At 42.0% G+C, this 51,840-nt stretch overlaps 1 protein-coding gene and 1 long non-coding RNA gene across 4 annotated transcripts; both read left to right on the top strand.

Moving 5' to 3' along the window:
• The first annotated feature begins 7,962 nt into the window (after positions 1-7,962).
• On the top strand, positions 7,963-11,004 carry LOC112565194. Its single transcript, XR_003099366.1, has 2 exons — positions 7,963-8,707; positions 9,649-11,004. It is a non-coding gene; the product is annotated as an uncharacterized LOC112565194 (long non-coding RNA).
• A 4,988-nt stretch (positions 11,005-15,992) lies between these two features.
• On the top strand, positions 15,993-50,092 carry LOC112564705. 3 transcript variants are annotated; one of them, XM_025239710.1, is made up of 4 exons: positions 15,993-16,559; positions 38,445-38,544; positions 42,714-42,884; positions 45,385-50,092. In XM_025239710.1, the coding sequence occupies exons 2-4, from the start codon at positions 38,481-38,483 to the stop codon at positions 45,639-45,641; spliced, it is 492 nt and encodes a 163-aa protein (XP_025095495.1). In that variant the 5' UTR covers positions 15,993-16,559; positions 38,445-38,480; the 3' UTR covers positions 45,642-50,092. The 3 variants fall into 3 exon arrangements, with proteins under 3 accessions (XP_025095495.1, XP_025095498.1, XP_025095497.1); XM_025239713.1 differs by lacking the exon at positions 15,993-16,559 and adding an exon at positions 16,880-16,901; XM_025239712.1 differs by lacking the exon at positions 15,993-16,559 and adding an exon at positions 20,009-20,235.
• Positions 50,093-51,840: the final 1,748 nt, after the last annotated feature.

Raw genomic sequence — 51,840 nt, 5'->3', positions numbered from 1 at the left:
TGCAGTGACCAGGCAGAAGAAATTCGATGGGCGATGGACGACTGACGTGAGCTTTAGAGAGAAACGGACGATGATGGACGTTATAGAACACAAGACTTGGCTAATGGAGAGGTGGACATTTGGAGATGGTGGTTGTGATTCATTGAGGAGACATAACAGGAAATCATGCTGGGTGAGCGTACGTGGCTACAACATGCGGTTAGCATGTCATTTTTCACGTTTACAGTTGATTTTCTATTCATCCTTTCTCTCTCTCTCTCTCTCTAACTCTATCTCCAACACAAACACACTCATATTGAGTCTGTGCTTGGATAAATTAAGCACTTCCTACCATTTCGGCTTTCCCCCACGTTCCCTACATACACCTATACAAATACTTGCAGGGAATGACACACTGACTCTGTATATTATTCATCTCTTTCTTTGTGCATCATGGATTTTTATAAAAAGTAAGAGAAGTGAACTGTAAACTAACTATATTGAAGGCACGACATGTTATGGGCTGAACCCTGACCCTTTCTTTTGGCCTCCACTGTCCCCGATGTACTAGGAGCTTAGTCATTGCTGTCTGCACACAGGAAGTTTTCTGTCCACTGGTCCTAAGCTTCAACGCTCGAAAGCAGGCAGACAACGGTATACGGCTACAAGTAACTAGCGAAAGTGACTCATATATGTGAGCACAAAATTTACTACATTCGGTGAGCTCGGGTCTCATTTGCCATGTTTGAGAGGAAAGGTAGGGTCTTTGAGTATTCCCCTTCACACTTTCATACACCTGTTTTCTTTGGATGCGAGACTGGAATATTGCTTCTCATGCATCTGATTCTGAATGAGGATAAAGATTCCCAGAACCGAGTATTAAACTGTGAAAAAGCATATTTAGTATATTCAATACTTTTCTTAGTAATATGAGAACGGTGTTTGTCCTAGTTTGTTTTTACTAAAGGCCATTCGTTAACCAACATAGTATTGGTCCATTTCCTTTCTATGTTCCAATGACGATCTACCTTATTGGACAACAATTCTTTCAGAGAGTAGTCATCCACGCAACATCAAATATCCTGAGTCAAGCTTGGAGTGAGAACGGAATGCTTTTGCATGTATACATGCTACTAATAAACGTATGACCAATATAAATTAGAATACTGATATCTTTTTTTTTATTATAACGGATGAGTAAACGAAAGGCAGGCAGGATTCTGCTACACGCATAATCTTGACAAACATAGAGAAGCAGTGAGAAGTGGTGCTAGTCGAGGAAGAGTACTATCACTTTTTTGATTGTTAATCTGTCGCGATCATGGCGTTTTTTAGAAATAAATCTTCTTTCCTTCCTGATTATGATACTTTTTACATGATTCTCATATTGCTTCGTCAAGAAGTGCGATGACTGAGAAAGAGAGCTCCATAACTCGGTATCGAACACAGAGCTGTAGACCAGAGAGAGCAGGCACCGTGACAGTCACTCTCTCAAGTCTCATGAAAAGGTTCGCGGATTATACAAACAGCATTTTCTATAAATATCACCTAAGACACCAAAATACATCTGCTCACTTCGTGGCAATGTACACACTCAGACTGCTGTACACACACAAGAGAAAAAACAACATACGTCCCCTATAATCTGAGACCCAGCAAGAATAGTCTGCCTTTACACTGCCTTCACGCAAATAACGAGTGGAGCTCGAGAGACACAGCACCTTCAACTCTAATCCGTTAAGATAGTCCATGTGCGCGGCTGCCCATGATCCACGTCTAATCCCAAGCAAACTAACAGAAAAATCCACCAGCACAAACGAGGATACCTCCCGCATCACATGTCATCAATGCAAGCAGTGGCTGACATCCTCTCACAACTTTTCTGTGACAACCGTAACGCATCTGCGCATAGAAATTACTTATCGTGAGCACCATGTAAGGTGACAACGGCTACCCAGGCGTTTAGTGAAAGCCGAAGCCGAAACTCCCCAGGGCCTCGATTAACACCTCTGTGATCAGATCCTCTTTAAGCTAAAGCCGGCTTGCCCGCCGCAGGCACTTGGATGCTGAAAAGATTAGCTCGGTATGTCGCTGACTTAGTGTCCGGAAGACCCCCTTCGAAATTACATCCCCCCTGATATCGGTTTTGTCTTCCTTCCAACGGAACACTGTAACTGTATTCATACTTGGCTTCACTTTCACGTAGAGCAACAAGAGTCAGATCACGTCTTGGCTTCAGTAATGCACTGTCTTATTAACAGAGAATCCTGTACTTACTCCTGACGCTACCACTGAACTACCTATTCACCCCTATCGCTTTATTTCACAACTGAATATGTTGTTCGTTTGACCTGGAAGCAGCTTCCAGATATGTTCTCCCTGCTTTCGCTGTCAAATTCATTCATCTCCGTGCCCTTCGGCCCGTCAAGAAGTACAGCGTTTTGTTAGGCTATCAATGTTAAGGTTGACACATGATTCAAGATTCAATGGATATTCCTAAATCGTTGGTTGCCATTGACTATACTACAAATCTGTTGCTTTGTTCGAAAAGTACGTTTGGTATCAAGCCTCTCTTCCTGTTATCGCGACATTTTTCCAGATCTGAGTTCTGACCTAAGCGGTGTGGAACTTAATCTTTTTAAGTATTTCTTTTCTCATTTTGTCTGTTTCCGAGCGCACAATGACGTCAATTACACGAATCTCTAACTTGTATGTGTTGCTGGCAGGTATTGACAATTGTTATGAACACGATAAGAAACAAATATAAAAAAATCAACTATGTTGCAGGAATGACCTTTTCTCTAGATGTTTTTTTTTGATTTTAAGATTGACGCATAATATAATAGTATCAACGTTTTTATTCGATTGTTGCCACTCACACCAAAATGTGCCAGCGTTATCTTTCCTACAGTCATGTGATACTGAACTACCAGTTTACACGAATCAGAAAAGAGCGAGTTAACATCCTCCAACGCTATAATGATCGTAAAGGTATCAGCTTTCGGCGAGCGGCGACCGTTTTGATCCCATTATCTGTGTGGCACTCTCGCATACAGATCACAAGCGATAGAAGACTATAAAAGTAGTATGGTCCAACTCGACAAAGCCCGACCAATGATGTTTTCAATACCATCTGCGATATCTAGGTACCTCGCGTACATGCGGCTTTTCCCCTTTGACCACTCGTCTTCATCTCGGTCCGCTTCGCTCTCGCCTTAATTAGCCACTAAACATGACATCCACCATTAACAATAAATGGCAGAAATACAGTCGTGCTAATATAGCAACTCAATTCGATCAGGATTCTGCTTAAAGTAAAAAATAGCTAAGAGGTCCACAGTGAAGTACGATTACCTGAAAGTGGACAAGTGTGACTAACATCTTGTGATAACTGGAACCATTCTTTAGTCTTTGTGCCTGGTTCTGGAATGGTTTCTAATGCTAACTGTATGGGGAAACGAAATCGGTTCAAGAGTTATCACACATGTTTCTCTCTCTGCATTTTTTAGTTTCTGTTGAGTTGATGTGTGCACGCAAGACGAACAACTGCGACTGTCACCAGGCAAGCAGCAGGCATTTTTTTTAAGCATCTTTTTTACCAACTCTCCAAGCTAATAATAAACGTATGTTAGTGTGGTAGCAAGTTGTCGTAAAAAAACAAATCATGCTCCACCTATTTTGATCCTAGAGAGACCAAAGCCACATAAGTGCCAGCCCTACCACCCTGTCACTTCAAGGATCTAACGCGTGCTTCAATCAGACCTAAACTCTTGTATCTGTTGCTTATGAGAGATGATCCTGAAAGAGTAAGCGCCCAGCGAGATGTTCATCACACTGAACGATTGAACCAACTGAGGCCTCGAGTGTACTACAAGCGACGAAACTGCGCTCACCCTTGCAGAGAGGGATGTAAAGATAGAGATGGAGATATATGCCCGAACAATGGGCTCAGCCTGAAACGACTCTGTGCTCCTCGTAGGCATCCACTTGCTATCTGCCCTCGAGTAACAAAAGCACTAGAGAACTCCAAGAGATGAGTAATGCAATCAATGTGGGTAATACACTTGCATCCCTCCCTGCCTAGACATGAACATAATAAACCAACAGAGAGAGTAGTAAATACACCCTTACTGGACAGAGTATCCAATAAATCTTAATAAGTAGAATGTGAGTCTCAACCGTTGCATTCTCTGATTCTCTAGCCACTTCAAAAACTAATAAGCATAATACTAATCTATACACAACCAAAGGGCAGTCCTTAAAAGTGACTCACATCATAAGGTCGGAAACTTGGTCTTAAACAGGAGCAAACAGGCTGTCTTTAACCATAGTCCTAGGTGATCTCCGCGAGCCACAGTTCGAATCAAATATATTCAACTCCTTATTATAAGGTTTAATAGAAAAAAATCAGTCACACCTCACAACATCATGGAGCACTCCATACTATTCGCAACTTACTGCAAAGACTATTGTATAAGGCAAGGTGAATTTAGCGAGCTCTGCACTAGCTACGCGTCTTGAGCGCTCGATTCCCGTTTCAGGGCATTACAATATGGTTAAGTGGTCACCATATTTGTCAATGAGTGAGTCGTGTGCGTATGCTCATGCGCACCTGCTCCTGAAGAAGTACGGACTCGCAATTAGCTCACAGGTTCTACGAGATTTTGAGATAGTTTCACGGTGGGTTTTGCTCGAGTGTCCGTGCATACAATAAAATCATTTATTATATAAAGATATATAGCGGATAGACTAGCATAGGTGTTCGTAGTTGGCTGTATGAGTCTGTAAGAACTAAATTTCATTAGTCAAAATTGTAGCAATAAATTATTTTGTGCTGGAAGCTTTTCTAGCAACCCAGTTTCAATAAGAACAGAACGACACTTCTTGCGCTAAAGAAAGGCAAAACCACTTGTGCCATCCACAACAAATTCGAACCAGCGTAACCATCTTATCGCACCTGATCTTCAATAGATTCGATTTGACCACACGAAATCTAAATATATACGTTCTCGCGGACTGAAACTGCTGTATAACACAGTCTATACCCTATCTTATATATTTTAGATATTTTTCATAATATGGTCTTATTAATTTGATGTTGACTGCGACTTGACAAGTTTTTTCCCTTCTGAGATGGTTAGTAGACATGTTATTCTGACATTTCTGCACATATAGCCGACAACTAACTCAGGAGAATTGAATTATTGTTTATATCAAGATCTATACACTCGCATGTTTCTCCGATCAAAAGAATGTCCGTGCTAAACAGCTACCAAGGCACGGAGCATTCGGAATGAAGAATCGACACCGTATTTTCTCCGAACAAGCTTCATGCTAGTAAACAAAGTTCCTGCCTGGCGCCGTCTAAGTTATATCAACCACTATGTGATTCAAACAACATTGATACTGTCTGTGTGGACACCAAGGCGGGAGGGTTCAAGTCCACACTCGCTTTTTACGACCACTACACGTGGGGTGTGTGATAGTCTGGAGCTGTGAATATGACATTTTATCCACTCAGTCAAAGGAAACACACCCCCATAATCCAAAAAAGGAAAGTGAGCATTCCAGCTGAGGAACACAGTAGCAGACATCGTCGCACGTACTCACGAGAGATAGGATGAGCACAGGTAGCGCACTTCAGCATATCGAATCGTCATGTGTCGTGAGTATGATGACGAGTTATATAACAATGGAGGTTCATTTAACGAGCATTATTGTCTAAACAATTAACATCACAAGACCTATTCACTATTAAATCTGGTTTTGTCAAGCTATTTAGATTTTTTTTAGAGACAAAGCCCCCCTTCCCAAACAGCCAAGTGCATTGCAACAATATATCTCAGAACCACTCAGGATGCCCATCTTTCCATTAATTCGTTACTGAAGATACGTTGCTGCGAAGTGCGAAGTGCTTTGGGGCTGAAGAATAACTACCTCATATAAGGTAGAAAACAGGAAGAGAGACCGAAGATACGAGCTGAGACAACCAACAAATAACCTTAGAGCAGTACATTGACAAAATGACAAGATGCTCTTCTTTACGGTTGCCTCAGGACAAAATACTAATACGCAGAACTCACCCCTGCACAATATACCACCCTGCTAGGCGGTAGCCGATCATCAGTATCAACATTGCAGCGTTTACTGTAAAAAGATAACTTGTCATCAGTCTCTCAGACCGAGAGATGCGTCTAGAACCTGGTCGTTAATGTCATGTGGTGAGTGGCTCCATTAGTATGATTGTCAATTTCTACACAGAAAGGAAATCACTAGAAATTTATGTGGTGCGAGTGATGCAACCACCAAATATTGCCTCGGATATTCTAGGGAACAATTGATCAAGGCTATTGGCGCAAGAGGTACTAGAGGCCTAGTGTCTTATTTGATGATTACAGATCCCCTACTTCAAACGTGAGGACTGTCAACCTTGAAAGCAACCCGGATCTAATATATGCACCTCCACAATCTCAAATTCTTGATCGGGTTCAAACCTGTTTGATTCGTTCCCCAGAGAAACTGACATGTGAGAAAATTGCTAAGCCAACACACAGATAGAGATGTGGAGTGTGATGAACTGATAGAAAGGGAAATTACCAGAGGGAGTGAACATACAAAGGGTTTCTGAGTTACGATTCAGCTCACTATATTCACAGGAGTCTAAATGCCCTCTATAGCCATAGCAGTGGACAAGTGACTAAATTATATCGCTACACCGTACGTCATTCTCTTCGTATCAACATCTTGCAATTTCGAGTTTCCTGTAGTCATGCAAGTTATTTTCCGAGCGCGAATCACCATTTCTCCTGCGTCTATTTTTCAGGGTGTTTAAAAAATATTAGAAAATATTGCTTGTCTACTTCCGCTCTGACATCACTTCTCTTCAGATCAGAGGATTTAGGTAGTTCCTTGGACGAGCTATTGCTATGTGTGTTCTGCCTTCTGACCAATGAATTATTGCTAACACATAATCTTTCAGTCGACACCACGTGGTGGTACAAGAATATTACGTCACTATCAAGCGTGGACACTATGTGAGACAGAATAAGAATAATACAGGAAACGTGATTCATGCCCTTTGTTTAGGTGGCCCAGACTGCTCTTTGTACACAGGAGGTTCGTAATTTGATTATGGACGAGTACAGTTCCACCTGTACCCCAACTACTTCTTTCCTTAGCTTGCCTGATTTGTTTAACAGGACCAAATCTAACACACTCTTTCAGATTGCTATGCGTTCGCAATCATATAGTATGCTACAGTCTCTCTGTCTTATAGATGCATATACTATTCCGAATATGACATATTTCTTAGCAGAGAAAGAAATGCGAGACAGGGTGTACTTGGTATGGATGGACTCAACTGCGAGGACTGTCTTCTTTGCCAGCTCTATAGCAAATGTCTATTATGCTCCTGTTCAGCTTTCGCTATGTAACTCGCTGGAGTTGCGGTTCCTTTTCCTACACGGGATCTATTGCATGTTCTTTTCACGTCGCCCGTTAAACCGGGTCTCTCTATGCTTAACGAAATTCGTTCGCTCTATTAGCCCATCCCGGGCGCTAATACTCACAGGATTTTTTCTTACTGTCGGTGCACCCAGTATTGCAACCAGGGAAGGGACACTTGATACTGAGCAAAACAGTGGCAGGCAAAGGAGATATATTATTTAGATAAATAACGTCGATGGCGCTACATAGGAACCTTAAAGATTGGATGTTCTTTCCATTCTGTTACGAAAAGTTCAACAGAAAAAGTACATATAGACAATTGTGGAACTGGAGCATTTAGCTTGCATCAGGAAATTCGATGCAAGCACTCGAAGTAAAACGAAAAACCATTAACTACAAAAAGAGCTTTAATAGGCTAGCAAGCAAACAAAAGACAAACAAATAGCAATCCAAGAAGGAAAGATAAATAATGCAACAATAATCTCTTCGGAAGTTTCCTGTTGTTGTTACTTGTTTCCAGTAGCAGTAAACATTGTTTTAAAACTGTTTAATGCTGTTTTTAGTCCTTTTACAATTACGTGAGAAAAACAGTTGGAGTTCTTTAATGTTTCTTATCTTTAATTTGAGGGATATACCTTAATGAAAAAAATGCAAATAATGTTTCGTCTTTGTTCGTTTTTATGTGACGAGGGAAGGGTTACGATCACGCGCTCTCTCAGTCTCTCTCTCTCACGCACGCGCACGCACACATACACACTCACATACAGAGTCGATAGCAGTAAATAGATATACATCTGTAGACATGCATATAATTATACAGACAGTTGAACAGACCAACAATTATGCAAGTCAGATAAACAGATGTAGGAAGAGGTAGACGTACAGCAATGCCCAGAGAATGAGGGACTGACAGACATATAGAGAAGTAGATGGAAGGGTGTGTAGTCCACACCAGACTACAATTCACGGCCACCTATATCTATCTTGAGTTTTCTTTCTTCCGGTGCATAGCTTCAATTATTCAATAGCTGTCGAACCTCACAGTCGTGTTGTCTTGAAACCATTGACTACGGCAAGGGGGTGGTGGTGATGGTCAGCTGGTGATGGTGGTGGATTGATGATGTGGTAGTGGTGGTGGTGATTGATGATGATGATGATGATGATGATGATGATGATGATGATGATGATGACAGTGACCTGATAGAGTTAAAACTGAAGCTGGACACGTCTCTCGTCACAACGACGAAGCATATCCCCGCCTACACCATGGACGACATATACAGTAAGAATGAATTTTCAAGTATTTACTGATTTCCCGTATCTGTGTCTGAGCTTTCTCAGCACTCCATTTGTCTGCTTGCCGCCTGTCTCCTTTCTTTGTTTTCTCCCATTCTCTGCTCCCAACTCTCTTCCTTCTCTCCCTTCTGGCCTCTACTCAAACCCTCCCCTCCAAACCACTCCATCCCCCCACCCCAGCCACTCCCTCTTTACCTCTTTACGCAGGTTATTTGGATATTGTAAAAGTGGACCACGACCCCAAAAAGTTTGGGAACCACTGAGGTAGAGCATGATCATAATGTGCAGTACCCTCTTGAGCATCGTTATCTACAACACCCTGTCGAGTATTATTCCTTTCCAGCACCTTCCGTTGCCATGAGAACATTGATTCCAATGTCAAAAGGTGCCGGCACCTCTTATCCCACACGTCCCCTTCCCAGGGATGCTTAGGAATTTCGGACTTACTGGCAAAACTTGTGTATCCTTCGGTTATTGAAAGCACTCTAGTTTTCTCGACAACCTCTTGGCTTGGCTAGAATAAAGGAACAAAGATCATGTGTGCTGTGCAAACTAATGGATCATGTCTACATCATCTTTCTCCAAAACACCAGATGTCTTGAATCCGGACGTCTCTGTTAACTTTGTCTGGGTTGTCTCATCAGGGCAACCATCATTTGAGTTATTCACTCCTGTTTTTAGAATCTGAAAGCCAAGATTTTGTCGTTGATAGTTTTCTCTCTCTTTTCCCGTAAAGAAGTTCTATCGTCTACTAGCAATCATATGTTCACTCAATGCGAGCAAGACACATAAAGAATCTTCACTGATTGTTCTTTCTTTCAATCTTAATTAAGCTACAATCTGAGTAAGATGCCATATACCTCAATCTCTTTTTTGCCAAACGTGTTATTGCCATATTCTCCCAGGTTTGTTTTCTTCTGTCTCTAGGTATGCTGGGTGGAGAAATGGGTCTCTTCCTAGGAGCGAGTATGTTGACAGTGATTGAAATTCTCGAAGTTATCGGTCTTAGCATCTGGATCCTGATCAAGACTCTTTTCCAAGCCCGGTGACAGGGTCACCATAGATCAGTGCACATAGGTCACAGGCACTTCCTTTATAATAGCTTCTCAAACGCTGAGGACTTGGAGGCTGCACTTTTCATCTCGCACGTAATGCCCCATCTCACACAGAAGGAAGGAAAAAAAGGAAGAAAAAAGAGACATGTTTCCTCAGACAACATAGCCTATACATGCATGTCGTTTTATAACTCATAAGCCTCTCGCTTTCCAAGAAAAGGGTGGCTAACGTGCTATCAATTTTTGCTGCCCGGCGTTTATCGATTGCTTCCCCTTAGAGTGCTCATTAAAGCCCTCGCGGAGATGAGCTTGACGTCATCGTGATGACCTTGGTGCCACATGGAGGCAAGCAGCGCACCCCTAACCACCTTCCAGTCGTTAAATTCTCTTTGCAACGATTTTTGTGATTCCGCAGAGTTAGCAGGCGATCGGGCGTGACGCACCGAGAATACGAATTGTAACCCACATTGTGAGCGATAACTGTGAGTGACAGACACGTCACAACTTGTACTCTCGTCTCGGAAGAACAAAGGCAGCGCCATAGAAATCATCTTCATCAACATAACCAAAGTCATCAACGCCATCATCACCATAACACTACCATACCTGTGATAATAGTGATGGTTGACCATCAGATCCACGCGGCCACGTGAGCAGAACAATAAGCGGAAGAACCTCAGCCTGTCAGCTGTCCGAAGACTGAGACTACTAGCGCCATCAAGCTGAACACAAAATAAAACAAAACAAAATTTCACGAACGGATAGTCGACAAAGTAAGGGAACAAACCAAACATGTAAAAGACGAGCTGGAGGAGTTATCCTACCCTTTGAGTGCTGTTCTGTTTGTTGTGGTTAAATGTCTACTGAGGTGAATTTTGTTTTTTAATGACTGAGCAAAACTCGGGAAGAAATACTATTTTTGCAAATCTGGATAAATACTCTCATTCTGTAAAAATGCATTTACGAATATCAACAAAAAGAGGTCAGTGGGATTATCTGTAAATTAGACATGCTTATGAGAAAATGCGTTTCACCTCTTTCTTTATACGTTGATGTTTGTAGGCGTTTGTATTTCAAGAACGGAAGGGAGACATTCACACAGATTTAGTAAAATCTCCTCTGCTGTACTTTCAACTCTTCTTACCCGGAAAAAATAAGGACGAACGTGCGGTCAAGTTCTTCAGAGTGTTTACTCGATGGTTTAATAAAATCTTCGCCAAACTTGTCATAAGATCGTTCACATTTGTCCGGTTAATTACCCAGTGATTAGAAAAAAAAGTGATTTGAGCCTCACTGCACCTTTAAGTCCGCATCAATGTTCTCATCACTCTAAAAAAAGTAAAAGAAATTATTTAGACGACTGATCCGTAAACAGGTGGGGAGATCAGAGCAATTTAAAAGGATCGGGAAGAAGTGTTCAGAGCAGGGCCTCAGGCAGTCACAAAGTTCTTGGCTGTTTGTCTGAAAATAACCCGACCGTTGATGGGTGGGGAGAGAAACAGAGAAGCGGTGGTTGGGGTTAATAGGGGATATCTTCAGGCACTCAGTGTGATGAGCTGATGTCAGTCAATAAAATAATACTGATCAGTCGTCTGGAAAGAGAAACGATGTTTTCGTTCTTTTGTCATCGAACATCGATGGCTGCGCGTGTGCCCTTGTTAGTTCGAGCGACAGTGTTTGTCGATGACCGCCCAGATAAGCAGGTGTCGATGCTTGTATAGCGTTTCGCTGGGCTACTCCACAAGTCGACGACAAAGAAATGAAGATTTCGGTCTTAAAAATAGCAAAAGACCTCTCGTAAAGATTGTAAGCTAGTAAGTTCTCTAAAGTACCTGGGCAAATCATCATCTCATCCATCCATCATCCATCATCCTCCATCGATCCATCATCATCATCTTCATGTCCAAAGGACAGACTAAGAAAACCCGAAGAAAAGAGAGAGCGAGCTTTATGTAAACTGTTTTTATGAATAGTTCTCATAAAGCAAACTTGTCTTTGATGCTCGTTTAAAAAATTCAGTGGTGGAAAATTAGCGGATATGAAAGGGGAGCGAATTTTATTGTTCTGTTGACCCCGTATTTTGGTGACAGGAAGAATTGTTAACTGCGCGTCAGAGCTCCGTCATTTGGTGTAATGAGATTGCAGGGAGCTGGAACATAATGTACAGAAACGAAATCTATGGAACGAACACAGACAAAAAACAGCAATGAACATGAAGTACAGGAAACCTGGCTCATGCGCAACAACTAGCTCGTAATAGCAACGACAACTGCCAACATGCCTGTCAAACGGCAGGTCACAGTTAAAGGGAGACATAACCCTGGCAACATCACACCTGATTTTTAGCCGGGTAGTAGAAACGAAGGTTGAAGACCAAAGATTAAAAACGAAATAACTGTTTTAACGGGCGCAGTAAAATGTTAATTAATATGTTTAAAAACTAAGTCAATGAAGTTTAAAAAGCTAATTCAAGAATCAATATAAGAATTCAAGGACAAGGAGAACTTTAAAGATCAGAACAAATTCTATGAAACTTAGGATTTAAAAAATCCTCCCATTGAACTGTGCGATATAAAAAATGCATTCTCAGACCTTTTTTTTAAAATTAAACAATACTTTCATTTGTGTGTCTAGTGTTGTAGCTCCTTCTGTCCCTCCCGCCTTCCTTGCCTTTCATTATTAATATTTGAGGAACTACGAATGGCATTTGCAGTTTCAAATGTCAGCACATCTTTAAAGGCGTCTACCTTTTACTTTTGTTAAAAAAGAACCAGTCTACATCTACTACCTCCATCTGCCGGGGTGCCATCTTTTGGGTGCCACTCAGCGTGAATAATTTTTATTAAATTGCGCGGTTTGCGCGGTTTTGAACACAAACTTACCACAATAAGGAATGGATTTCAAGTCTGGGTAAAAGATTGGCTATGTAATTGAACTGATCCAAACTTCCCAACGATTTTCAGTTCGTTGAAAGATGGCAGGTTTTGACTGAATGACAGATGTATCTTCCTTCTATTCTTACTCTACAGTTGTGCTTTGACCGAACAGTCTCTCTCCTCTCTTTATGTCTACACCCGTGAAGTTTGAGCCTCAATATCGGCGCCTCTTCCTGTCTTCCTGCATGCTCACGTTAAAATAAATAAACTAAAGGAAGGCAGGTAATCGTATTGCAATCGATGCTGCGCTTGGCACTCGCGTTCAGAAGATTTCCAGCCACCATATGTCATGTTTAACCACCAGGGGACGTCGCTTATGAAGCGAGAGTAAGTCATTTCCCTAGGGCAAAGCCGGGAACTCAAAGAAAAATCGTCTTATTTCACATTTACAAGGCTACACTTAGACTCCACTGACACTATTCCATGTTTCTTCACCCCAGAGCATCTTTGCCACCGCTTTATAATTACTACCCAAGTGCAAAACATCTCTCCAGGGTCTGTATACTGATTTGTAACTTGGGAAATAAGACTCTTTCTCTCAAGTTTCCCATGTCGCCCCAGGGCAACGATCTGCCCTTTGTTCATAACTATGGCCTCAGAGGTGTGCACTTAGCACCATTGAGCCCAGGGCTGGAATAGTTGAACTGGACGATCAGACAAAGAGTCGAATTGGTTGGCCAGTTGTGTTCCACTGTTCCTCCCGGGTTGGTAGGCGCATGTGGTAGGGGAGGTTCCATTAACGGGCCGTTGGGCGATAAGGAGCGTGTGGAGTGAGAGACTGAGTGCTGCTATCGACGTGTGAGTCGCGATAGTATCTACAGGTACTCGTGGCGAAACAATCATTTTCCGGCAATTACTGGCGACTTGACCAATTTGCCGGCAAATCGATGCTTGCGTTTGACACTCGCGTTCAAAAGACTTCCAGGCCAAACGTCATTCTCAACCACCACAAGCCTTCTTGAGCCCAATGGTACCCCCAAGTCATCATCGCCCGTCGTTATGGAATCATCATCATCATCATCATCAATCAGCCAGCAGCAGCAATCATCATCATCATCATCATCTAATTTTAAAATCAATAAAAAAATGAAAAATGACATTTCACTGACTGGCATTCTTCAACCTTCTTTCAAATAAAAAAAAAATATGGGAGTGGGAAGTATTATTACAGCGTTATGTAATTCTAGTAAATTCTGTGAAAAACTCACAAAACCTAAGACTAAAATCCAGTTTTTCTTGTTAAACACTCAAACTCCCTAACTCTCGTAAATCAGGAAATGGCATCGGTTTGAAACATGGCCATAAGTAGTTCCCGAGTGACAAATGACCACGATAACAAACAGATACACTTGATAAAATGATTCCATTTTGTTGAATAAAATAGAAACGTTAGAGACATGGACTGCCATCTCATGATCGAGAACAAATAACTCACGACGCGCATGCGCTGGATTAAGGTATGCACTCGTCTTTTCTGGTGTTTCCTTTCCACAGTGTGTTTTGGGGCTAGAGTTGTTTTAAGTTATTTTGTTGTTTTGTCAGGAGCAAAATATTCGAACTGTTCTACAGACAAAGATCGACACAAATAAAATTAGCCGCGCGCGAATTAGGTTTGGGATGAATTCCATTATTTGGGGTTCATTTCTGTCTAATATAAATTCCATAAGAAAAGCCCTTTGCTTATAAAATTTTTTGTACAATTTCGAAGCGCCCATAACCTTAACTAGATCACAAGCGGCAAAGCAAAAAAGACGACATATAGAAGGTGTAAGCAGCTTTATTCTTTTTGATGTTTTCCCTTTCAAGAAAGTTCTATCCTGGAGCTCTTTACAGTCAACGTTTCCAGGAAGACCTTCCGAAAGCAGGAACACAGAAAGCATCACATATGGGGAGAGAGAAAGGAGGAGAGGAACTTGACACTTGGTGCTCATGAACCTGACACTAAAAGAGGGGAGCTTAAAAGAAAAGCTTATTCACCATCTCTTGTCCTCTTTCCTTTCCCTGATCCTACCGCTTCCAGCAGACAGATAAATAAGTAAATTCCACAGGCAAACAGTTTTCGGTGCCAGGGTGACAAAACGCTACTGGTTATGACTAGTTAAAATAAATTTGTGGAAGACAGTTTACAGCGAACGATAAGGAACTCAGCCAACAATTACTATTAATTATTTAAGTACTTAATTACTTTGCTTATTTTTCCCCCGTTTACTTACTTTACCTCTCGTTAATAAAGAATAGTCATTGTCATTACACATAAACGTTAGGAACATGTTAAAAATATACGCACGACTTTGGTACGACGTGCTGGATAAATTACTGGTAATTACTGTTCATCTACCAATGTTACTACCAAGTGTTCAAATGTGTCAATAAACAATTTTTTGTTGTTGCTTGGGGAGATTTTGGCAGTGCACAGCTAATTACAAAGAGCCTAATTGTCTTTGAATTAAAGAAAGTGGCGGCTAGCTAAAAAAGACTGAAAATGCAAAAAGTTTTTATTTTATTTTTTTTATTTTTTTTTTTTTCGGAAGAAGGTAGGGTAGTGAAGGAAGAGGGTAAGCACTGAAAGAAAACTGAGCTAATTAAAGGAGAGTGCTGGGGAGATGGGAAAAAAGAAAGAAAATAAAGCTGGATGCTATACCTCGAACCGATGTAAACTTCGAGTAAAGCGCGGCTTTCACAGGGTAGCTTTCCTGTTCTTTCATTCCTTTCCTGAAATGAAGCACGCAGAAAGTTCAGACTATCTTAACAGGGTACGTAGAACAAACTCAAACAGGTGGTGTCAGCAAAATTAAATACTAGGAAAGATGTTTGTCCACAGTTCACCAGGTGGCAGTGAAGTCAACATCACCGGAAAGATCTAGCAGCTGACAGAATTAATGATTAATTAATTAATTTACTTTTTATTGACATTTTAATGTACGTCTTATTTATTTGAAACATGAAACACGCATCTTAACAACTATTTCCATATAAATACTTATCATCTGTATGTTGAGGAAACATTCCCAGTGTTAGCTATAACTTTTTATCCGGAAATTTTCACAAAGATTTTCTTGAATCGTAAACATCGCAACTTTGAATTTTTATGAAAAATGGAAACAGGCTTCTAGAAACACATCTGCGCCGTCTGCTATCTTGTTTGTGAAAAATATTGCGGATTTAGAAAAATCCGGTGCATCATCGCTGCGTAGGATCTTCGGCCCCCATCAGCAGGTTGCTATGGAAACTCCTTCATCGGCCGGCCGCGCGCATGCTGGCTGATTGGAGGCGAGCGCCAGAGCGCGCGTGCGGGTGCTGTTGCGCGAGCTGAAGGGAGGAAAACAGCCGAAGCGGCATGAACAGGGGGAACGAGTAAGACTGGGTCAGAAAGACGGGGAGAGACAGACGTAGATAGACAGAAGGTTACAACGAACGACAGTCTCGAACAACCTACCCCACCCCTCCACCCCAGTCTTGACCACCAGGGTGGTCTCCCGTGGCGACGAGACTTGGACGATTTGCAAGAAAGTGAGATTTTGGGGTTGCATCCCCCACACCAGCCAACCTCCGACAAAGCGAAAGCTGCTGAGGAGGACGCCTTAAAAACCTGGTGGAAGTGTCTGGATTTGGCAAGAAGCCTTGCGTGCGTCTGTAATCACCTCAGGTCGTATAGTCAGTCCTCCAGCACTGATGACGATTCTCTGACTTACTGCTTCTCGTGGGCTTCTGTCGGGCTTCTGTCGGGAGACATCCTGGCTTTTCGCACGAGGAGGGGGCACGAGTTGTGTTGCTGTGGTGAACATGACCATGTGGGATGCGTTGACCGGAGCCATGGACCTTCGGAGAACATGAAGGCATTAAGCAGGCAAGTTTTTTTTCTCTTCAATTAAAATCAGTGTGATTTTTTTCCTTGAATGGGATAGAAGATAGTTTTTCACACATACATAAACCTCATTTCACACTTAATTTCCTGTCAACTCTCCTTTTCCATAGCATACTGAGTATCTTTTTCTCAACCCCGTTTTTCCTGTGATGTGAAACTGGTTGCATGGACTTCACCATGTATCTACTATTCCAGGGATATCTTATTTCCCGTTACTCTTGAAAAAGTCACGGATATCTTTTTTTTTCAGGAATAGACACCTCTTCTCAGACCCCGAATCACATCGTTGCACCTTTTATTTTTGTAATACATTTGGGGAAAGAGGTAGGTCTCCTTAATTTTCTTTTTCTTCACGGTTTCAAGGAAGCTGTGACATTTGTACAAGATGTAGATCATCTATTTATCGCGCTGGTGTGATTTCAAAGTCGCATTTTGGAAATCAGTGAGGGGAAATAAAAATAGAGAATGATATTTAAAAAAAGAATACTATGCCAAACTTTTAGCTTGAAAATAAGGAAAGTAAAGTGAAGGTCCCATTAAAAGTACCTAAGGTCTGAATGGTTGACTGTTCAGGCGACACGAACTGTACTTCTTACGAGCACTCGTGTATTTACATATGTGTGTGCATGGGTAATAAATATTAGAAATAAATATTATTTAATAATTATTATTATTATTATAACGTGTTCAAGTATTTGATATAATAATAGAGAAGTTTGAGAAGTACGGAAGGGGAGAGGAATTTCAACAAGAATATACATGTACTTCTTTTTTCAACTATTCAATTTTCGGTTATTTTTGTGAATATAAAACTGGTAGTTATGAACATTCATACTTTAAAACAAAACATTCCACTAAAATCAAGGCATAATAATTTTACCGTACAGATAGAAAGGTGTCTGTGGTCAAATCATCTTTGCAAACATACATATTTCAGGCATATTAGTAAAAATGCAAAATATCTGTAACACACTGATTGGCATGAAGGTTTGAACTGATTGACAAAGCCACCATTATAAATTGCGGGTGTTGTACACAGTTGTCATAGCAGGATTCCAGTAAAGATTGGCATCCTGGAGGAAAGCAATCATAGTGTCTAGACTCCCAGACTTAATCGCGAATAAGAAATGTGTTTGAATAACTACTGACATTTCCACACATTGCCTGAACCATATGTAAATCGTGGTTTTTTTTTCTAATAATGGGAACCAACTTTACCAGATTTATTATGTAAATGGTCAAGTATCAAGAAACAGTGTTTGGGGTATCTATGTCTTGTCATATTCAAAAGTCTACACCAATTGTTAGAGGAGCATATCAAGAAGAAATGTGTGTGAGAGATGAGCTTGCTTACATCACAACAAAGCAGAATCCAACATATTATATTCCTGCCATGAACACCACCACTTACATCCACTACGATGGATACTCTTTCCTTCCACTTCTCCTTCATGTTTGCTGTGTGTGTGAGAGAGAGATGGAGAGAGGAAGAAGCCGACAGCGTGAGATCGATGAGGGAAGAGAATAGACCATTGCACGAGGAAATGGCGAGGGCATCCAGGCCGCGTGGTGTAATGGAAACGTGACATCTTTAAATACATTCTCTCTGCCGCATCCCTGATATTTGTAGACTACGCGTACGTCAGTGCGGCTAAAAAAGGCAAAACAAGTTATCTTTTTGTTTGTATAACATTTATAAATTTCAAAGCAGCTCTCTTCTTACTGAGAAGCTGGAGAAGGGTCGATACAATCGATCGACTTTTTGATTTTTTTAAAAAAGAATTTCTGTGTGTGCAAGTGCGAGAGGACGGCGGCAAAATACGGGTTAAAGAACTACTGGTAGATGATCTTTGTTGTATTGATATTTGTTATGTAACCTCTTCCAGAGAGAAGTTGGAGAGGAATATTTCATCGAAATTAGCATCTTTTTCAACCATCATTTCGTCATCTCACTTCCCTATTTCACTCCTGCTTTTTCCTTCCTTAATCACCTTCTACTCTACTCCTTGACCACCTATTTCTTTACTCTTTACATATTTTCTTCTTTAATCACCTAATTGTACACTCCTTGATCACCTGCTTTTACACTCCATGGTTACCTACTTTTTTCATTCCTTCATAATCTAAGTCTTTCGTCCTGTATCATTGTCCTCCTTCTCTTTGTCGCTTGTTTTTCATTCGGTGATCTCTAGCCTTGTGGATCATTGATCATCCGCTGGACTGGACTCGAGGACAGGATGTAAAGCCGACATCTATCTTTCAACACCCAGCGCCAAAAGCTTCACACCTGGCTGGTCAAGTGTCCGGGTCCTTGTCAGCTCCCGGCAGGGTCCTGTTTGACGAGTTTAATAATTCAGTTCTTTGCTTCAGACAAGAACAGTTTCATTGTCAAGTGACCGGGTAGACACCAACGGTGGCGTGTAGTTTATTCTAGGGTATCTCGATGTATGGCCACAGTCGGCTGCACTTTTCAAAATGTTTTTTTCCTCACAGTGACCAGAGAATTTCCACAGGGACCTGGGATTTTCTCTGGACGTCCTTATTGCCTATTTCTGTCCAAGAGAGAGAGAGAGAGAGAGAGAGAGAGAGAGAGATCGTAATATAATAGTGATACTACAGAAAAATACTGTCACACCTCACACAACAACAGTCACACTTATTCTCGACCCAACGAAAACAATGTTGTCATGTTGTTAAACTGAACACACCACAATCAGTGATAAGTTAGTTCTACACTACCAGTAAATAGGGTCACCAGGGGTCATTTGGCAGTCCTGTTTAAGAGCGATATCGTATTTGGCAAGAAGGACAGAAAAAAGAATTCTTGGTGATCAGTTTGTGTTCGTCAGAAGATGACAAAAATCATTCAGAGCGTGAGACAGGTCAGTGATAACCATGACAACCTACAACCCCACAATTCTGATGTACAGGTCACTGACTGTCTTCGTGGAAGGACAATGACCTTTCTAGCGGTCCTGACTCCTGTCATCAGACAAAGTTTATCCTTGATAGACAGAAAGTCGAAGCAAACAGACCGCAAGACCCTCTCGATCAGGTCAAATATACCTGTTCAGTTTCCTCAGGAGAACTTGGCTCCGAGGTTCTGTCTTCGAAATGATGTCAGTGTTTTCTCGGAGGGATAAGTTGCAATACATCAATCTGCGCGTGATGTGGGTGGATATCCACACATGGACACACACACACACACACACACACACACACACACACACACACACACACACACACACACACACACACACACACACACACACACACACACACACACACACACACGGACATTATCTCTTGGACAAAAGATTTCTCCATACAAACAACTTTTACAGCTTCTCTCTGGCTGGAGATTGAACTTGGCGTATTCTGCGGTTGTTGTTGCTGCTATTGTTGTTGTTGTTGTTTTGATTGGTTTACTGACAAAATGTGCCGCAAGCAAAGTATCAGCTTACCTGCCCCATGGTGTGGCCAGCTGGCGCCACTAGCGAAGTGCGCGGTGACGATCGAACACTTCCGCTTGGGAGAGTGCAACGCGTGCCACTTGTTTTCTCTGCTTTCATCCAGAACTACATTTTGTCCCTGGCTTCTGAAGTGATGTGAAGTGGATTTCTTCACCCACGTCGAGCTCCCTTCAAGGCATCGATAGGTAAGGCTTGAAATACTATGATGGTCTTTTTAATTAATAATAATATTTACAGGACATTTAACAGTGCCAGCACCCTATAACCAGTCGGTCTCATAGCGCTTGACATACACGAGAACGAACACACACTTGTTTAGAGTAAAGATCACACACACATACACACCATACAGAATTGTACATGTGTACATTGTACATACATTTGTACGTGCTTAAAAATATTTAACATCCTTTGAAGCAGAGAGCGATAGTCGGTGGCTATGTTTGCTCTCATGCACTCGGCACACAGGCATCGATGCTTTCATCTTCCTCCCCTTTTGTTCCTTTTGTTTTGTTTGCTGTTGTTGTGTTGCGTTTCAGGTTTTTTGTTTGCTTGGGAAGCTGCTGCACATTTGTCTCCTCCTCATCCTCGTACTCATTGCTTTCACGCAGACAAGAGTTCTGCACACGACTTCCACCGACGTTTTGCGCGCACACCATCGAGGAAACGGTTTTTTTTTTAAAGAAAAATCTGGGTTGGCGGGTACAGAACTTTCCGGTAGGTGTATGCAGCACGTGCGCTTGAGTGCTTTGCCGATAATCGATGTCAACGGGTATCTTTCATTCAGATCTCGATTGCAAGTTGGGTGGGTGAGCGGTGGGAGACCTTCCTTTTAATTTAAACAGGATGTTCGGCGACTGCAGCTTGGGTTTCACCTGCATGTGTCGAGGCTCGGAGGACTACGAGGTTTGTAGTGTAACGTGAGTTAGAATACGTCACTGGCTGGGAGAACCGTTTGTGACGCTCGGTGACGTAGGCGAATACGAGTGTGAACATCTTTTTATTTTTATTTTTTTCGAGCGATGAGTCTAGGAGAAAGAACAGTTCACGATTGGGAAAATAGCAACTTTTTGTCGGGCTCCACACTTCTTGAAGATATAGAAGAAATAGTACGATTAAAATTGAATTTACATCATTTGTTTGTTTTAATGTTTATAGAGATACAGCTTTACAAAATCAAAGTTAACGGGGTGTCTACTCTTCCCTTCTGCTACCCAGAAGTTGGACGTAGAGCTTAGCTTAGGAACCAGTGGCTGACTTCTGGTTGAGAGGCCATCCACAACATTTAGTGGCTGGTTGTGCTGACTTCTCACCTCCTGGCTGTACATTGACAAACGTAATAATGAGGAATAGGGTTTCCTAGGCAACACTTTCAAAATACATTTGCATGAGACAGAGTCTAGACGCCATAAGTAGCGGGAGTGTGGAAGGGTTTGGTGAGCACAGTGTGTCCGTGTCTCGGGTGTTGAGAATGTCTTCATGCTTGTGTTATCCACAAGATCATGATCAACAGCAACAATATTAACCTTTCTTTCACTACTATTCCTTGATATGTAGTTGTTAAACGTTTATTGTTGTTGTTGTCGTTGTTGTTTTTAAGTGTAAGGTATATATGATATCGACAGAGAGCTTACTTGCCCTTTTCTCTCCCTCTCTCTCCCCTTCTTTTCCGAGTTTTCCAGTGATAAAATCGTCACCTACTCCGAGAATAGAAAGCTTTATATAGGCGACAATGAAAGAGGACAGGAGCTTTCGGGCTGAAGCCATTCTCAAAATGAAGTCAGTTCACCAGACGATGTCAGCAGAGGCAGAGATTTACGACTAAAGCTGGGGATTACTGAGCACATTCCCTCCTTGTACACTGAAGACTACCCACAGGGTTGTTGTGGGGTGGTGCAGCCAGTGGAGAACTAAGGGTGAACCTCGCTCGACATCCACTCAACTCTAAAGGTCACCAGTAGGACCTCGACTTGTCCAGAGGAACGAATCGTTTTGCAATAGGAGCTGTGCTGCGTTTTGCGATCATAGAAGCTGACAGATTGTTGCACCCTAACCACTGTACTCTGTGACTATCATCGTCTACTGCTTGAACAAAATAAATAAACAAAAACTGCCAAGGAGGATTGTGTTCAAGAGGAGAAAAACAGCTTTGTCCTCAGTTCATGCCGAAAAGCATCCCCGCCTTCAGCATACGCATACGAAGCTGTAAAGATCTTTTATAAAGGCAATCCCTCGCTTGGCATCACTGCTGTGAGGATCCTGATCCTGGGTTAATTCCTGCTACTCTCTGGATGTAGTGCCTATACTTACAAGACTGGTTCTCTCCAGGTACTCTTGTGTCTAACCCTTCATTAACCGTTCTTCTTATATTACAAAACAGTTTTTTTCGTATGACATAAACCAAGCAAACAGTCTGTGACTAGCGAGGGAACGTGTTTCAACCCTTTACCAGCGGAAGGACTCAGGCAGAGAGAGAGAACATGTCAACATCCTTCCAGCAGGTAGTCATGGTGACCTAAGCGAGCAGGTGGGGAGCGGTACAGCATGAAAACAACAGTAGATCATACAGGTTGACTGATCGATTAGTTGTTTTATTTTATTTTTGCTTCTGCCCTCAGCGACAGAAATTCAACCTCAAAAGCTGTTATTGTGTGTTACTTTGGGGAAGGCAACAGAAGGGTTAAGCCAAACAAATGTTAATTAAAAAGTCTTTTCTAGTTTATAGTTTATTGACGTGTTAGCTTTACTGGTGATTGTCGAAAACTTGTCAACAAAATCTGCCATCTTGTCGACTGATGGCCAGTACCTTTTGGATTTGCCGATAAGTGCTGAGCAAACTTTACAACTTCCGGTCACTTCGTTAGGTGGTCACAAAGTGCAGGTCACCGGCCCTGAACCTTTCACCATAACCCACGGTATCTCCTTATCTCTCATTTGCTTTTTTTTACGCATGAAAGAACAAAAGAATGCATTTCATTTTTGGACTTGAGTTATCTTCCCTTTTATCGATGATCTTCCCTTGGCAGTGTACCTTGCTTTTGGTCCCTGACGAGGAGAGTCAGTGTATGTTGTTTGTCTTGTGAGCCGCCAGATGAATTATTTGATTACCTGCGTGGCAGATCCTGGCAGAGAAGGTGACAAGCAGACGAACAGCTTTGTAATGTGATTGTCGGAATGTAATGTTTGTAATGTAATTGTCGGAATGTAATGTTTGTAATGTAATTGTCGCAAGCTTGTCGGGAAGTTATTGAATGTTTCCTGCTGGTCTTTAAAGGAAAAAAACATGGGAGTGAAGTTTTGGCTGTCAATTTTGAGCTTGACATGGATCGTCTTCTTCACCTTGATTTAAAATTAGTCATGGACATGAGACGAAGGTCATGCTCTTTGTATTTTTAAATAAATCCAGGGGAGAGAGAGAGCAATGAAGGAAGTGACGCAGGGGGGGCAGGGGATAAGGCGGTTGGTGGCGCAGTAGCAAAATCGGGTGTCGTGGGTTCAGATCTTGACTCCGACACATTTTTCTGGGCGTGAAACCTGACGATTTTTTTCCGTCCTCATCATCATCACCATCATCATCTTGTTGTTTTTCTTGTTGTGCTTCTTCTTCTTCTTCTTCTTCTTCTTCTTCTTCTTCTTCTTCTTCTTTTTTTTGTTTGTTTTGTTCACAAGGCAGTAATTTCATTCTATAGGATCAATAACGCAGTTGAAGAAGTATTCCCAGGAATTTCCAGAGGATAAATAGGGAATTGCTGTGTAGTTTTTAAATCAAAAGGGCTGTCAGAAGGGATGAATAAAAGCGTTGACGAGAATATATTAACCTGGTGGAACTTGAGTTTCTTTCTTTCATGGAGGAAGCTGCTGCGCTTGAGACGATTCTTTACCTGGTCCTCCACCTGTCTTTCCAGTGGATCCTCCACCAGATGTCTTTACTTGTATTATTTGCTCGTTATCTTTGTGACTGTTCTCTAGCATGGGGGTTGAATGTAATCTCCTCCATAGCTCGGAGGAGGTGCGGTGGCTCAACAATTAGCGTCTGTCACCAATACAATGTCCTGGGTTCAGCTCTCGTCTGCGGCACGCTGTTTTTTTTCTCTGCATGTGGCATTTGTTTACAGAGGTGGCTGCCACCTTCATTCCTCTGACTCGTGTGGTTTGCATTGACCCGGTGGTATTCAGACAACCTGTTTAAAGATGGCTCTTGGCTGCCATGGTCAGTGGAAGTCTCGCCTCATATGGTTAGGCACACCCCGCGATATTTAGCATGAGAACGGGAAGTTGATCCGGTCTTGTTCATCGTGGACTTTGTCTCCCAGCATTCCTAACCCAAACACGGTGTACCTCATGATCGCCATTGAACCAGACTGCATCGTCTTTCGGTTCGTTAGCACTTCGTCCTTAAAGGTCTAGTGAGGTGCAAAATTCGTTTCAACAACACCGACGTCACGATTGTACGTTGTAAAGACCTCAGCCAGTGGCCAAACTGGAACCAGATGTTGGTTAGGCATATCTGTGTACACACGTGACATTCCGGTTTGGACCTCTCTCTGTGGGTTGTGATGTTTGTAAGCTTGTATTTCGAGAAAGGATTTTGGAAATAGCATTTTCACTGAATTTTACCAAATTACTCACAAAATATATTGCTCCTTACCAGACCTTTAACATCACGGGGATACAGTTCTATTTCAGTCCCAATTTCCAATGTTAAAGCCCTCACGACACGTCAAGCTGAAGCAGCATCGAGGGACAAAAGAGCTCGGAGCTAATGACGGAAGACTACACCCACAGAGAACGCGCCACCCTGTTCCCAGGATGCATTTGAGTCACGCGCCGCGCTAATCAGCGGCTCTGAAGAGGTCTTCGGGTGGCGTGGACAGCGCTTTGTGTTCACAAGTGCTGACGGCCTGACACCTGACGCCTTCCTCGCGAGACGCGAGACTGATGTGGCTTCGTCTCGGAACAGACTCACCGCTTCTTTAAACTGACCAGAAAGTGCCAGAGAAGAGGACTTTGCGACATCTTGTTACAGAGTGCGTGCTGAATAAAAGATGGACTCATCGTCAAGGATTGGTTTCATAGAAGGTCTCAAGCAGGACTTTTTGTTTTTCGATTTAGAAATATTTCTCCGTTGGCTTGCGTGTACTTGAAGTCTTGAAAATGAGTTTTGTGTCGACAAGTTGACTGTTCAGACCATACTTAACAAATGTCGACTTGGATTTAAAAGTTATTCTTAAGATCTCACATGAAAAAAAAAAACCCCGACAATCTTTGTTTTCACTATCTTTGCCTGTGGATGGGATTTTAAAGACATGATACTGATAACAAGACCTACGATAGATAGATTTTTTTCTGTTTGGTCGTATTAAAATCGCCACAACTGCTGAGCAAGAATCCAAACTCTGACCAAGACAAAGTCTGCTCCATGACTTGCCCAATTGACCTCCCAGACCGTCTCTGTTATTTCACTATTCAGCTATTGGACTACTACCTTTGACTTCCCACACCACTTTCCTTCTTGCTCTCTCTTTCTCTCTATCTTTTCATCAGAGTTTTGAAATGTCTGAGAAATCCCCCAGAAACCGTCTGCTGCATCGTTGCCTATTGTATTTCGTTCTGTCTAGCAACAATGCAGCAGTGCTGGTTCAATTCCTGTCAAAAACAGACTTCAACTTTTTGTGTCCTCACGTGACTGTACACATCAGTTACTGACTTCGCGAAATGTCGGGCAAAGCCCTTTACTATCTGAACTCACATTTCACATTTTTGTTGTGAAAACAAACTCGCACTCTCCTAACCCCACCTACTTGCAGTTGTTTGCGTGGGTGGCCAGGTGAAGCAGCGGTTAAAAACTTGGCATCAACACAGGGTATGTATGCAGTACCCCGATCTAGAAGCTCAGTTTTCTGCGTGTGACGTCTGTTTATCTAGTTGTTGTTGTTGTTGTTGCTGCTGTTTGCGCGAAACACTGATGGCCATGGCCTCAAACATCCTCGTCGCGCCATCCGCGTGTTGTGTCAACAAACTACAATGACCTCGACAAACACGACTGTCAGTAATGTAGTCGTCAACACCACCACCATGACAACAGCACAATCAGATCAACACCATTGTGTCGGACAATACGACGGCTTCCCTTTCATGCCAGGCGCACCCAAACATGTGGCAGGCCTGGAAATACGGACACAAACCACCTTGGGCCCGGTGAGTAAAGATTATTCTCAGGAAACAAACCAATTAACCGTGGCTTTAATTACACTTGTAGTTAGCCACTTCAGCTCTTAAACCAACGGTAATCAGGCCTCTGTCAGAATTCAAAGTTTTCAAGGATTTCAGATCGTTAACATTCTCAATATTTTCTTCTAGTCAAGATGTCCCGTATTTTTCCTTTTTTTTCCACATAATATTTTTCTTTTCACAGTTGTTGCTGTTTAAGTCGATGTTTGATGAGATAGAAAGTTTGAAGTCTGCCAAATACGGGATTTTCACACCACCTGGATTGTCCACACCATTAATCATTTTCCCGATCGTCATTGTGTTTGGATCCGATTAAGCTGGCACAAATATTGGACACTGCTGACGCCGGCATAAAAAAAATCACGGTAAGCTGCTCAGCTTCTAACGACCGGCCATTAGGTTGAAGGAGGAGAAAAAAAAAAACTCGCAACATGAGAAAAACAATAGCGAGGTTTCTAAAGTGTAAATGCCAAGCTTTAGTTAAGGTCATGAAGAAGGGTTCAGATGTAGAGAAACAGTTTTTACTTTGAGTAGACCCACATTTCTCTCTTCTCCCAGCTTTCTCTCTCCTTTTTCTTCTCCCATCCTCTTCACTTTTATCTTCTGACCGTGACGTAGGAAACTGGAAATAGAAGATAAGAGAGAAAAAATAGGATTGGGACTGACAGCTGAGTGAGATACCCGACTAGAACAGTCAGACCCTGGGTGGGGAGCTTGACCGAGGCATCTGCACTTGTAGTCCACGCAGACCAAACCAAAACAAGATGTGTTACATTTGTGTTACTGCGTGGAGGGAATACCGGAGGGAACTTTCCCCTCCTCCCATCATGGCAAGGGAATCGATTTCTTCAAGCCCACCCTTGAATATACAGTTCCGACCGAGAAACAGATTCTTCGTCTGCAACGGAGATAACCACCAACCTTCCGTCTTGGTGATTTCCTTGACAATCGAACCCCGACTATCTGGGGTAGGAGCCGGTGAAGTGCACTTTAGTTCAATATTTTCGCATTTGACAGAATATTGTTGAAATTTTGACATTTACTTGTGACAAGGGATTTTACTGCGTATGTTGTTTTAACCAGTGACATGGAGTGATAGCATTGTTCTCTTTCTGTCTCATCTACTCTACTGTCCGCCATTGATGATAGGACTGATAGATTGCCCGTGCATGAGGAATGAATGCAAAAATATATTTTTGTACGTACTCATTCAACCATAAATCCACCGTTCACAGTTCACAGTATGTTCACTAAACCATCTTTTCTTCAATCGACCATGCTCAGGCAGAGGCTTATAAAATTATGACAAGAAAATTGGAAATTCAGATTTCCCTCGGCGTAGGCTACAATTAATCAATCTCTCTCATCAATAAGAAAAGGAAATAAAAAACAAACAAAAAACGCGGTAAACCTAGAAGTTATTTAGCAAAAGGGATAAAATCAAAGTGGGTGGAGAGCAAGGAGACAGCAAAAAAAAAAAAAAAAAATCCGTTCACGAGGTATGGATGATTTGCCTCCCTCTGAAAAAACATAAGACAGTGTAAATGGGAAAAAGAAGGAAAATAGATAACATTGGCAAACGGAGAAGTTGTCGATAATAACAGAATGGAGTAAAGCACGGTATAAGTGGGAAGAAAATTGGTGAATCACGCGAGAGAAGGAGAGAGGGAGAGAACTGAAGCATGGGCAAATCACATGAGGGGTTAGTGAGGCGTGAGAAGAGTCGGGTAGCGACTCACCCAAACGTGTCTGAAGTGGATGGAAGGTTAGTGAAGCTCATCACAAGTGGAGGAATGGTAAAGACAGGGTTGATCATCTTTACCTAGCTTTGTGTTAGGTCTTGATGTCTGTCAGTCGAAGGATGGTCTGAGCTATAAGTCATTATTCTGTACCATAGCCAAATGCCAAAAATATCAAAAAATCCTCGATCTTGTCAATGGCGCCGGTGTTTGGCAGGTGAGACCAAGTGAACAGGAGGAAAGAGGAGAGAGAGAGAGATTGCATCGATTCTGGCCTCCAGAGGAAGTGGCACAACAATTACAGAACGAGTTTCTACTCATTTAGTTCTGATTAACTTTCCAGACACCCGTTTTCACCTTTTCCAGTCCTAGATGAATTTTTTTTTCTTTAACGACTACGATTCCATGACCACCTCTCCACCCACGTTTTCTGTATCGTATGGAAGTCTGGATGAGGTTAGACCTGCCATGCCATCTGCCTGCTGTCTTTGGCGATTGTCATCCACCTTTTGCTGCTAAAATCATTGATGGAGGCAGAGCTTGGGTGTGGTTTTAGTTTTCCTTTGACCTTTGCACTCATCTGGGTGCTGTAATTACTCCTGTGTCCATTGATTACAGATGGCAGTATCGTCGATCTACTTTGTTACAGTTCATATACTTATGCTACTTACCTTCTGCTGTAGTTGTTTCCATTGCAAGTTATACTGTTGAACTACTCTCCAACATTTTTCTAGTATATTGTTTTTCAAAGACTTACCTCCTCCTCATTGTAATATTAATCAGACCGACACATTTAGGAAGCACAGTTATACTCTTGATTAAAAGCACTCATTGTATTGTAGGGTCACGTTTCTGAAAGAAACAAATTTGGAAGAAATTAGGAATCAACAATAATTTTTAAAAACTTGAAAAAATCATCTGCCCCTTTATTATAGAAAATTTAATTTATATAAAGGTGGTCACATTCAGGAAAGACTATGCAGACAATACAGCGCCTCAAACACGAAACATGTCAGGATTATAAAATTTTGGAAAGCATCCAACAAGGTTAAGTCTGCACGGATATCAAGAAGCTGTTCTGTTCAAAAAAAAAAAAAAATTAGTAAAGAAAAGAAAACAATTGTAAACATTCAGTTTCCCAGACCGCGGATCGAATCTTCTCTGGAACACATTACGTTTGCCTGATCGTTATGCTCACAGGATGTTTGGCAATGTTGAAGCTGTCGCTTTTTTTGTGAAATCTTTTGAAATTCCACCTCTTGAAGTTCGACGCCTTCAACAACAGCAACAATACATATTTGTTTTATTGCTCCACAGTATACTGCCTCCAGCGCAGGAAAGAGAAAAAAAAAGGTTTCTAAGTGCATCTCACGATGGGCGTCAGCTCCGGCATCCCACACGTGCCAAGGGCAGATTAACAAGCCATCCCTTTAGTGCCAAGGGCAGGCTACCGCAGTCCTGCAAGCACTAGGGGCACCATCACCAGCATGTCATGTCTGACAGCCATCGTTCTCGCGAAACCATTCCAGAGATAATTAGCTCCAATGTCCCTAAATCAAGCAAATTGACGGCCCGTGCAAATAGGAAACTGTGTTTCCGAAATAAATAGCTGTCCTGTACCGGAACTGCACGATGAGAATATTTCAATCTCCTCCACCCTTAAAAATGTTTCACGCAGTGAGATGAACTAAAGTATGTTAACCTGGACTTTTTGTAAGACAATCAAGCTTGAAATCACTTCTAAACTTCTGTCATCTATCTGTCACCTGTCGTGACTGTTGGAAAAAGATGGAAGTCGGGAAAGTTTTTTCTGTGATACTCATGGTAATGTTCTGACTTTTAAAACTGAGATGAACTTTTTTAATTCCAACATGGAAACATTTTTGTTTCAATCATCTCGGTCTTAAAATAACTCCTGAGTTTGTAGGTCAGAAATGAACACCAAAACCTTCACCGAAAGGTAATTTGAACCGCGAAGCAACACAAATACTCTTTGATATACCTTGATATGATGTTTCCTTGGAGGCCTTGACCACGAAACAGACAAAACAGAATCAAAACAATTTTTAGAGAGGCGGATCTGTAGAGTTTGGTGTGTTTTTATTCCCATGTAGTCTTTAATCTCTGAAATCCATCGCGATTTTGCGTTCGAGGGTTCGAGTTCCAACAAAACACAAAAGCCGATGCAGGATCTTTCTCTCAGGAGTGTAACGAGAGCTGGGAAACGAACCGAGCGATCTTTGATATGGTTTGACAGGATCTTTTGCTCGGGGCCCTGGACAAGAGCAGAATCCAAACAAAACGGAATGAAATCCAGGTTGCGAAGAGGAGAAGTGAACACATGGCCGCAGGCTGAGTGAACAGTGACTTACCACCTGTCACGTCTGTTCTCGTTCCGCGTGATTAGCGGCCAGGGTGAGTTCCAGACTCGTCCTCCGTCTGTCTGTGGCCCCCGGGCCGGACACAGCCCGACAGACGATCCAACAAACCCACAGTTAAAGTCACATTAAGAGCATCACGTGGTACAGGACTGGCTTTGGCTCAGTCCCAGTGCAGACGTTTGAACGAGGACAAACTGGAGTGACTGGAATACAGGAGAGAAAAAAAAGTCTTGAAAAATCTGTTCTTGATTTTTTTCAAAGATAAAAAGCTTTACTTTCTTGTCTCAGACTAGACTCAAAATCCTCTTGGTCTTTACCGAAGCTGAAAAGTAGGATTTGGAACAATCCTGGGAACACAATGAAAGGTGGACAACATTAAAAGGAAACATTAACACGGGACAAGAGGTAGTTATGAGAATAATGGTAAATAATTTGATAACTGCTATTTATTTATAGGGTATAAGCACATGCATGTATTGCACCAACTTTTATAAAAGGAGATTTCATCCTCAACTGATAAACAATTTTAGACACAGATTTTGGAAGTTTAAAGTAGGTCATTAGGTCAATAGAGGAAGAGGGTGTGAATAAATATTTTAGAAATTCTAGTGGGAAGAACTGTAGATAAAATATAAGTTATTTCACATAACATGGCTTGAGTAGTTCACACTTACATAAGTCAGTTCTTCCAATGGAGGTATGAAGTCACAGAGGAGAGAGAGAGAGGGGTACACAAGGCGTGGAGCTGATGAACCACTTTCCCAGGCGCCGCGTGTAGCCTTATATTGATCCTCCACACCAGACCTGTGCGCCAGCTTAATACCATGTTGCCAGGTCCTTCATCTCTGGCCATGATGGCTGGATATAGCAGAACATCGACTGGTCAACATATCGCCTGTCACACGCAGTCTTGTCCTCCTTCCACCATTTTGTTCCTACACTCAGACCCACAATGGAGGCTGTGATGACAGGAGGGACAATGGGGATGAATGACAGACTCTCACATCGCTTTTGAGGTTTCAGAAGAGTTCGGAAGCCATTGTACATCTGCTCAATATTTCATCGCTCCGTCTTGTATTTTTTTTTACATTATTTTTATCCTCCTCCTCGTCCTCGTCCTCGTCCTCATCATCATCTCTTGTTGTAAAGAGAAGGAAGACGCAGATGAGAGGGAGAGAGGGAGGAAGATTATCTCGAGGGACGTGTGCTGAATCACTACCTCACTCCATGTCATCGTTAATCAGCAGGAGGATAAACTCTGCCAAGGGGCACTTCCGGTGGAGCTGCTGCGATGTACAGTGATTCTGACGAACGGTGAGTCTCCGTCCCACAATCCATCGCTTCTGGGGAAAGTCATAAACAGCTTCGCCCTCTCTCTTCATCTTTTTTCATCGGTTATCTACTAATTGCACACACTGCTCAGTCGACTTGTGTCTTGCCTGCAGGCACTGTACAAATTTTAATTACAATATTTCTGAAGCCGAAAAAAGAAATCTCTGAGAAGACCCACTCTACTATTACAGAAATAACAAATATTTCGGCTTATTTTGTTTTGTTTTTTTTTGTTTAATTATTTATTTTGGAAAGTAAGCCTCTTTTCCTGCTCTTTCATATCTCCATCAGTCTTCTTGTCAAGAAAAAATAAATGTGGAAGTGTTCGCAGAAGATGGTCTTACATTTTGAGGAAATCGTGACTCTCGCAAAAAGAAGTCGAAGAAAGGTTTTTGTGGTTTCTGGGAGCAGAGACTGGTATCGATGGCACCTATTCTCGGCTCCCTTGTCTTCAGGCTTTTTCTCGCGTTGTCACGCTTAGCTGCGAGATCTCATTTCGTATGGCGTTTAAATCTTTGCCCTTTGACTCGGTTTACTTGTCAGACATTTCCATATTGAGCGCCGCGCTGCTCTTCCCACAGAACTTTTATTTTTTGGAGAATTTGCTGCTTGCTGGTTGTTTATGAACCAGAAGAATCGCTTTCGTCTGTCATGTAGATAGAAACCAGCAGGGAATGGCGCAGAAATCAGAAAAACCTATACCCATTTTATTTATGGATGGGATTTTTTTCCCCCGAAGTAATATTTTGTACTGTCAGTGACTGCTCAACGTGTGTCACGTGCGATTGATTTGGATGCTTGGTGGAAGTCCAGATGTTGCTGGCAAGATGTTGCAGAGCTTTATTCTCCAGATCATGGAGAAGATATTGTGCGAGTTATTATTAAATTTGTTTTATAAGGTTGCTGGTGGCGAAAATGCCAGTGACAGGAGTTGTCATTTGTATACTGGGGTAAGTAAAAAAAATAAACTGGTGACGGAAGATTCTAGAAAACTGAGCTCCCACGCACACAAACACACAAAGAGAGAGAGGAGAGATAGAGCAGACTTTATCAACAAAAGCTCTACAACCCTTTGTTCTGAACCCTCCTTACTTATCGGTGTCGTCGATTTGTTATCTGTCTCGTCGGTGTTTTATGTGTCTCCTCAGTGTGTCACGTGTCTCCCCGGTGTGTCATGCATGGACACGGCCATTGTGCGCCAATTCATGTTTTCATGTCGCGCCGTGTGATGCCGCCTTTAGCACAATCTTCAAGCACTTCTGGCTCGGTGCCAGACTCCTGACTGTTTCTGTGGCCTTGTGATATGACGAGTGCCGAACCCTCGGTGCCAGCCCAACCCTGTTCCAGCAAACATGGCGACAGAGGCTTCTTCTTTCCACGCACGACCGTTTATTCCATCTCGTCTGATAAACTCACGGATACCTAGGTCTGGAACCGACAGGCTGCTAGTGTCTGTGGTCTACAGATGGGCGTTTCTCACGTGATTCCTGCTATCTGTAGACTCTCTGCCGCCCGCCAAACTGTGTGCATCAAGTCTGGACCACCAGAAGGCAGTGTCAGGACCTTGAAACCGAATATTTTAAAGGGTAGTTACACACGGCCTGTAATTTTCTTTGGATGCGACATTTTCTTTCAATAACTGGAGGCGGCAAGCTTTGTTGTTGGGAAATGGGAAATGGGCAGTTGTTCAACAGATGCTTTTTTAATTTATATTTTCCTTTCTTCTTTCATTGCTTTCTCTTCTTTTCTTTGTTCCTTTCCCCCTCATCCTTCTGTTATCCCTTATTTCTCTTCTTTCTTCATGACTATATCGCATAAACATGTGTGTGTGTGTTATTTTATCGAAAGAATAAAAAACAAATCCATAAAATAAATCACAATCTCTCGTGAGAACAAAATAATATATTTCACATAACATAGTTCACATAAAGAAACACACACAAACACACATACATAAATGTAAACGTACACTAAAATGCACTCGGTGACGTGTTGGTGCGGTGCAGCTGACGTCACCATCTCTATGGTACGCACAACGAGGTCAGACCTTGACCTACACTGTTCGTAGCGCTGTCAGCTCGAGCTCGCTACGTCACTTCCTCTCTCGGGAAATACAAGGACCGTCCTCCTCTCCACGGTCGCCATCATCATTCAGCAGAACGGCGTCCGCGGTAAGGAGAGACAATAATTTACGACTCTATCGCTTCAACAGCAATTTCCTCCTTTGAAAAAAAATTCAGTGGCAGTTGCCAGGCAACGCGACATTAGAATATAGTTTCCGATGGCTGGAGGCAGGTCGGACCAACAGAAACTGGACTCAAAAAGTTTAGAGACTGTTCAGTTCACTTCCCAGTCGTTTGTTTCAGCGGTCGTAACCATTGGTTTCAGTAGATGTGTTCACTTCACACTTACATGAATGTGGGAAATATATTTATATTTTAAAGATTTTATCCGTTAATAATTAATTGCAAATTAGTCTTATGTTTTAACCAACCGTTCATAATGTTTATAGAAGTCATTCATCGTTAGTGCTTCTGTCTTTAATCTGCCTACACTTAGTAGAAGAAACAAGAGTAAAAACAAACATAAAAAGAATGACAAGAATTGCATCTTGAAGCCATGATGACCATGGCGAGCAAGGTGGAAGCGTGTTGGGAAGCGTGTTCTCTAACAACCTGGGTCTTGCTAAACTGTAATGGCCATGACAGACCGGCATTTCATTTAAAGAAAGAATTGATTGGACGTTCACAAGACTGGACAACTTTCTGTTGCGGTGATCCTTGATTGATTTCTGGGGAAAAGCTAATCCTTATTCACTCCTGCGTGCTTTAGAAGCCTTGTGGTTAGTTAGTCGATCTGTCCGTCGGTCGGTCGGTCGGTCGGTCGGATGGTCGGTTTGTCATATACGCAATAGAGTGAGATTAGTCTTGGAAACATTTGACATAATCTCACTCCTAGGGTCCTCTCTTGATAATCTGTGTGTCTGTGTGTGTGTGTGCGCGCGCGTACTTGCTTATATTTAGGTTGAGGCCGACATTGCCATTGTTTGTCTTGCAAGCAGTTCTTTGCAATCTGAAGTACCTTCTCTCATCCTCCATGGCTCCAGCCGACTCCACTCCCTCCCCGCCAAAGCCTCGCGACGTCATCTGCAGGCCTGGAGACGAATGAAGTAGAGTTTAATGAACACTAGCGCCACCACCCCGCTCTCAGACTTTCCTTTTCCCCAACTGAAACCGAAGACTAAATGGGATCACTCTATACTCTTGGCTACTGAACCCTCGCATTGAAGTAAAATTTATATCAAGATCCATTTACTTGTCCACTGGCGACACCTAGTTCACGTCTGCAGTCCATCCTCATTACAAATAAGTAAAAGGTTGCTGATATATTAATAAAAGTATCCATATTATCAGAAGATGACCAAAACTGTCTAAAGTTTTTTTTTTTAATTTCATGTAAAAAAAGAGATATGAGCACCAGATATGAGTATGTCGTCATGGTAACAGAGATCGTGAGAGTATGTCATCAAGGTAACAGAGACTGGGTTTTTACTTTTTTCATCTGATCCTTTCTGTTTCATCGACTGCCAGCCTCATCTGTTTACTGCCATAACGGGTTCTTTGCTAAATTCGTCGGTGAAAAGGTCAGACAGTCTATCCTCTCCGCTTCTGAATGTTTTTAATATTACTGATCTGTTTTAACTCTTGTTTTTTTATTTATTTCCCAGAGGCAATCATTAGATTGAGAAGCCAGCAATGACTGTCACCTGTGTGCTCCTTTTTTTGTTTTTAATGGACTTGCTTCTGATTTGATCACATTGTGTATCGTGCATCGTGTGTTGTTCTTTCTTTTCTTATTTTAAAATTTTTTTTATTTGTTTATTGTTTGTTTTTATTCGTTCTTTTTTTTTTATTGGTTTATTAGTTTGGGTTTTTTGGTTTGATCGTTCGTTTGATTTTCGGGCGTTTTTTTATTTGCGTCGTTTCTTTCTTTTTTATTTGTTTGTTGTTTAGCTGGCTGATTGGGTTATATTTTCTGTCTTTCTTGTTCCCTCATACACATGTTTACATGTCTGTAGACCTGTTGTCTGCACATAGGGCCGACATCTTGATGCTCCGGCAGAACCGAACGCTTTCTTCCCTTTTTATGTTGGTGTATGCCCCTAAACATCAGGCTTAAGTTCGTGAGAAAATGGTCTGCATACTGAAGAGATGCTTTGAAGGCTAATCGAACGAATAAAGTCTGTGCCGCCAGTTTTTGCTCCTGCACCCGCCTGTCGGTTGCTTAGGAACCAGACAATAAACCTCAGATCTTCTCGCTTCATTGCAGCGCGGGGACAAGGGAGCAGTAGATGTTCCTCCCTTGAATAATACCCCGGGCTGTGGGAACTGAGTATTATGCTAATTGTATTTTCCAGCAGCATGTAAAACTGCAGGTCCCTCATTAAATTAAAACAGACAACTTCATATCAACATCAACATTTTTTAAAAATAATATTAAATTAAATTATCATCATCTAGAGAGATTAAAGTCAGCTTTCTTGCTACTTCATTTTTTTTCAGTTATATTTTCTGTATGTAGCAACATTAAAGAAAATATCTCTTTTTGTTCTGTCACAATCGAAATAAGCAGGATACATTTCTCTTATTTTGCTAATTTCCTCCATTCCAGAGATTTTTTTTTCATGAAAACACTCAGCTAGTCAGTCGAGCGAGGAGTTCTCAATCATAGTCGTAACGAGGGTTGGCCACCCGACTGAGACTCGCTCACGATCTCAACCTTTTATGAGCTTTTTTCTGCCCTTCACAGAGCTGCACTACAGATGCTGTAAATCTGTCATCCAGGATGCCGTGAGCACGTGCTTGGAACAAATCGAGTTTAGGAAGATTGGGTTTGGGTGGCACGGGCTGGAAATATATATCATAACTGCCATCACTACACTTCTGGTGTTACCACCCCACCTCATCCCACCCGCAACTATTCCTCGTCGTAGCCTATCGTCTGTCTGACGAACAGCAAATCGACAAAAATACATTTATGCAATTAGTAATTACTGTTATAATGAATACATTTTAAAATACAGTCTCAGTGAACTATGGAGATGGATTTCTCCCACCCACCCCTATCCTGTCCAAAAACTTGAGATTTATGGACGAACATGATGTCGCTTCGCCATGATTTACTGCTGATGTTAGTTCTGGTTGAGTTGACTCAACTCTACCCCACCATCCTCCTCCCGGGCTGTGACATCATCGCAGAGTTGTTCTGGTGGCCGATGGGTAGGATGAGCGCACAAACAAGCTAATTGGTAATTAAACAACAAATAAATGAGTTTTTAACAGGGTATTATGAAGTAGGGTTGAGTGGATTTCATGATGATGATGATGATGATGATGATGATGATGATGATGATGACTTCTATTTAGGGCCGACAATGGCAACAGTCACCGATGGTTGTAAACGTGAAATCGATTCAGCTCTGCAGAGGGCTTTTGTTGATGTTTATGGCGGTAACATAAAACTGCAAATCATTTTCTTTTCACAAAGCCGTCCCAAAGTTGTCGAGTTCGAAGAGATTGAGTTTGCCAACGAATTATCGAAAGCACTCAAAGCTGCTGTAAAAGCGGATCGCTGGCCGGTCTATTACGTCATCAACCCGGGTTTCAGAGCCTGTTTATGAACTCCAGGAAAACACACCGAGTGGATGGTGGAGTAGAGAGTTTTACCCGGGACTTGAATGGGGTGGATCGTTCCTTCCAATTGACGTTTTGTCCTTTTTATATTCCGTATTCCAGACCTGATACTGAAATCTTTTTAACTCATGAATGATCCATCTCGCTCTTGTTCACTATTTTATCTCTGAAGAGTAATTTACATAAATTGGTTTGATAAATAAATCAATTAACATGATCTGTCATTGTTTCCAAGGCTGAAACCCTCATGAAAGAAGACAGCTGAACCCAAAACCCTGGTCCAGAAGTCACTAACAGAATATAATATATTATATTATATATTACCACCAATCTAACTTCCCCCAGGTTGACATTCAGTGCATCTACCAGATCATATCACACCATCAAAGTCAGCATCCTTTTAGCAGACAAAAATATTGCCTTCCTTTTTTTCTCTCTTTCTCTCTTTTTCTTCCGAATTCCGAATCTTTAAGTGTGATATAGCAAGCCAGCTACAGAGGGTTAAGGGAAATAAAACCCATTCGAATGATTAAGAGGCTAAAGAAAAGAGAGGAAGATTTACTTGTTAATCACTTCTGCCCTCGGCGAAAACCTTCGACCGATGCCGGAGTCTAAACGCGGCACTTTTTTTTCACACGCTTCACTCACAGACACTTCCGCTCGTCGCCGCGGATGGCGGAGCGGGTGGAATCAATAACATTATTTGTCAGTAGCATCTTATAACTAATGGAAGTCAGTGACGTCAATACCTCATCCACATGTTGGAGGTGCTTCCTTTCTCCTTTCTTCCATGGACGCGTCCATGTCCTGCTCGCAATTTTACCTGACTTCCCTTTCTTCCCTCCAAGCTTTCCTTCCATACACTCCAAGCCTGTGTCGGCATGACCTAACGGCTGTGCAACTGAAATAATGGTAATAAGAAGAATTTAAAAGATTCTTATGTTTTACCATCAAAAATGTTTTGACTGAATTTTATTTTATTTTATTTTATTTTATTTTATTTTATTTTATTTTACAGGTGACGGTGTGGATGAAATAATGAGTAGTAACAGCCATGCGGAGCCAGAGCTATAGCTTTCTTTCTGTCCTCCTGGCCTTCGTCGTGCCTTCAGTAATGGGTGAGACTTGAAAATATTTAAATAAATATTCCTCCTCCTTTTTGCTTGTCCCTCTTTCTCTCTGTCTGTCTGCAAACTCCTTTGTTTCTCCGTTTCTTCAGCTTGTCAAAATTTTCGATTTCTTGTTCTCACCTTTCACCTTCTATTGTCTGCGGGAAGAAAGTTGGGAGGTGAAAGTGCTGCTGTGTGTGTTCTGAAGGAAAGAAAGTAAGTAAATCCATCTGAATCTCTATGGAAGCTTGAGATAGACTGTGTTTATGTGGCTTGTGTATACGTGCTGTACCTCAGGTTCTGTGGAAGCTTGAGACAGATGGACTGTGGTGGGATGCTGGGCTGTGAACGTGCTGCAGGCCAAGTCCTCGGGAAGTCTGAGAGCGGAGGAGAGAGAGAAAGTGGGAGGAGGAGTGAGAGAGGGGGAGAGAAATGAGAGGAGAGAGGCAAGAAAGAGAAAAAGGTTATTTGTGTTGATCTGTCGCTGCTGTGCAGTTGTCTTGTTGACATTACACGCTTATCGTTTCCGATGATCGAAAGTTACCTTTCCATAAATAAACATACACGTCAGCACTGAGACCTCAAACATTCTGACGGAATTGCGCCGCTGCTACGTGTGTGTCCGGGAGTGTGTGTGTGTATATATATCAGAGCCTGTATTTACATATATACTTCTTGTGTGTGTGTGAACATTAAATGAGAGCGTTATCTATGTGCGTGCGTGTAAAAGAGAGGAGATGTCTGTAAGGATGCCCAGACACTCTCTCTCTCACACACACAAACACTTTTTGAATCGTCTGCCCGTAACGCCAGACCGTGACGTCATACCTGCAAGATGCTAATCTCCCACAACTACTACCACCATCACCACCATCACCACCATCACCACCATCATCACCATCACCACCATCACCACCATCACCGCCCACTTCCTCTCCTCCGTTCAACTAGCGACCTCGAGTTTCTCCCCTGAACAGTTGCATCTGAGGTGAATTCGTTGACTGGTGCTCTATGTGCCTGGTCACGCAATCTCTGAATCTTGTAAGCCCTCGGTATAATGTGGGGAGGTTTCTCACCTCACAGTCGTGTGCTTAGTATTCTGGACTCTTGAGTGAAAGGTCAGGGTGCGACTCACGTTTGTCAAGTCAGAAACAGGAACCTGATCATCAGGGAGGGTCAAGACGGGCTTAGTTCCAAGACATACGATCCTTTCCTATTTTCCAGCTTACCTTTTTTTCATCCAGTTTCCAACAACGTGGTAAAGAATGTATTCAACAGAGTCTTAAACTCCTCCAAATAAATTTAATCCTGAGCCTCCAATTATAATCAAGGATCGATGATATAGGCTGCAAGAGCAACAAAAAAAAAAAAAAAAAAAGAGAGAGAGAGAGAAGGAGCAGGTTTTGAGCCGTCTATAATCATATTTTATCTAATGGTTCATTTATTATTTTTACCTTCGTTGGTACCGGTCGTGAGATGCCATGGATGGCTCCCAAGTACTTCCAGCTGTTTACTGCTTCGAGACACGTGATCTTGTCCACAGTTATCGGCAAGATATCTGACTACATCATCAATAGATGTGCGGCTGTCCGTATCTGCCTCCGCTAGTACTCGGGATGGAAGAAGTTTAATGTTTTAAAATTATAACAAAAAAAACCTAATTCGTTATTTAAATTCTTCAGGAAAGCCACCCAAATGGAGATTTTTTTCAATGGGAAGGAAACGAAGTTGAAAAACTTGGATAATGATGTCGTTAAACAAGACTAACGATGATCGTAAATCGGAAGACATCGCTCTGATCATCAGAGTCGACTCACTGTGCAGGTAATTGCTTCAGCCGCGATGATGTCATCCTGTGCACTTTAACAGTTTTAAAACGAAAAAATGGCGAGGACGTCAAACACCGGGCAGCAAGTGTCACGTGGCTAATGAGAGCAGGACTCAATAAATGCAAGTCATGTGTGTCTGTCTGTGTGTGTGCGTGTGCTCCGGCAGAAACAAAAGCAAAACAAGAAAAACTGATGCGTTTGCAGGCTTGAAAAAGGAGATGGGACAGACTGTCAAGGCGACAAGATTAAATTAGGGCCACAATCCTGCTTCCTCAACAGGACCTAGACGGCCCCTGAACTGGGCTTTTAATAGAGAAATAAAATGCAGGAAAATTAGAACATAAAAAGGAAGGGAAGGGAGAGATAAAAGGACGGGCAGATAATCGTTTACTCACCCCTCTCTCTCTCTCTCCAACGCTCTCTCTTTCTATGTGTGTGATGGGCGGTCATTCTCATGAGTGAGTGCGTGAGTTCGATTACTTTATGGCAGAACCAGGAACTTCTGAAGAACACACAGATTGGTGAAAATTAATAAATGCAATTTGCGATAGACGATATTGTCTTGCAAGCTTACTCGTGCCAGCTGTTCAGATCATGAAAATAGACCGGGTAGCCTCGCTTCTTCTGAAAAGAAAGCTATGGCAAAGCAGTAAACGTCAAGTAAATGTTTCATCAAACATTATAATTTTGATATTCCTTTCCCCCCTCCTCCTTCATCATTTTCAACTTTGAGGTCATTAAGATTCTGGGTAATTAAAATCGAAAAGCAATGCCTGCTCTTTCGACAGAGCATTTTGAGAAATACGGACGCACGCGAAATAATTAATTTTGTGGCTGGCAGCAGGATCTGATGTCCTGCACATGACTATCTCTTGCAACTACTCAGAGCTAAACCCTGCAATTTTGTCTCAGAATGTCGCTGTCACGTCTTCTCGTGTACAGACAGATGCAGGATTATTGTTAACTGTGTTCACAAAAGTCTTTAAACGAATTTTTATTTATTTATTCATTTTTCATTGTTATTTTTGCAAATATCTGCATCTGAAACTTTACTTGACAGGACAACGTGGTTTTCTCAATTTTATAAACGGGATGTGTCCTCGGGTGTCGAGGGCTGAACTGATTTTTGTATTGGGAAAGACGATAAAAAGGGGTTGGTGGGGGGAGGGGACAAAAACACCAGACACGTGTGAAGTCTTTTGTTCACTGCACGTTCCTAAACATGTCCATTACCTCGTTCACACGGCGCCACATCCCAGCTACTTTTGTCGATTGCCTGAAGCTCTGTGTAGGATCCCATCCCACCCCGACATTTCTGATATTTGCCAGGCCCTATAAGGACAGGAGGGGAAGGATGGATAGCTCAGATTTCTTGTCGGCCTGTTTTGTTTGTTTTTTTTAATGTCAGATCTCACTGCCAGCATCTTACTGTATCTTAAATATTATATCTCATATGTATCTCATATTTGTAATTGCTCCTGTGGGGTTTTGCGCATCTGGATTCCTTGATGTTTCACGTGTATCTCAGATGTCTCTAGCATCTTGTCTGGGTGACATGTGAGAATGGTTGGCTACCTGTGTGAGTGAGCTCTTGGCTACCTGTGTGAGAGTTTGGCTACCTGTGTGAGGGATTTATTTGACATGCGCCACATTTGCAGCTGACCAGTTCACCTTTCAAGCTAAATATTTTGCTCTAACTCTGAGACACAGTTTTAAAACAGCCAACTGAGAGTTCAGCGAGAGGCCGTCGCTCTTCTGAAAAAGGAGAATTTGTGATCGATTTGCCTAACAGGTTCCTAGACTTGTGGAATGCATGGAGTCAAACACACAAGAGCAAGAGAAAAAAAAAAGAGAAGAGAGAAAGTGAACGAGAGAGGTTTTTGCAGTCGCTGTACCAGCTTTTCTTGAACCGAGGATATTTCAAAACATGTTTTCTGAAATATTTTATTATTTTTGTTTCTTTCTTTGAAAAACGTTGTCCAGAATGGAAACATTCAAGACCATCAAGACAGGGTTTCTGTAGGGCCGACTGTAAGAAGGTGCACAGTGTAGTGCAAAGGTGGATTTCAGAAAGGATACTAAAATGATTTAGAAACAGTGATAAAACCGAGGCAGAAGTAGTTAAAAGAATTTCATTTCAGTTAGCTTAGAAGCTCTTTGAATAACATATTATTTATTTTCTTTCTCTCGCTCTGACAGCCTAATCAGAAGTTAATTTTTGCGACCATGAAACAGAGGGCTTAGAATAAGTTGTGAACAAGGCATCAAAGACTTGTATACTTGACAGCCATGACTTGTACACTTGTACTGAGCCTGCTAACATGTACACTTGTGTTACTTGTATTACAGTTGACTGTCTGGGATGCTTCACGTGCACGTCCATTAACTACAACAATCCAGAATGTGAAGATCCTTTCAACAACACCGGCACCTTCTGGGACGGCGACTGCTGGGCCGCCAGGAAAGAACGCAAGGGCAACTTCCCGGCCACCCAGTGCATCAAGATGATCGCCGAGGACAGTAAGTGCCCCCTCTTCTCCCCGATCATCAGTAGACGAGGACCAGATCCTAGTCAATTAAGCTGCTAGCCAAGGACATTAAACATTAAGTGTCCTGTCTTATCTCAGTGTTGCAAGTTCGGAACCACGGACCTCGTCATGAGAAATGGAGGTGATTGCCGAGGACAAGACGTGTCCTGTCTTAACTCTGGGCTTCAAGATAATAGCCACGACGGAATTCATGCTTCATCTTAAACATATAGCTACAGATGTTAAGTGTCCTGTATGATGTTGTAGTACCTGGGTCTTCAGTTGTACAAGTAGGCGTGAACTACATACATACTGGAGATTTGCCAAACTTCTCAAGAAACGATAAAACCTGAAAACAAGAGTAACGCAGAAAAGACACAAACACGCTTGTTTTTCAGTTGGATCGGGAACATAGAAAATGTTGGCACAATGCCCACGAAATCATTCCAAAACTATGTTTTGCACTCAATTTACAGCCGAGTCCGAATTTTGACCCTGTGTGTGCGCGCGCGCATGAGAGAGAGTGAAATGATATCTAAACGATAAGAAGGGTAGAAAACCTCTAACTTGGAAAGTTGTCTAAGACTGCTATTGTCAGTAACAAAATTACTGTTACTGGTCTGTTAGAACCTTGCGATGGTATTTTATTTCCGGTTTCTGTAAGCCTTTTCAATCACGAGTCATTGACGACGATTGAGAACTATCGACAGCTTCAAGCAGACTTCAATGTAACTGTCAGTGACCTGAAGGGTCATGGAGAGCAATCGTCGGTCAAGGCGACCCGCTGTCCGCCCTGTCCTGACCTCTTCACCCCGCGCTGCTCATGTTGCATTGGGCACAACGCCATCTGGCATGAATAAGACAACAGTGGTCCGCAATCTTCTTCACTGATGAATCTTGCTTTGCCAGGTCCTTCCACGATGGCCGAATCAGGGTCTGGAGACGACAGGGAGAGCATTAGCGTGATCCATCGATGTGGAGCGTGATGGCTATGGTGGTGGATCCATCATGGTGTGGGGTTGGGTGGGGACGTCCTGCAGAACATTACCTCTACCAGGTGCAAGGCAACCTGACAGACGTGGCATACAGAGAAAACATTTTACAGCCTCTGGTAATGCCAGCACTGCAGGCCATTGGACCACGCTCCGTTCTTCAGAACGACAGCGCCCGACCGCCCATGGTCAGGGTCGTCAATGACTTCCTACATCAGCATCAAGTCAACCACATGGACTCGCCGGCCTATTCCCCGGATCTGAATCCCGTTGAACATCTGTAGGATGTCCTGGGCCAGCGACTTACAGCCACTCACCCCCACACCCTAGCATTTGACCTCAATCACCTGTAGTAGTTTCTTCAGTAATAGTAGCAGGCAATTCCTCAAAGGACTCTGAGAACATGGGATCAGACTACAAGACAAAGAAGCCTTACCTGTACTCATGCCAATGGTGGAGACGCACCATACTGACTTTCCTTTTCTCTGATATCACTTTTCTGAACTTTAGAAACATGAGTTATATCAGTTCAAGCTCAAATCAAATTCTTGTTGTTAAAATAATTTCTTTCAATAAAATTGTCTAAAAATGTTTCTCTTAATGAACAAAGAAATGCTTTCATTCGATGTTATTGTCTGCGAGTTTATCGGCACAAAACAGAGACTGATCTTTCCAATATTTTGAGCAGGACATGACTGCATTATAGTTTCCTGTCTGATATTGATTCAATAGTGGTCTAGAAGTATGGTTGGGTGAAGGAAAGAATAACTGAGACTATATTCTCAGCTTTTTCCGCGGAAGGGGAAATGGAAAGTCTTGAGAACTGGTGTCCCTGTGGTACGTTAGTGTTCAGAAGCCACACTGCTATTGATGCATGACTGCAAGCTGGGCTTCGTGACAAGATCAGCGTGAAAAATCTCAGGATCGACAAGCGTGTCGCAACACAAAGCATGACCTCTCACCCGGCCAAATCCCGGAAATGAAACTTCACCGACCGATAAAAATTAGGCTCGTGCGTGGGACGTCTGAATGGCACTCCCAGATTTCTGGGACCAGAGGCAGCAATGCAAGTCCAGACACTTTGCCCAGCCAAGTGCTTTAACTAAAGGTCAAGGACGCCAGCCTCCTGTCTGAGCACGAAGATTGATGAGCTGGTACTTAGCGAACATTAGCACCCAGCCGGTGGTGGACAAGGTCTGGTGGCAGAAGAAAGAACACGGAGGTACCTGTCAAGTAGACCTTTTGAAGTCAATGGCTACAGTCATCAAACGACCAAGAGAACTAATCACCCGTTCCCTTCACAGGAATTACATAGCACGAAGCATCCTAAAAGTTACTAACGAACTTATCAAGATCGGATTAAAGTTTCGCCAGTAAAAGATGCGACTGGTTAAATCTTGAGAGATGAATAGGGGAAGACATTACTAACCACCGACAAACAGCAGCAAATTTGACCTGAGGTTGAACCCAGTTAGCATTTTTTGTTTTGTTTTTTTTCAGGGGACACGGGTCACACCATCGTTGCACGGACCTGCGTGGTGGACAACGGCGACACCAACTCCGAGACGGAGATCGGGCGTCTGAGCCACTGCGGGTGGATGCGGACCATCAAGTACGGCCACAAGAGAATGCGGGGCTGCATCCTGGCCTGCGACACAGACGGGTGCAACAGCGCCACGAGGCTGGGTGCTCCAATCAGTGATGTCCTTGCTGTGGGCTTCTTTTCCTTGGCTGTAGCCTGGACGCTGAGAGTGTGACCACCCGACTGTGCACCCGGCACCATGTCATCTCACGCTTTCTGCCTTCGCAAGTGTGGGTGCAATGAGTCAGTGACAGGGCGAAGGTGTCGGTCATCACTTGAAAAGCTCTGAGAGTAAGAAAACAATTTAAAGCAAGGATGTGAACAATAAGGTAGGATTCTGACAAGATGTATAGACTATTAATTATTTTCTAAAAAATAAAAATAAGTCTAGCCTTGCCGGCCCGTCATCGTCAACAGGCTTCCGAGAATGTCTCCAAAATGGTTTCAGGAATCTGATTACAGTCCTTCGGATAGCTTGTATCTCATATTGACTTATGGAAGTCTGAAGCGATCTGTTCCGTTATACCATACGACTTGCAGAACTGCATATGCACACGTGTGTGTGTTTGTGTGTGTGTGTGTGTGTGTGTTTGTGTTTGCGTGTGTGATTGCAAAAGAAAGTGCGTGTGCATGATTTAGTCTTCACTTGCGAGTGTGCTTGTGTGCAAGATGATGCTTGGGCAGGATGGTTTGTACATGATCGTTGTATATGTTATGAATATTATCTTCTTGTATGTGTACATGTACATGTATTTACTTTTTGTGGAAGACGATTACTTCCGTCTTGACTTCGCTCTGTAGTCCATCAACTGTCTCCTATCTGAATGTGATCAATTCTGAATGTAAATGTCTATGTCCTTACCCAGACTTTAAATCATTCTTTCGATCTGTCCTCACAGACTTTTAATTATTTTTCTCTCTGTCTCCCATCCACACATCCCTTCATCTCCGCTCTACCCCCTCTTTTCCATGTTTTCTCTTGTTATTTCATTTGTTTACTTCCCTTTTATTCTTGTTTTTTTCTGGTTTGATTTGTGATGTCCTCCAGTTTTAACTTTCAGACATTTTTATTTGTCCTTATTTCTGTTTTTCTTGTTTTATTATTTTCTCTATTCCAGCTTTTCTGCACCTTTCTTGTCTTCCTTCTCTTTGCGATTTCTTGTTATTTTGGAATTTATTGTAAATGTAATCCTTCATCTCGTCACATTTATTATCTTTCTGATGTCTATTTAACCTTCCTCTTGTGTCTTTCTATGTACATGTGTGTTATAAAGATCTTGGTCAAAGACATTCTCTCACTCCATTCTTCACTTTGATATCCACTTTTCTTTCTCTCTTTTTGTCTGTTTTTTTCTCTCTCCATTTTTATCTCTCTCTCTTCCTTGTCCTCCATTTCTTACTGTCTCTGTATTCTCTTTTTTCCTATTTTATATATTTACATTCAGTCCTTTCTTTCTTTTTGTAATTTCTCAGCGTTCGTTTATTCTATTTTTTCCTTGTTGTTGTTCTGTGGTTGCATAATTCACTCGTGCTTTTCGGGACTTTATCAAACTTCTTGTTTAGAACACGATGGAAAAATAAAGACATAATGTTCAATGCTGTACACAAAGAAGACAGCTGTTGAGAATTCCTAGCCCTATAATTAAAGTCTTTTCTCGAAACACAAAATCGATGAGACAGATGAGCCTTTTATTTTCTAAACCCAACGCAGACACTGAGTAACAAATGCAGCAGCTGTCACAGGAGAAACAAATTGATGAGAAAATAGCCTGAAGCCTTCTTCGTTCCTGCTTCTCTCACAAAAAACAAACAAAAACAACTTTAAACTCAACTTTCGATCACCTGTTTGAAGTAGTGCGTGCGACATCTCCTGTAGTGTGGGCACTACCATCTTCCAGAGTTACAGTCTCATTTAGTTATCTCCCCGTGGCCGTTGCATGGGAGTTGCGGGCCCTTTTCATTCAAACTGTTAAAAAGAAACAGAGTTATCGTTCCTTTAAAGTTTAAGGCGAAGATATTTGGGTACAGCTGCTTTGTATTTCTTGGTTGTGTTGCTAGAAAGATTTCTAAATGCATGTTGACTAAATTTGGAACCGTACAACAATCTTGTAAAAATCAAAGAAAAAATATTCTTGTTGCTTCTGTTGTATTGTTGACTTGTTTTGAAACTTCAACACTAACAAATGCGAACTCTTCCCTAATGGCTCTGAGTCTTGAACAAAACCCGTCAAGTGAGTCTAGCATTACTATTTGTTGAGAACTGGCTAAAGGTGACCAGTTCAGGTTATTAAATTCAGCAATGCTAATTTCTCCTTTGAGAGGTAAAGGGAATGAGTATTGGGGGATACCTCTGATGCAAAATTGCAATCATAATTGTTTGATGAGAATGTGCTCCTCCTAATGGTCATTTCTAAAAATAAATACGGGAAAGGCTGTGATAAAATGGGATGAAACTCGGCAAAAGGAAATGTTCTGTCAGACATATAAGCAGATGACACACCCAGAGACTGTCCCAGACAAGGGACGGGTGTTTTAATCCTCGCTGTCTCGGAGAAAAATCACTTTGTCTCTTTTTTTTTTTTCATCCAAGTTTTCTTGACCGTGCGATGAGGGGAAACTGATGTTTCTCGTAGCTACATCACGGTAAAATAGCCGGCCAGGTAAACATGCTCAAGACCAGATCTGAACCAAGAACAGCCAATCCTCAGGGTTGGCGACAGACCGTCTCAGGGCCTCCATGAACCTCGGCTACTGACCCAAGACAAAATACAGACCTAAATACTTTCTGACATGCTTTGCACGTTAGGTCCTCGCTTTGCGATGTCTAAATTTGAAAAAGACATGTTTTATATTCAATGACAAGAACAAATTTAACCTTCAAGGGAATAAAATATACCAATCACGCACAAAAAGACTAGTGAACTCGTGTCAGCACACATACGATCGTCCACCCTGAATGAGAGATAGAATGAACCTTTAGAGTTTGGACAAACCTGGAAAAATGCACGTGCTGGTGACAAGCGTGCCAAGTTCCCTATGAGAAATATTTGACACAGTCACGTCTTGCTAGTGTCATCAGTCATGACACAGTCACGAGTCTTGCTAGTGTCATCAGTCATGACACAGTCACGAGTCTTGCTAGTGTCATCAGTCATGACACAGTAACAAAGTTTGCGAGCTCCATCAATCATGGCTCAGCAACAAAACCTGTCTGTGTCTTAAAACATGTTTCATAAATATTTATGTGACCAGCTTATGTTTATTAGTTCATAAAATTCTGTACATAAACCTTTTTGCTTGTATATTAAACACATTATCAACTGTATCTATCTTACTGGCTTTCGTATTCTTATCTTTTTTCTTCCACAAAACGTGAATAATGTATGTTCTTTTCTTATAATGAGGCACCTTTGTGCAAAATTAATTCAATCTATTGAGCTGTTTATTCGTCTGTAACTTTGGCCAAGTCTCAGCTTAAAATTTCTTTTTTCCTAGTGAATACCACAGAGAATTTTAAATGTTCCTAAACTGTGTTTAGACAGGAAGAGGGGATGACAACTTGCTAGCCTCTCACCACACCCGTCCTTAGAAACAAATCTTTTTTTTTTCAACAGCCAGGCGGAACAAACCATTTCTTTGAAGTATTTCGCTAGTTTCGAACTGTGAACACTTAAGTATAATACATATGAACGGGTAGACGCCTATTAAGTATTGCTTTTTGATGAGTACAATCCTTTCACGATGTAAATGTCTTGTTCCGCAACATTTCACTTGTAGACGCATCACTTTGAACATTGCATGGAAATTTTCCTTTGGGTGATTTTGGCCTAAATTGTTCCTCCAAGCAAAACACATTTTCATCTCAGCTCATTCCATGCACATCATCATCTAAGTTATGCATGGATCACATGATGTGAACGAAGGCTGCACATGTCACCAGCTTAGTGCAGTCCTGTTCACTCCTTCTTCATCCTTGCACATCTACTAAATGCCTTGTAAACCTCTGGACCAATTACATAGTGCAAATCGCTGGAAACATTAAGTATTTTTACACCACTGGCTAATTAAGTACTTTCAGACTAATTATAAGTATTTTCAAAGTACTGGACTATTTATTTTCAAATAAGTACTTTAAAAAACACTGAGCTAAAAAAATTTCTCTGTGCTAAGCAAGCATTTGTAAATCTCTGTAGAATGAACATTGTTCACATGTTGAACAATATTCGTCTACTGTTCATACTGGCACTGTGAGATTTTCGTTTGCATGACTTCTCTTGTCTGTCTTTCTACTGTATTTTTTATCATCAGTAACATGAATATGTCAATGGAGAACATTTACAAAGCTATAGCCATTTATTTATGGAAAATACTGAAATATTTATGTAATACTGACATGGCCAAGCGGGAAGAGAGACAGGCTGCATGTCGACAGGTAGGTAACTGGTGAACGTCTGTCTCCTGCTGGAGGGCAAAGGTCAAGTGTCTTGCTGCTCAGCAACCGGAGTTTTCGTGTGAAGCGTGTTTACTCTCATGAAACATGTTTACACTGGTGAATGTCGCATTAATAAACTGTTAGTAAGCTCTCTCGTTGCACTGTCATGACAATAATCAAGGTCTTTGTGACAAGTTATTAGTTTTGTTACTTTGTTCATTTCTTGCAGTCTGAATGTATTGCAGAATGAGAACTTTGAACCTGGAGGATGTGAGCAATGATGTGTGTGTGTAAAAAGTCCAACCTCGAAGTTGCTGACAAGTAGAGCTTAGCCTCTCTTCAGAATATTGCGGGATTTAAAAAAAATATTTTGAGAAAAAGACACGTGGCTTCGCCTAAATATTTACATAACCTAACCATATGTTAATGGCTGAAGCCATAGAAGGGAGCACCCAGAGGGACAGCTTCCAGCTGATGCTGACGAGGTGTCGCTGCATCCCATCTTATTGAACTCTGACCGCATGGGCAACTGGACTTTGACATTTTGTTTTAAATCGGCAGGTGAGAACTATGATGCTCAAAGGTTTGTATTTTATGGACGGATTGTTCACTCCAATCTACGAAATTAAGATCTTGGAATTAACTAATGACCTGAGCCCGTATATTTTTGAGGAAAAAATAAGCACACGGGTGGTCACTGATGAAGAACAGACGAGACAGTTGATGGCTTACAGCAGCAGCACCAAGACTCGAAGATTAAAAAACAGAGTCAGTTTGTGACAGCAACAGACATCAAGACTGATGGAGGTCTCTGCACCGAGGCTGGAAGTTTCTGACCTCATACCCACCTACCACCGGTTCCCCCCTCTCTCTTTCTCTCTCAAGAACACAATAAAACTGAAGACAAGAATTTCCTCTTTACCAGTATCTCTCTTGCTTGCCTAGCTGCCAGACTAACCCTAATCCAAATCCTAAACTGACTCATCTGTTTACAGGAGCAAGTGCTTCCACCTCGAAGTCATTTCAGTGGAGAATTTATTTTGTGGGGGAGGTGGGGAGCAAGAGATGGGAGTTGTGTGGTACAATTACTGATGGCTTCTTTATATCTCTGTCATGGTCGGATTATTTACTCATGAGTTTTATCACCCTACAAGACCGCTGTTTGTTCTGACCTTATCTCTTCATTGATAATGTTGTAACTTTTTATTGTGAGAATTATACATTTTATTGAAAGACATCAATGTTTTTAATGGGCACATCGTCTGCCTCGGGTTCCTCTTGCTGCCTGAGTAATGGACTCATTAATAATCGTTGTAGTAAGGCCCAATCGGATCAGACCTATTTTTGTTTCGGAACCAACTCGTAAACCGGTTTATATCCCACCAGTTCGCTCAGTAAGGAGGTGGTGGTGGTTGGTGGATTTGGAGAACTGGATTAGGGCTAGGGATAGTACAGCGGTGGGTTTGTGTTAGGATTAGTTTTAGGTGAAGGAGGGCTGTTAACCCTACCAACCAGATATCCCGGAAATCTTTGTTAGAATTTTGTAGGTCTGGACAAACGTATCTGGACATCTGGAACCACCAGACAATGGAATCCATTATCTGTTAACACCACCTTTTTGTGTATTTTTTTTTTGTGTGTGAAGAACATCTGGCTCGCAACTCTCTAAAACAGTTCGCAATCTTTTTATTCTTATTCTTCAATTGTCTTTGATGAATCCTTGCCAATGTCCACATCAAGCACTTACCTTGCATTGGTCTCAACACGACCTAGTGTGCAATTACTGAACACACCTTGTCGGTTTTCTGGGCGGTACTAATTTATGGACTGTAGTAATCATTCAGAACCCCTCTGACCACTTTCAATAACCCCCTACCTGTGATTTTCGATTACCTTACCACCGGCTTCTCTTTCAATTGCCATTCCCTTCTTTCCTTAACTA

Source organism: Pomacea canaliculata, linkage group LG5 (genome assembly GCF_003073045.1).
Source record: "Pomacea canaliculata isolate SZHN2017 linkage group LG5, ASM307304v1, whole genome shotgun sequence".
Classification (NCBI taxonomy): domain Eukaryota; kingdom Metazoa; phylum Mollusca; class Gastropoda; order Architaenioglossa; family Ampullariidae; genus Pomacea; species Pomacea canaliculata.
The sequence above is the reverse complement of the archived record's forward strand: the minus strand, read 5'-3'. Positions and strand labels throughout refer to the sequence as shown.

Coding starts and splice junctions, on each gene's coding strand:
- LOC112564705 (XM_025239710.1), top strand. CDS start 38,481: ATGCGGAGCCAGAGCTATAGCTTTCTTTCTGTCCTCCTGGCCTTCGTC. Junction 38,545..42,713: donor CGTCGTGCCTTCAGTAATGG/GTGAGACTTGAA, acceptor CTTGTATTACAG/TTGACTGTCTGGGATGCTTC. Junction 42,885..45,384: donor CAAGATGATCGCCGAGGACA/GTAAGTGCCCCC, acceptor GTTTTTTTTCAG/GGGACACGGGTCACACCATC.